The 72,089-nt window shown below is 35.6% G+C and overlaps 3 protein-coding genes across 4 annotated transcripts in view; 2 read left to right on the plus strand and 1 right to left on the minus strand.

Moving 5' to 3' along the window:
• The first annotated feature begins 10,175 nt into the window (after positions 1 to 10,175).
• Positions 10,176 to 11,681, plus strand: LOC122725259 (vegetative cell wall protein gp1-like). Its single transcript, XM_043962289.1, has 3 exons — positions 10,176 to 10,889; positions 11,076 to 11,166; positions 11,575 to 11,681. The coding sequence occupies exons 1-3, from the start codon at positions 10,176 to 10,178 to the stop codon at positions 11,679 to 11,681; spliced, it is 912 nt and encodes a 303-aa protein (XP_043818224.1).
• Positions 11,682 to 22,558: 10,877 nt separating this feature from the next.
• LOC110628622 (arogenate dehydratase/prephenate dehydratase 1, chloroplastic) lies at positions 22,559 to 35,722 on the minus strand. 2 transcript variants are annotated; one of them, XM_021775396.2, is made up of 11 exons: positions 35,079 to 35,722; positions 33,353 to 33,384; positions 33,153 to 33,245; positions 32,661 to 32,861; positions 32,022 to 32,102; positions 31,798 to 31,893; positions 24,742 to 24,819; positions 24,568 to 24,657; positions 24,411 to 24,478; positions 23,939 to 24,020; positions 22,559 to 22,833 (listed from the first exon to the last, which is right to left on the minus strand). In XM_021775396.2, exons 1-11 carry the CDS (start codon positions 35,293 to 35,295, stop codon positions 22,774 to 22,776), a joined length of 1,098 nt encoding a protein of 365 aa, XP_021631088.1. In that variant the 5' UTR covers positions 35,296 to 35,722; the 3' UTR covers positions 22,559 to 22,773. The 2 variants fall into 2 exon arrangements, with proteins under 2 accessions (XP_021631088.1, XP_021631087.1); XM_021775395.2 differs by having other exon boundaries at positions 33,353 to 33,420; positions 35,079 to 35,721.
• Positions 35,723 to 71,799: 36,077 nt separating this feature from the next.
• The window catches only part of LOC110628803 (membrane metalloprotease ARASP, chloroplastic), a 2,035-nt gene continuing 1,745 nt past the window's right edge, over positions 71,800 to 72,089 (plus strand). The window contains exon 1 of the mRNA XM_021775609.2: positions 71,800 to 72,089. This exon is cut by the window's right edge and continues 1,745 nt beyond it. Within this exon, the coding sequence (XP_021631301.1) occupies positions 72,007 to 72,089 (83 nt within the window). The 5' untranslated portion in view covers positions 71,800 to 72,006.

A 72,089-nucleotide genomic window follows, 5' to 3' on the forward strand; every position in this document is an offset into this window, starting at 1 on the left:
AGGGACAAGGTAGTCAGGTTCAGAGATCAGAATGGGTCAGAGGTCGTCTTCAGAGGAGACAAGAGGGGCACACCTAGAGGTCTGATATCAGCTCTTCAGGCTCGTAGGTTGCTTAGGAAGGGATGTCAGGGGTACTTAGCTCATGTGAGAGAGCTAGACAGTCAGGTCAGGGAGCCAGCCTCGGTGCCAGTTGTCAGAGAGTTTCAGGATGTTTTTCCGGATGAGCTTCCAGGTTTACCACCTGCTAGGGAGATAGAGTTCGAGACAGAGTTTGTGCCCGGAACTAGACCGATCTCTATCCCTCCCTACAGGATGGCCCCAGCCGAGTTAAAGGAGTTGAAAGAACAGTTGCAAGAGTTGGTAGAAAAGGGCTTCATCCGACCGAGCACTTCACCTTGGGGTGCACCAGTTTTATTCGTAAGAAAGAAGGATGGATCCCTTAGACTTTGTATCGACTACAGACAGTTGAACAAAGTCACTACCAAGAATAGGTACCCTCTGCCAAGGATCGATGATCTATTCGACCAGCTAGCAGGAGCAGGTTGTTTCTCCAAAATAGATCTGAGATCGGGGTACCATCAGCTAAGGATAAGGGATGAAGACGTGCCAAAGACAGCTTTCAGGACCAGATATGGGCATTTTGAGTTCCTTGTAATGCCGTTCGGGTTAACTAACGCCCCTGCAGCATTCATGGACCTCATGAACAGAGTGTTTAGCCAGTACCTGGATCACTTCGTTATTGTCTTCATAGATGATATCTTGGTGTATTCCAGGAACGCAGAGGAGCATGCCCATCATCTGAGGTTGGTTCTGCAGACTTTGAGGGAACATGGCTTGTATGCCAAGTTCTCTAAGTGTGAATTCTGGCTGAGGAGCATTTCGTTCTTGGGGCATGTAGTGTCAGAGAATGGTATAGAGGTAGACCCCAAGAAGACAGAAACTGTGGCTAACTGGCCTAGACCCACTTCAGTGACAGAGATTAGAAGTTTCTTGGGTTTGGCAGGTTACTACAGGAGGTTCGTTCAGGACTTCTCAAAGATAGCAGCTCCTCTGACCAGACTAACCAGGAAGAATCAGAAGTTTTTGTGGACCGACCAGTGCGAAGAGAGTTTTGAAGAGCTTAAGAAGAGGTTGACTTCAGCACCAGTTTTAGCTCTGCCATCTAGTGATGAGGACTTTACAGTCTTTTGTGATGCGTCCCGCGTGGGACTGGGTTGTGTGCTGATGTAGAAGGAGAGGGTGATCGCTTATGCTTCTAGGCAGCTGAAGAAGCACGAGTTGAATTACCCCACACATGACCTGGAGATGGCAGCAGTAATCTTTGCACTCAAGATGTGGAGGCACTACCTCTATGGGGTAAAATGTGAGATCTTCACAGATCATAAGAGCCTGCAGTACATCCTGAGTCAAAGAGATTTGAACTTGAGACAGAGGAGGTGGGTGGAGCTGCTGAGTGACTATGATTGTAAGATACAGTATCATCCGGGTAAGGCGAATGTCGTGGCAGACGCCCTAAGCCGGAAATCACTCGGTAGTTTATCCCACATATCGGCAGAGAGGAGGCCAGTGGTGAAGGAGTTTTACAAGCTCATTGAGGAAGGTCTATAGATGGAGTTATCTGGTACAGGTGCCTTGGTGGCCCAGATGAGAGTGGCACCCGTGTTTCTGGAGCAAGTGGCTCAGAAACAGCATGAGGACCCGGAGTTAGTGAAGATTGCCAGGACTGTTCAGTCAGGCAATGATAGTGAGTTCAGATTCGACAGCAAGGGGATCCTCCGCTATGGGAGCAGACTATGTGTACCAGATGACATAGGGCTAAAAGGAGACATTATGAGGGAGGCTCATAATGCAAGATACAACATTCACCCCGGAGCCACCAAGATGTATCAAGATCTAAAGAAAATTTATTGGTGGCCAGCTATGAAGAAAGAAGTGGCACAGTTCGTGTCAGCCTGCGAAGTGTGTCAGAGGGTGAAGCTGAAACATCAGAAGCCGGCTGGAATACTTAACCCGCTACCTATTCCAGAATGGAAATGGGAGAATATAGCTATGGATTTCGTAGTGGGGTTACCGGCGGCATCCAACAGAGTGGACTCCATATGGGTGATTGTGGACAGACTCACCAAATCTGCTCACTTCATTCCTGTCAGGAGTGGCTACTCTGTGGACAAGTTGGCGCAGGTGTATGTAGATGAGATCGTCAGGCTGCATGGGGTTCCTGTTTTGATAGTGTCAGATAGAGGGCCCCAGTTCACCTCCAGGTTTTGGCGGAGTCTGCAGAATGCCATGGGTACTAGGTTGGATTTCAGTACTGCCTTCCACCCCCAGACTAATGGACAGTCAGAAAGGACCATCCAGACTATCGAAGATATGCTCAGAATGTGTGTGCTGGACTTTGGCAGTTCTTGGAGGCAACATCTACCTTTGGTGGAGTTTGCCTACAATAACAGCCATCATGCTAGCATTGGGATGGCTCCATATGAAGCTTTATACGGAAGGAAGTGCAAATCACCTGTTTGCTGGGAGGAAGTTGGAGAAAAGGCCTTGGCAGGGCCTGAATTAGTAGAGATTACCAGCAGGGTGGTACCCATAATCAGAGAGAGAATCAAGACTGCTGCAAGCAGACAGAAGAGCTATGCAGACGTCCGCAGGAGACAGTTAGAGTTTTAGGAGGGGGATCTGGTATTGCTCAAGGTGTCTCCAATGAAGGGAGTGGTTCGCTTCGGGAAGAAAGGTAAACTAGCCCCACGATACATTGGACCCTTTGAAATCTTGCAAAAGATTGGGAATGTGTCGTACAAGCTGGATTTACCTGCTTCAATGGAAAGAATCCATTCGGTTTTCCATGTTTCAATGTTGAGAAAGTTTGTGTCAGATCCGAGCAAGGTTCTTAGTGAGCCTGATGTGGAGGTCCAAGAGGATCTCACCTATGTTGAACAGCCAGTACGGATCATAGACACCCAGATCAGAAAGTTAAGAAACAAGGAAATCCCAATGGTGAAAGTCCTGTGGAACCACCACAACTTGGAAGAATGCACTTGGGAGACACGGGAGTCCATGCTCCAGCAATACCCTCATCTCTTTTAAGGTTAGATCTCTTTGTGTTTATGTGCTATGTATATATGTTATGTTTTATGCCATGCTATGTGTGCTAGTTGAGGTACATTCGGGGACGAATGTTCTTAAGGGGGGAGAATGTAATACCCGGCTAGACTCCGGTATCGGAATTCCTACCGTCCGGTGGAATCTCGGATGTTGGAAGTCTCTAGTAGGGTAGAAACATGTTTTCATAAAATGTTTTAAAGTATTTCATGGTTTTAAGTATGAAAATTAAATGAGTTTTTGCATGAAAAGTCTTTGGAGGAAAACCCAGGTTCGGCCGCCAAAAGTCAAGTTCGGCCGCCGAACATGCATGCGTTTTGGAGGCACGTTAGGCCCCCGAAAGCATGAGTGAGGGAAGCCCAGGTTCGGCCGCCGAAAGTCAAGTTCGGCCGTCGAACATGGCATGCATGCGGAGGCACTTTCGGCCCCCGAACGTGGCCTGGCCAGCCACCTATAAAAGGGTCCCTTAGGTCCGCACGGGCAAGCTTTTTCTCCCCCGTTGTCGGCCAAGGTGAGTCTCCGCCACCCCTCCCTCGATCTTGAGTGTTTTCCTTAGATCTTCCATGATTTTCACAGGTTTTAACTTCTGTTTTGAAGATCTGTGAGTAAAGAGCAAGTTTTGGGTACTTGGAGGCTCAAAGAGCTCAATCTCTCCATCTCCAAGCTAGGATCGCCTTTCCTCTCGTTTCTTCAAGAGGTAAGCTCGGATCCACCCTTGTTATGTGTTTTAAACAAGCATTAAGTTGTTTTATGGGTAGAGATGCATGTTTAGGCTTGTTGATGAGTTTATGGGTTTTGATGTTTTGATGAGCAATGTATGTTGATTTTTGTGTGTTTGAAGTGTTGTAGTTGGGGTATATGCTAGTTTGAGACCCCTAGGTGTGATGTATGATGTATATGCATGTTTTAGAACAAGTTTATGCATGATTTGAGAGTTGGAAGGCAAATGTGCATTAAGGAGCCAAGTTTCTGCCCTTTGGCAGAAACCAGGTTCGGCAGCCGAAGGCACTTTCGGCCGCCGAACATGGCTAGGGAGGCAGGCCTTTCGGCTGCCGAAGTTGCCCCCGAAAAGAGACTTTCGTCTCTGTCTGGGACTTTCGGCCGCCGAAGGTGCCGCCGAACATGCATGAGTTTCGCCTCTGTCTGGGAGTTTCGGCCGCCGAAGGTGCCGCCGAACCTGCCTGACTTTCGGCTCTGGAGGGACTTTCGGCCGCCGAACCTGCCGCCGAAAGTGCCCTGTCCAGCCATTTCTTGCATATTTTTATGTAGTTGTTTTATGATTTTTTAGGGGGTTTTTGGGGAGTATATTAGAGTTATGTTTATGTATGTTTGGTCCCTCATTGGAGTCCACCTGTGTAGGTTCGGACCCGAGGAACCGAGGACCCCAGCAGTGAGCCAGCTGCTACAGAGTTTGTCAGAGCTAGCCAGAGGTGAGTGGAATAAACCTTAAGTTTTAAAATAAATGAAATATAAATTTTGAGCATGATCCATGCATCATGAATGCCATGAGATATAGTAGGTTGCTTGCATTAGTATTCACGAATATGTTGCATTGCATTTATGATGTTGATGTGGATTGGTTATTGGATGATCCTTTAGTCCTCATATGATATGATGATGTTATGGCATGATATGGTATGGAAGTCCAGGTTGTACCCATTCTACGTCCCTGGCACGATGTAAGAGGAAGTCCAGGTTGTACCCATTCTACGTCCCTGGCACAGTTGGACTGTATGATATGTTATGTTAAGAGAAAGACCGGTTGTACCCATTCTACGTCCCGGCACAGTTGGACTATGTAGAGGACTATTGGTGACAATACCATCCGAGATGTGATTAGTTGTGATGTGTTGCATTCCATGAAAGCATGAAATTTTTAATATATTGTTTTCTACTATTCTGCTCACTGGGCTTTGTAGCTCACCCCTCTCCCCTAACCCCAGATGTGCAGGTACAGGGTAGACAGGAGGTTAGCCAGAGTTTTGAAGTATGTCTATGTAATAGTTAGATTGTGGACATGACAATTGTACTATGATGTAATGTAAGAGATTTCAGTATGTTATGTAATGAGGTATATTGAGGTTATAGATGTGCTTGACCCTATGAGTATTTTATCCCTTTTGATACATGATCTATAGAAATGTTTTATAATGTTCATGAAAGCCAACTCATCTCATGTTGTATCGCCCGTTGGGGCATTGATGAGATCCCACAGAGGGATCATGATTATGATCATGACTATGTACATGTATGTTCAGGTTGAGTTGGATGTTTAAAGGAAAAGTTTTGAATTTTTATGCATGTTGTGGATCATGTATGGGATTATACAGGTTTACAGGTTATATGTCAAGCTTGCTACGGGTCCCGGCGGCCTTAAGCCGATCTGGATCCTAGCGCCGGTAGCGGTCCGATTTTCGGGTCGTTACAGTGATCAGGGCAGTGATTTGCCCAATTCACTAGTAGAAACTGACCCGATCGCTGGGCAAACTAAGCTGTCCGGCCGTGATTTGCCCAAATCACCAGAGAAGGCAGAGAGTGATCTGCCCAAATCAACAGACCAGGCAGAATCCAGTCAAAGGCAGAAACAGCAACTTATGGAGAAATTCAAGGTACCTCCTCCCTTCCCAAAGAGATTTGCAAGGTCCCAAAAAGAGAAAGAGGAAAAAGAGATATTGGAGACACTTCGCAAAGTGGAAATCAACATACCCCTACTTGATGCTGTAAAGCAAATTCCAAGGTATGCCAAGTTTCTCAAAGAACTATGCACCAACCGAAGGAAACTTGCTGAACGTGAAAAGGTAAGTGTGGGGGAGTGTGTTTCAGCTGTCATCCAAAGGAAACTTCCGGTCAAATGCAAGGATAGAGGGATGTTTGCAGTTTCATGCAAGATAGGCAATGTGGGTATAAAGAAGGCCATGTGTGACCTTGGAGCCTCAATTAATGTCATGCCCCTTTCTATTATTAACTTGTTGAATGTAGGTACACTCAAGGGCACCAGCATCATAATCCAATTGGCTGACCGATCCGTTGTCTACCCTAAAGGAGTGCTTGAAGATGTGTTAGTGCAAGTGGACCTACTAGTCTTCCCAGCTGATTTTTACGTCATTGACATGGAGGAAGATAAGAGCAACACCACCTCTGATATCTTACTTGGGAGACCATTCTTGAGCACAGCAAGAACAAAAATTGATGTGCATGATGGCACATTGACCATAGAGTTTGAAGGGGAAGTTATAAAATTTAATGTTTATGATGCCATGAAATTCCCCAATGATGTTTCTCCTGTTTATGGCCTTGATATAATTGATAATTTAAGTCAAGAAATTTTTGATTTTGATCAAGAAAACTTACTTTATGAAGGTCTTTGCAGGAGAGAAAAAGTGGACAGCAACACCAAGACAGACCAGATGGAGTACTGTTCACAGCTGGTTACAGGTGATTTGCCCAGCGATCTGCCCAAATCACCCAGACAATCTGCCCAAATCAGTGAGCAAACAGACTTAACCGAAAGTGATTTGACCAGTGATTTGCCCAAATCACTGGGCAAATCAGACAGCAAGCAGACAGAAAACCAGCAGACAGCAGTTACACCAGAACTGAAACCCTTGCCTAGCCACCTCAAATATGCCTACTTGGGAGCTGGAAATACACTTCCAGTAATTATTTCTAACCAGCTCAGCCAAGAAGAAGAGGAAAAGCTCCTTGATGTGTTGAGGAAGCACAAGAAAGCAATTGGGTGGACATTGGAGGACATAAAGGGTATCTCACCCTCAACATGCATGCATCGGATACTTATGGAGGAAGAGTGCAAACCTGTTCGTGAGGCACAAAGAAGGCTGAATCCACCAATGATGGAGGTTGTGAAGAAGGAGATAGTGAAGCTCCTAGACATTGGGGTAATCTACCCCATTTCTGACAGTAAGTGGGTGAGTCCCGTCCATGTGGTACCAAAGAAGACCAAGATTACCATTGTCCCTAATTCTGAAGGAGAGCTAGTACCCACTCGTGTGCAAAATGGGTGGAGAGTTTGCATGGACTACAGGAAGCTCAACACAGTCACAAGGAAGGACCATTTTCCCTTGCCCTTCATGGACCAAATGCTTGAGAGACTTGCTGGAAAAAGTCATTACTGCCTCCTCGATGGATATTCGGGATTTTATCAAATTCCCGTTGCACCTGAAGATCAAGAGAAGACCACTTTCACTTGCCCATTTGGCACCTTCGCATTTAGGAGGATGCCCTTCGGTCTTTGCAATGCACCAGCCACTTTCCAAAGGTGCATGATGAGCATTTTTTCTGACTATGTGGAGAAAATCATTGAAGTCTTCATGGATGACTTTACGGTGTATGGCAACTCATTCCATGAATGCCTAGCCAACTTAGAGAAGATACTTCAAAGGTGTTTAGAGACAAACTTGGTTCTCAACTATGAGAAGTGCCACTTCATGGTCAGCCATGGCTTAATCTTAGGTCATATTGTTTCAGCAAAAGGGATTGAGGTGGACAAAGCCAAAATTGACACCATCAAAAATCTGCCCTACCCAACCAGCATTAGGGAGATTAGATCATTCCTTGGACATGCTGGTTTTTATAGGAGGTTCATCAAGGATTTTTCCAAAATAACTCAGCCTTTATGCAGGTTGTTACAACAGGAGGTACCATTCAACTTTGATGGCAGCTGCAAATCAGCTTTTGATTTGATCAAATCACTGCTGATTTCTGCCCCAGTCATCCAGCCACCTGATTGGACTCTTCCATTTGAGATCATGTGTGATGCCAGCAACTTTGCTGTAGGTGCAGTATTGGGACAACGTAAAGGTAACTCTCCTCATGTTATTCACTATGCTTCACGCACCCTAGATGCTGCACAATGCAATTATTCAACCACGGAAAAAGAATTGCTGGCTGTTGTGTTTGCATTGGAGAAGTTTCGGTCCTATCTACTTGGGACAAATGTGATTATATACTCAGATCATGTTGCACTAAGGTATTTAATCAAGAAAAAGGAGTCCAAACCTAGGCTGGTGCGATGGATATTGCTGTTGCAAGAATTTGACTTGGAAATCCGCGACAAGAAAGGAAAGGAGAACCTTGTGGCTGATCACCTCAGCAAAATTCTGACCGAGATGGAGACATGCCCCATCAATGAGACCTTCCCTGATGAGCACCTCTTTGCTGTCCAAGAAGAGGAACCATGGTATGCTGATATTGTTAATTACCTTGCCATAGGTGATTTGCCCACTGATTTGCCCAAACATATGAGAGACAAGATCAAGAAAGAGGCAAGGTATTATGTGTGGGATGAGCCTTACCTATGGAAGCATTGTGCAGACCAAGTCATAAGGAGATGCATCCCAAACCATGAGATCACTTCTGTCCTAACTTTCTGCCACTCTTACAACTGTGGAGGTCACTTTGGGCCACGCAAGACAGCCTTGAAAGTTCTTGAAAGTGGATTATTTTGGCCTAACATATTTAGAGATGCTTATTTATTTTGTAGGTCATGTGCAAGATGCCAACAAATGGGAAACCTTGGCAAAAGAAGTGAAATGCCTCAAGCCCCCATCATGGTGTGTGAAATCTTTGACATATGGGGCATTGACTTCATGGGACCATTCCCACCTTCCTTTGGCAATACCTACATACTTCTTGCTGTAGATTATGTGTCCAAGTGGATTGAGGCCAAAGCAACAAGGGCTGATGATGCAAAAACAGTGTGTGATTTTGTAAAATCCCACATTTTCTCAAGATTTGGACTGCCCAAGGCCATAATCAGTGACCGAGGCACCCATTTTTGCAACAAGGTGGTAGAAACTCTCCTAAAGAAGCACCATGTCATCCATAGAACCTCTACCGCCTATCATCCTCAAACAAATGGGCTGGCTGAAGTGTCAAATAGGGAGATCAAGTCCATCTTGGAGAAAACGGTCTGCCCAAATCACAAGGACTGGAGTGTGCGCCTAAATGATGCCTTATGGGCATATAGAACAGCATATAAAACTCCAATTGGGATGTCTCCATATAGGCTGATTTATGGGAAAGCATGCCATCTACCTGTGGAACTTGAACACAAAGCCTATTGGGCTGTGAAGAGCTGCAATCTTGATGAAAAAGAGGCTGGAGTTCACAGGAAATTGCAAATCCAAGAGCTTGAGGAGATTCGGCGTGATGCATATGAAGCCTCATTGGATTATAAAGCAAGGACCAAAGCCTTCCATGACAAAAACATCTCCAGAAAACACTTCCAGGTTGGTGATAAGGTTTTGCTTTTTGATTCCAGGTTCAAATTATTCCCTGGAAAGCTTCGGTCTAGGTGGATTGGGCCATTCTTGGTTGAGCATGTCTATCCACATGGAGCTGTTGACATACGGAGCCCACAAACAAGCAAAGTTTTCAAAGTTAATGGGCATCGTTTGAAGAGATTTTATGAAGGTTTTACTGTTCATGTTGTGGAGGAGGTTCCCTTGGATCCCCCTTCCAAAGACTGTTGAGCAAGACACTGAAGTCCAGCCCAAGACAGAAAACAGGGCGCTACTGGGAGGCAGCCCAGATGTGGTGATTTGCCCAAATCTCCGGAGTGATTTGCCCAAATCTCCGGAGTGATTTGCCCAAATCACTGGGCATATCACCTGACTGTAGAGTAGTATCAAGTGATTGGGGCAGTGATGTGCCCAAATCGACAGGTCACATCGACAGGAACAAAACACGATCAATCAGGCAGTTGCACCAAAGAAGTGATTTGCCCAGGTGATTTGACCAAATTACAAGCCAAATCACCAAACCAAGCACATCATCAGGAAAGGCGTGAACAGTCACGTGAACAATACCAGCCAAGCAACAGCAAGGAAGAAAGTGATCGGGGCAGTGATTTGCCCAAATCACTGCTCAAATCACCCTGTCAAGAATCCAAAGAGCCAACATTAAATGATCAGGGCAGTTCACCTACCCAAATCACTCTTAAGTATATTTTCTCTTATTTTTTACTTTTTACGCAATTTACTGTTTTCCTCTCTTCTTCTTCAAGATTTTCTTCTCCAACCACCACTCACCCACCGGCGAACTCAAAGACCACCATGGTCCGAATCAAGATGAAGGCCACCGGCGGACCATTCATGTGGAAGAAATTAGGGCTACCGAGACCACCCAGTCCCTCTGACAGTGATGACGAAACATGGGACGCACCACTAGTCCACACCAGCACCGAAACGCCACTGGCTATGGGAACAGCATCAGGACGCACCGACTCACCGGCCGCCCAGACATATCGCTGGCAAAAGAAACGGCCAAGGACGCCGATAGCCCCGACAACAAACCCTGCAGACGAAACGCCACCAGAAGCCACCACTTCTTCCGGCCACGGAAAGAAACGGCCAAGAACGCCGTCACCACCCTCACCGTCACACCCAGAACAAGAAACAGAGACTGCTATTGCCATACATCCCGCAGGACACAAAGAAAGTGGTGCGCCCAGCGATTTGCCCACGGATACGCCCAACACTATGCCCAGCAATGTGCCAAGCGCTATGCCCAGAAATGTGCCCACTGATGCGCCCAGCGATTTGCCTACTGACTTGCCTGCTGACTTGCCAACTGATGCGCCCAGCGATATGCCGAGTGATTTGCCCAGCGATCTGCCCAGACCAACATGCCCTGATCACATCACTCAGGCCCTGCAATTCAACAAAATTTCTGAACAGACCGGGCTGGCCAAAATATCATCTCTTCCATATCATCCAGGTAAATACATCCATCATGGCACCCTTCGCGCACTAAGACTCCAGAATCAGGTATGCTCCCTCATTTCTGCTGTTGGTTGGGAGAAATGCTTCTTCCTTCGCATGCCCTCCTTCCTTGAACTCACACAGGAGTTCTTCACCACCTTTTATTTTAACAGACCTGCCATGCACAACCTGCACACACAAAGCACAGTGGGGTTCAGATTATTGGGACAGCGATTTCGCTTGTCCCTGCAGGAATTTAGCAATGCCATGGGCTGTGAATGCCCCCAGTCTACTTGGGACTTCCCTGCTGAGTTCAACCCAAGTTCTGCATACTTGGAGTTAAGTGATAATCCCCCACACACCTACTCACCCACCAGGTCCAAGGACTTGTACCTCAGCAACCCCAGCCTGAAATACATCCACAGATTTCTGGCTTACACATTTTCTGGCAGGAATGATGCTTCTAACATCCTGACCAAAACTGAGTTATATATTCTTTGGTGCATGCGCACTCATAGAAAAATCCATCTTGGATATTGGGTTGCTACCCAAATATCCAGCATCATACAATACCACAAGCCTCTGATTTTTGGCCCTTTGATCACTGCCATTGCAGTGAATCTCAAATTATTGCACCCAGCACATACTGACCTATCCCCCACCCCCAAAACAACCCCCTTAGACCTACGCACATTAGATGACATGGGGTTGCTTTGCAAAGTAGGGGACATGTTTTCCATTGCACCTGCAGGTCCAGTAACACCACGCCACGAGCGTGTCTTCAGAAGAAAGAAAGCCAACAATACCACCACCCAACAGCCAGCCTCCATCACTGTCCTCGCAGATGGGAGAACATAGGATACAGGGCAGGAACCAGCACCAGCATAGGAAGCACCCCCAGCAGCCCCCAGCAGGATGCCCATCAGCCACATGAAGACGTAGCCCCCAACCAGACAATAGAGGCTCGTCTCACTAGAATTGAGGACCGAATGCAACGGATGGAGCACCTATTGGACCTGCTGGTAGACCATTTTCTGCCCCAGCACCGTGACAGACAGTGATTTGACCAGTGATTTGCCCAAATCACTGGCCAAACCACCCACAGGCCAGGAAATCCCTTTCCCTTTCCTCATTCATTCTTTATATATATATGCTTATACATTGAGGACAATGTTTGCCATAGGTGTGGGGGTATTGTTAGGTTAATTTTGCATTGATTCCATCATTGATTTGTTTCTTTTTGTTCCTTTTTTGTTTCTTTTTGCATTATTTTTACCCCTTTTTGCACACACCAGAATTTTGTTTTTTTTCACACTTCCTGCACACACACACACACATAATTTTGTCTTAGCTAATTGCTCTACTCAACATAGATAACAAGACTAAAAGAGCTTCCTTATCTCATGACCCCATTGATTTGCCACCCCTTTAAGCCTAAATTGAATCATTCACAGTATGTTACCTTCACTTAGAGAGTTTTTTTCTCTTGAACTGAATCCTTAAATTTGCTATGGTCAAGGGAAATAAAAATATAAATACATGCAAACAAAAAGTTAGTGTAACTCCCTATGAGCTGATTTGCCCAAACTATCATGAAAAACCAGCACAAAGCACAAATCATAAACCTGTTCCAATGGTCTAAGACTATGAACTGAGCCTAATAGCCACTTAGAGAAGTGACTGACTGAGTAACCGGAGGTGTATCACCCATGTACACAATCGCGTAAAAAGGGCAGTGATTTTTTCAAGCAAACAAGTTTCGATGGTCTAGACTATGAACAGAGCAAGTAGCCACTTGGAGAAGTGACTAACTGAGTAACCGGGGGTGTATTACCCATGTACACAATCGCGTAAAAAGGTTAGTGACTTCTTCAGGCAAGGATAAGAATAAGTGCTGCTGAAAATAAAAATAAAAATAAAAAGAAAGAGAGAAAAAAAAGGGGCAAGTCACTCCTAGGGGTTGCATTAAAACTAACATAAAGGAATAAGCATGATTGAGCCATAAACCTTTCTCTTGACCATGGTAGGTGAAGGGAAACAAGGAAAGGAGAGGATGACCTTGGTGCATGTACTATATACTGTGATACTTCAGTTTAGGAGTCTAGGGGGGGCTGATTAAGTGGTATTTAGGATCAAAAGAAAAGGGGGCTTGATTAGCTAAGTTATTGTTTGCTTGAGGATAAGCAAAAAGCTAGGTGTGGGGGTATTTTGATCAAGCATAATTTAACCATGTTTTTAATATATTATTTACTGTTTGTTTACACATTTTTCTAGCTTAAATTGTATTTTTGTTATGGTTTTGTAGAAAAGGAAGAAATTGAAAAGATGGAGAAAAAGTGCAGAAAATGACAGAAAAGTGATTGGATCAGTGATTTGCCCAAATCACTGCCCAAATCAAGCTGAAGCAGAAACCTGGAGGCAACAGGAAAAGTGATTGGGTCAGTGATTTGCCCAAATCACACGCAGAAACTGCCCAGATCACTAGCAGAGATAGCACAGACTTGCAGAAAGTGATTGGACCAGTGATTTGCCCAAATCACTGCCCCGATCACAATGACAGCAAAAAATACAGCAGAGCGGGAAATTGTTCAGAAAACCGAATTTTGAGTTTTCAGAAGTCCAAATCCAACTCAATCACTACCAAAATAATTCCAAGAGCCACGAAAGAGTTTCTCACTTAAGGAATTCCAGTTGCAATTAAATTCAACATCAAAAGATGAATCACAAGCCAAATTAAAAAGGGATTTCAAAACCCTAGAAGGGTGGAATTCTTCAGCTATAAAAGAGGAACCTCCAAACCAGCAAGGGGCATCTTCTGAGCAGCTACTCAGCATCTTCTCCCCTCACCAGAAATTCTGCAGCTGTTTTCTTTTCTTTTCTTTTCATCTTTTGTGTATTTTAGTCACCATGAGTGGCTAAATTCATTCTTTTCTAGTTGAAGTTGAGAATATTCAGATTTGTGATGAATTGGGAGGTTTAATGCTCCATTGTTGAACTCTTGTTTGTTTCAATATTTATGCAATCTGATCTTTTCCATAATTATTACTTTGCTTTTAGAATCAATAAGGGCCCATTGCTTTTAAATTGCTTAAGTGATAAATTGTTTGAATGATTTAGGTCCGTAATTGCTTAAATTGTTTGAACATAAATATAATCAGTTGTATAACCTAGCCTTGACCATGCGGTTGGCAAGGATAGAATTGGGTTTCTCTAAGTCTTAATGCGATCAACGGTTGTTCGATGCTAAATGCCCCAAGGACGTTCCTTGGCAACTTGTTGATCAGTGTTTGATTAGCGAACGTTTCCTAATCAAACTAGAACTAAGGAGGAATTTGGATTGTGAGAAGCATCTTCCACAACCAAAACTGATTTATTGAAATCAAATAGGAGTCTTTAATAATCAATGATCAATTCTGAACAAGCTGAATTAGGCTCACACTTCAGCTAGAATCTCTTTCCCATTGATATTCTCACTTATTTAAATTATTGTTCTCTTTTGCTTTTATTTTTAATTCATCAAATTAAAACCCCCTCTTTTATTTACTTGTTATTTACTTGACCTAGTCATTATTAGGAGAATCATTGGTGTCAATTCTCTGTGGTTCGACCCTATTTCCACTATCTACAAGTTTATTGTTGATTGTTTAATAGGTTTATTTTTTGACAGCTTCGACAACCGCTTATCAAATAGTGACTCAATTTCTACTCTAAGGACGTGGCATTGGATTCTCAAGGGAGTTGGTGAGCTCCAACCATGAGTTTATAAGGAAAGTATGCAAAGGAATCCTCAGCATTTATGCTTAATATAAAAGATATGCTTGAGCTTAATTGATTGTATTACTTTATGAAAGAAGATTGAAGTTGGTGTAAGGAATGAGTTGTTAAAGAGACATGTGAAGGACTATGTACAATGCTAGCGATAGCAAAGATTTAGTTGGTTGTACTAATAATAAGTTGAAGAGAAGTTCAATTCTCGGTATCACATAGATAGTAATCCAAACAAATGGGCTAAAGTAATAAGTGGGGGGTGAACCAAAATTGACCAAAATACTGTAAGGTGAGATACGTGTTAATCAAACAATTTTAGGTGAAGAATAGTAGATAAACACGTGGCAAACTGAGTAGCATAGAAGTGGCATAACTAAGCACTATGAAGTGTTCTCCATAGGAAAAGCCATATTATGCTACAAATTGCCTACACAGAATTGCTTCAAAGGCCTTAGAAGAACTTGAAAGGGAGGAAAACTAGATAGGAGGGAGAACTTAAAATAGAAGTCGAAGAGTTATCTATGCTGAGTGGCTTTTGCTTGCTTGTTTCCCCCCTCCAAGGGTAGTGTTATTCTCGTGAAGGGCCACATTGTGTTACTAAATAAGGAAAGAGTGAAGTAGTAGAGACACTTGTGGACACCGTAGATACGAACTATCTTATGAGTGATATAATAACAATAATAATGATACACAAAAGGGGTGCAGAAAGATTCAAGAAAAGTGTGAATAGGATTAAGCATGGTGAAAATATTTTTCGAAGTATCTTTCAAATAGGGAGATAGGAATGGGGAGATTTCTGAACTTCTCTTGAAGACTTTAAAAGGGAAAATTAGAATCAAAACTATTTTGGAAGAAGAGATTGATGCACATTGATACATTTCAATGATAAAAGAGTAGAGGTAGTGCAGATACAAGATCTGCTGACATTTCACTGTTGATACGATCATGATATGACCGAAACTAAGTGTGCGATAAGAGGAAATAAAAATAAAGTAGTCAACTCTAAGGTATGAAGCATTATGATTGATGTATTTGGTCAATCGAGGGCATAGAAAGGCAATGTAGATTTCATGATAACTCCTCTTAATGATTTCAAGGCGTCAATAGAGTTAGAATTTCTCAAGGCAACACAAGTTATCTCCATTCTATGTAATACCCGGCTAGACTCCGGTATCGGAATTCCTACCGTCCGGTGGAATCTCGGATGTCGGAGACCTCTAGAAGGGTAAAACTATGTTTTCATGAAATGTTTTAATGTTTTTGATGATTTTGAATGAAAAGAAAATGAGTTTTTGAATAAAAACAACCTTGGAGGAAAGCTCAGGTTCGGCCGCCGAACCTCAAGTTCGGCCGTCGAACATGCATGTGTTGCGGGTGTGCTTTAGGCCCCCGAAAGCATAAGTGAGGGAAGTCCAGGTTCGGCCGCCGAACATGGCATGCATGCGGAGGCACATTCGGCCCCCGAACGTGGCCTGGCCAGCCACTATAAAAGGGTCCCTTAGCCGAAAACGGGCGAGCTTTTTCCCCATTTTCGGCCAAGGTGAGCTCTCCACCGTCCCTCACCGATCTTTGATGTTTTTCCTCTAGATCTTTCAAGTTTTTCATTTGTTTTAACTTTGTTTTGAAGATTTGAGCTTTTGAGCAAAGTTTTGGAGCTTGGAGGTTCAAGAACCCAATCTCTCCCACCTTCGAGTTTTAGGTCGTCTCTCTCTCGATCTTCAAGAGGTAAGAGCCGATCTTAAGCTCATTGTATGTTTTAAATAAGTTTTATGCAAGATCTATGGGGTAGAAATGCATGTGTAGGTTTTTAGTGAGTTTTGATGATTTTTGAGTTTATGGACAATGTGGCTTGCAAATGCTTGTGTATGTGTGTTGTAGTTGGGGTTTAAGTTAGTTTGAGACCCCTAGGAGCTTGTGTGCATGTTTTGGTTGAGCTAAATGCATGATGATATGAATTGGAGGCGGTTGTTTATGTTTGAACCAAGTTTCTGCCCTTCGGGAGAAACCAGGTTAGGCAGCCGAAGGGACTTTCGGCCGCCGAACCCTCTTGTGGAAGCAGCCTTCGGCTGCCGAAGCTGCCCCCGAAAGAGGACTTTCGCCTCTGTCTGGGAGTTTCGGCCGCCGAAAGTGCCGCCGAACATGCATGAGTTTCGTCTCTGTCTGGGAGTTTCGGCCGCCGAAGGTGCCGCCGAACCTGCCTGACTTTCGGCTCTGGAGGGACTTTCGGCCGCCGAACCTGCCGCCGAAAGTGCCCTGTCCAGCCTTCCTTTGCATGTTCTTGCATGGATGTTTTGAGATGTTTTAGGGGGTTTTTGGGGGATGTTTTAGAGTTATGTTCTAGTATGTTGGTCCCTCATTTGAGTCCACCTGTGTAGGTTCGGACCTGAGGAACCGAAGACCCCAGCAGTGAGTCAGCTGCTTCAGTCAGTGTCAGAGCTAGCCAGAGGTGAGTGGAATAATTCTTATGCTTTTAAATAAATGAATCAATTTTGAGCATGTTCATGCATCACGGATGCCATGTGATATTTTAGGCTGTTTGCATTAGAAATCACGAATATGTTGCATTGCATAAAATGTTGTTGATGCGGATGAATGTTGAATGATCCATTAGCCCTCAAATGTTATGACATGATGGTATGATATGGAAGTCCAGATGTGGCCTGCACTACGCCCCTGGCACTATGTAAGAGAAAGACCGGATGTGGCCTGCACTACGCCCCCGGCACCATGGAATATGTATGTTATGTTATGTTATGTATAAGGGAAAGACCAGGTGTGGCCTGCACTACGCCCCTGGCATGTTTGGATTATGTAGAGGGCTAAATGGTGACAAGTTCATCCTTGATATGATTAGTTGTGATGTGATGCATTCCATGATAGCATGTGTTTTAAATGCTTTATGATTCTGCTCACTGGGCTCTAGTAGCTCACCCCCTCTCCCAATTTCCCCAGGATTTGCAAGTACGGGTTAGACAGAGAATTCAAGAAGAGTAATGAAGTCACATGTATGTAATAGTTAGAATGTGGACATGACAGATTGTATTATGATGTATAGATATGTAATGTAACGATATTGAGGTTAGAAGTGTGCTTGACCACAGTATGATGTAATCCCTTTTTGAAACATGATCTTAATGTTATTGATGTCCATGTTTAGCCAACTCAACACTTGTTATGCCACCCATTGGGGGCATTGATGAGATCCCACAGAGGGGTCAAGTTTATGTTTATGTATATGTTCAGTGCATGCACAGGTTGAGTTTGGTGTATGATAGAATGTATGAAAGAAAAGTTTTAAATTTTTATGTATGTTGTTGATCATGTATGGGATTAAACAGGTTTACAGGTAACATGTCAGGCTTGCTACGGGTCCCGGCGGCCTTAAGCCGATCTGGATCCTAGCGCCGGTAGCGGTCCGATTTTCGGGTCGTTACATTCTAACTAATAATGGTTTCTTGATAATAGAGAGGGAGCTAAATGTAATGTAAAAAAAATCTTGTGGCTATTCAACACGAGGTGGAGCAAGAGTAAATTTAACCTAAGTGTTGCTCGACATAATATTTACTATCAGTGCGGAAGTCTAAATATTGGTAGAATTAATATGCCGATAAATTGGGTATCAATGTATGACTTTCTTTTGTGAACTATTTGACCTTGATGCTTTACTTGTGAGCAAGTTGCTTCTTCTACACTTCATCTTGTATTATACAATTTTGCTAGTGCCAAAGTAAGAGTAATTCCTTGGAGACTTTGATATTAACCATTGTTTTAGATGAGATTGTAACAGTTCAAAGGGTGTCAATGTCTCATCTCTTGAGCAAATCCTATACAAGGAAATGAGTTCAAGCTACTGATTTTACAAGAAACAGAGAACGAGAACAAAAATAAGGAGGGTATCCTAAAGTGATAATAAGAGACAAAGTTTCTCAATGATGAAAATGAATCAAGAAGAGGAACAAGTGAATCCATAGGATTGGAAGTGATATAATATCTTTTAAATTTCTTGGAATTTTATTTCAAGACTAACTATTTTTAGAATATCTTTGTATTAGGATGAATCAAGTTCCTTGTGATCTACTTAAGAAATATATGGTAATTGAATCTTGATAACATAACATATTTCTGGTTATCTCAAATAATATTTTAGTCACCTAACTAAATAGGAAAGAGAATGGTGTTATTACTCATGCTTAGATCTACTTTTGGAGATACATAATCGAATACAAAAATAATATGAAAAGACTATAGTAGTGGAAGTATTGAGAAGGGATAAAAGGAGACAACAACTAAAGGAGTGTTGAGCAATTTGTGACAGTGAGCAAACAACCGTGATAGTAGAGCACATGTTAACTCTCCTAGAGGCAAATGGACCCTTTAAAAGTGAAAAAAAAGGAATCTAGTATAACATTAGGTTGAAGGTATTAGGATAAAGATGCCAATTAGAGTTTGATTTCCAATTGGGCCACAATCTAAGGAAACTTCAATCGAGTTACAGATGCATTAACTGTCGATGGGAACAAGAGTTTTGAGAAAGCAAATAACTCACTCATTCAATAATAGAGTAGGAAGGGAAGGTAATTAAAAATTAACAAAGTCACAACCATTGAACTAATTTGTAAGAGTGTAGTGCACGATGATGATTGGAGATGGAACTCCCTAGTGATAATGTCACAAAGAAGGGTAATGGGAGGAAACACTCTTGAGCCAAATGGGTATAATGTCTCTTGATATATTTCTTTACACCAATTATTTTTTCTGGATATTTTGTATTCTGATTAATTGGGTTCTTCCATATGATAGACTTGACAAATTTGTTCTAATGGATATTGATAACATATAGTGTGTAGCTTCCTTGAGAAGAAACTGGAGAATAATATATTTTTATTAGATTCAAGTTCAGGCTTAGCCATATGATTGAGTAAAGAAGAGACCTCATAGTCAAACTAAGATTTAAGAAGTGGATTAACATAAAGGAATGTCGAGATATGTTGAAAAGTATAATGTGTTTAAGACAATTTGATGTTGAGAGTTGCAACACAAGTGGCATAACAAAAGGAGTATCTTCTAGCACTCTATTACCGTTGAATTAATATAGTGCTACTATTTGCTTCCTGTATAACCTGTTTAATAGTCATTTTGAGTATAACCTTGTTATTAATATGTTTCTATGAAATTGCTACAAATTAAGAGTCTTGAATATCTTATGTGTAATGTGAGCCTTATACAGTCTGATATGTTAATCACATGATTTGGTAGAGAAATAGAAGAACAAAGAATGCAAAAGTCTAAAAAGAAGGAATAGTGAGACGTGTGAAAGAGAAAGAGAGTGCAAATCAAATCCACGTAGAGCCGAGTTAATTCTTTTGAAGTGAGACCATTCTTGGATGAGGATTCACCTAGTCTCCCTACAAGCGGACTAAAGTCATATTGCAACGAGGAGATGTTCAAAAGTCGTACAACTCTTCATGATTGATTTCTATTTACACACCTACTTATGTGGACAAGTGGAGCAACACCGCATGAGCAAGAGAAGTACCAACCAAAGAAGGAGAATTCGTAGTTTATTCATCATTAAAAGCTAGTAGTCAAAAGAGACAAGTTAAGGGGGATACCAACAAATAAGTTAGTTCATGCAAAAGATTGGGATGGCCAACCTCCAATCACATTTGTAGAAGATTGAGACTTTTCAAAAAATTAATCGATGAGATAGAGATTAGTAAGAGAAAAACTTTTTGAAACTAGTGTTTAATCGAATATCTTTTGTACAAAAGACATAGAAGAGATCCTTGTAGAACAAGTCAAATTGATAGGAAGAATCAAGCATCTGAGTAGAAGATTGAAGTCCTCCGACAAGTTCAGCTGCGAAGACGTTGACCGTTTAAGTGGGAGAGTGTCAAGGGCCTAGAGCTCTAGTGACCAAAACTATAATTTTTCCTATAATGAAATTTTCTGGAAATAATATTAGAGAAAATTAATATAAATTGGTAGTAAGTTAAAGGCAGAGTTAGTTCTTTTTAATTCCTTTTCATTTATTTATTTTGGGGTGCATCTCACTTTAGACATGTTAATATCTTCTCTTGCTACAAGATATTTTGTTCCTAAGGCTCTTTAGGAGGGAGTGATTAGTTGGCTGCCAATAAGGATTGGGTCCAGCTGGCTATTGTAGGCATGTTGAATTTCAGTATTGTGCCTCCACTCCTTATAGACCCTCTGTCTACAAGTGATGTGAGAATTATTATAAATATTATATTGATACGACTGTACAATTACTATGTTGCTTCTGGAATAAAAGAAGTAACATGTTCATGAATTTCTATGTCTAGTTCTTATATCTTGTAAGGTTTATGGATGTATGTTATCTGTTGGCTTCATTATTGGCTTGTGTAACCTTAACTAACATGATTGTTTGTGATTACAAATTATCAAGTGATTTTTAAAGTTGACTTAGTTTAAATATGTTCAAACCAAATACTACATGGATACAAATGAGTGTTTAAAATTTAGACCCGTGACACACAGTGACCCCTATTTTTTAAAATTATCTAAGGGTATTTAGGTGATTTTTCTTTAATTTTAAACATATAAGAAAAATACTATTAAGCCCCTTAATATTTAGAAAATTTGTTATTTCATTATATTTGAAAATTACTCAATTAAAACGTAAATTTAACTATATATTTATTTGCTCCTTATAATTTTATTTATATGCATTATTTAGTTTTTACAATTTTAGATATTTATATTATTTAATTTCTATGATTAAGGCTAAAACAAATTAACTAATGCTTTCCTTGAAAAATAGACTAAGTAATTTAATTTTATAAAATAAAAAGATATTTTAATAGAATCATTTTGATATAGAGTTCATGTACACATTTTTAAAATATTAATCAAATTCTCTATATTTAGAATAAAATTTTTTATTAATTTAAATATCAGAGTGATACGATTTACTTTATTTATTTTCTCTATATAATAATAATTTAAATATCAGAGTAATACGATTCACTTTATTTATTTTCTCTATATAAATTAAATATTAATCACCATGTGAACATTTGTTTCCCAGACCAAGACTCAATTATGTTTTTAACTTCATTTTCAATAATTAATTCTACAATTAATGTTAGGTTGAATTGAATTTCTGAATTTTAATTTCTATTAATTAGCGGAGAATAGTATAGTACAAGTTCAGTTAAGAAAAAATGATAATAAAAAACTTGAGCTTGTGGGGATATAAAATAATAGTATAATATTTTTAGAAAATTTAAAATAAGTTACAATAATTCAATCAAACGTTAATTAAAAAATAAAAATAAGAAAAAAAAATTATTCCAACGAAATATTTCGTTATTAACTAACAGCATTTCTCGCTAAAATAATAAATTTATCTAGAACATCTATCAAATTCAAAATATCTAAAATAATTTTAACCCAACCTTGGATCTAAAATCATTGATTTCCTAGGTAATACAATTTAATTTCACTCTTTTTGGAACTTGTAAACAGAGTATATTCTTAATTTCACTCTTCCTTGATTCTCTGCTGCTGTAAGAAAGTATTTATTAAAATTTTTTTTATACATATTTTTAATGTTTGATATATTCAGAAAGATCGATTAAAAAAATTTTTGGTTAAGAAAATTAAATAATTTTTAATAAAATTACTTTTGTTAAATAAAAAACCATTTTCATGTTTGTTGAGATAATTTTACAACACTATTGAACTTTCTATACCTAAATTGAATTATCATACTTCATTGTTTAGCATTACAACTACACAATTTTCTACACCCAATTATTTTTCATAAAATAAATAAAACTTTTTCTACATGTATAATTATTTTTCGTAAAATAAATAAAACCTTAACCCTTTTTATGGTGAAAAAAAAATCCTTATTTAAGATAAAAGAATTTATAAAAATTCAATTTAATTCAATTTTTTTCTAACAATTTATATTTTCAATTTTATAAAAAAAAATTATTATTTTTTTTTTTAAAAATTACAGGAAATATGATACATTCCATCACTGTTCCTACCTCAGTGAATTTAATTAGTTGAAACACACTTGGAGCACGTTCAACTGGTATCATATATTATCAAAGGCCAAGCATAATTTCACTAGCTCTTCCATTGCTGGCCTCAACATGAGGATACAGGATGATGATTATGATGGAGAGAGCTATAAAGCAATTGTATTCGTGGGATAGCATCCAAGAACCCGCAGAAACGTTGCAAATTCCTGAATGAAGAATACCAAATCTTTTAATTGGAACTTTGAATTCAATTGGAGATATGTAGTGACATGCATATTATCAGTTTCACCAACACAACAACAACTAAGACTAAGGATAGCAAAAGTTCAGATATTTTTGTGTCCGGTTCGACCAAACCTTATTAAGAGGGATTTATATAATATATAATCGAGTATGTAATAGTTTTGAGTTTAGATATTACTACTCAGTGAAAATTTTGGATTGGGTTGGGATTTTATATGTTGAGTGCTCGTTATTTGGACCCATTTTTATAAATAAATTATTTAAATATCACAAACAAACAAACATGTTACGATAATATTTATAAGTTTTTTTAATATATTCTAATTGAAAAATAAAATAATAAAAATGTTAAAATTATAAAATACAAATTATTAATGAAGAATACTTTTTATAAAAATTATTAATTAGAAAATGTAAAATTAAATAGATTCAAGCATTATTCAAAGCAAAAGTCAGATTTGAAATGGGTTCAAGTAGCTTAGGACAAATTTTAATCAAGTTTGAAAGAGATTCATATATTGTAAAAAAATAATTAAATTTAGATTCGAGTAGAATAATTTTCGTGGGTACTCTAGCCATTGCCATTTCTAACTAAGACTTAATTATAAACTGGTTATAGACATCAAATCTGCATTAATACCTAAGACTTTAATGCTATTTTTCATTTCAAGTCTTCCTCTTCCTACCAACTTAGCACGTTTCCATACTATGGTATTTGGTGCTCTACGTTAGACGCTATTAGTGTCACCGATTTGATTTTAGTTCCACAAAATCAATGAATGAAGTTAAGCTTTGAACTGATAGAGATGTCGATTAATCATTTTCAAGTTTCTTTGATCATGTCTTTCTTCTCCACATTGACAAAATTTAGCAAGCTTTTATGTTTTAAATTTCAGGAAAACATAAAAGTAATCCTAGAACTAACTAGTTTTGGGCTCTTCAACATTGAAGAATTATATTTTCAGACCAGAGACCTCTAATAAAACATTATACATTCAGAGAAATGTTTATATCATGTGAAAAGTCCAAATAATAATAATTTATGGTAGAAAATGATAGCATCCTAACCTGTAGATGTCCTAAAGCATTTTGGGCACGCGGCTCTGCCATTGATGCCTCAAAATCAATGTAGAAAAGGTAGTCAAAGTACCTGCAATCAATCAAAAAGGCCATATCAACTCTTCATACAAAGATTCACAACTTATAAATTTAAAACAAGAACAATTTCAGAAATTGTTTTAGGGTGATGACGCAACAATAACGTCAACTGTGGATGAAAATTTTGGAGCAAAGGCATAAAACAAAAAAGGAACACATTTGAAAATTTCTTCAGGTGACAGAAGAACGAATGCAAGGTGAAGAACACCAATAAACTCTACAATGTGTGTAGTATATGTGCTACTTCAACAAGTTTCTGAATATATTGGAGGAAAACCCAAAAGTTAAGAATTTGAGCTAATTCTAACAATCAAATCAAGTGATAAAGCTCTTGTGATATCCTGTGAGTTCCTAGCCTATCTATCAAATAATGGGTACTCACTTCGCACTTCCAGTATTGGAATCATCAACTACTCTTAATGGCTGCTTTCTCTGTGGCCGACTTTCTATCTGAAATTTAATAAAGTAAAATATTTGCAACCAAATTTTCGTACAAGCACATGGATAACAATAATAAATTCACTCTTATTTTAATTTACCTTTGTCAAATTTATGTCCCTCAATGCAAACACTGCCAAGGCCTTAAACAGCACTCCTGGGCCTTCATCCAAAGTAAATACGATGCTTGTCTGAATTTAGGGCATTTCACATTGAAATATTAGAAGTTCGATTCAAGAAAACTCACATTTAATAGGGTAATATGATAATCTTACCTTATAGAGCTTATCGGCCCTTGGAATTATTGGATCCCTTGCAAGAACCAGAAATCGAATTACATTATCAGAGTCATCCTGTGCAGGCGTGGAAACAAGCAAACTAAGTAACAATGTTTTATGGGGGAAAAAAAAAATTTAACACACATGTTAGTTTTATATGATCCATGTACATGACCAGAAGCATTTCAAACAATTGCAAGCCAAAGAATATTGGCACAAATTTCTCAAGTAATTAGCACTGTCTCTCACTGTTACTTTAACCACCACTACCATTTTACTTGTTCTGGTAAGAAAGAAAATTGAATATGGTCACTCAGCCTAATCATTGATCCAGAAACTTGATAGCTTGTATCAAGTAGTCTGAAGTAGGACAGCCAAACCTTTTAATCAACAATAAATACTTCAAGACTAAAGTACGGTTTAGCATCGCAAAAGTAACCCTTGGGAATCCAATGCCTCCACCCATATTTTCATGTGGTTCATCAATTAAACATAAAGGTCAAATTATGATCCATATTCTCTTACCCTTCGCTTTTGCATGATTCATTTTGTAAGAAAAGAATTCAAATGAATTCTTATAAAATCATACAAGATTTCAATTTCTCTTGAAATGAAAAATTTTTAAATTAAAAAGAATTGAATCTTTCTTTCCAAACAATAGAATTATCAGAAAAAAAAAAATCAATTGAATTAAATTCTTGCGAAATTTTTAATTCCAAATGGAGGCTAACAGATTCTTTTGGAAATTTGAGAAAAGTTAAAAATTACCTTAAAATCATCACAAAGAAACATATAATAGATCTCTTAAAATGCATTTAAGCCTTTTGCAGCCCATATGTCATTGGACTTGGAAACACAAATCTTGGCTGTGCTGGCAGCTCTAAACTATGTGAATGCCAATGGGATAAAATTAAACAAAACTACTTTCATCATCAATAAAAAGGACATTCAATGAGGACATCTAATCCCTACAATGGTAAACTTCTCACACCAGTTCCATAATTGATGTTGGTCAAGCAATCAAAATTACTACCATTTCCATGAGTAACCTCCGCCCTTCGCATGGGGCATTACTGGCACAGGACCATAGTTAAAACCTTTTATTGCTGACACAGTTTGATAGCAAGAGTGCTGCAGGTCCACGCTGGTTTATTATAGGGAGAAGTTCAGAAACATGGAAGGCCAAGAGCAAGTTCTGGAACAGGACAACTGGTATCTTTAGAGAAGAAGACAACTGGAGAGGAATATTGTTAGTTATGCTGTTAGAGGGATTCTCAGGAAATGTTTGTTTTCTTCTTCAGAGGACGCTTATGTATTTAAATAACAGTAGTATGACACTAGAGAGGAATGAGATATTTTTCTTCTATTTTCTGTGAGCAACTATTGCTGGCTAGCTTGAGCTAGAGTGGGAGAGACTCTCCTGGTTCATTGTTTTGTCTGGGTCATTGTCGAGGGATTGCTTTATATGGAGTAACTCCTGCTTTGGCATTAATATAAGTCCAGTTCCACTGATTCCTTGAGTTTAATTATTTTCTTTTGTTCCTAGCTCTATCACAGTTGTTTCAAGAGAAAATGGAGAAATTGGAAGGTGAAAATTCAAATAAATATGCAAAATGTTATAAAGGATTAAGAGTCCATTAATGATGTAGAAGCAAGAGAACCGCTTTTACATTCTAATAAAGAAACCTGACGCATCTTGGAGTGAGGACTGTGAATGGGAAGTATCAACCCAACATGGAAAGACAACTGATATTGCGGAGAGAAATAGGCTAAACCTTGAATGAAAGTGGCATGAGAAATTGATTATGTTTAGACTTCTTTTGTAGAAAATCAAATGTAAATATTCTTGTTGTGAGAATTCACACAAATAATAAAATCAAGAACACAAAATTTTAACATGTTTTACCCTAGGGATACGTCCACTGACATTCATCTTTGACTATCTTCAATTAAATAATCAATTATAAACTCAAGTTATCTGCCCATCAATCCAATTACACCCGGTTAATCCTCACTACAAACCGTTTATAATAAATATATTAGTTAGTCTATTTATTTTCCTCTAGGAATGACCCAATATATTTACTATAACTACATTATACATCGCAAACAAAATTTTTCTTTGTTATATGGACAAAACAAACCCTTCTCTACCTTAGATCAAAACCTCTCTCCCTTATGGGACTGCATTACACAAGGCAAAAAGTCACTCTCCATGATGAACAAATGCACTTCCCCTCAAGTGGACAAAAGTCTCTCTTCGCAACAGGCAAAAGCCAAATAATCTTTCTACTGTATTCCTATTTATAATATTAGATTTTTTAGTTCTAGTCCAATTAGAAATCCATTCAGTTTAGAAATAACACATAAATAAGTGATTTCCTCTGTCTAGGCTTCCATCTATTGAGGAATAGGTCTCCTACTCTAATTAAGAAAAGTATTCTATCAGGATTATGAGTTACAAATCTAACAACTCTGGATATCTTCGTTGGGTCCAATTTTATGGGACTTAGCCTCTCTCACCATGAATTTTAACAATTTTAGTATAATTTAAAGTAATAAATATTCATGAATACTCACCTTTGTTTTAGGTTTGAAATTCCAATATAGCTAGGACTAATGGAAATCTAGCTAGACAACCAGATACCCAAACTAGAGTTTTCTTAACTCAAGCTCAAATACGGAGAGTAAGAATGGAAAGTCAAGAACAAGGTAGAGTTACAAGACAAGCCACACAATTAAAAAGGCAAATAGTACAACTGATGAAGATGATGATGGAAATGGGGAAATGTTAAGCAAATAAGGCCTAAAAATGGGGGATAATGTGATCCAATCAAATGGATTTGTAGCTCGTAATCTCCCGGACCAATCTCATCCAAGGTATAGTCTACAAGCCTATATAATAGGGTTGGCAACAACTAAGCAAGTCGAAACCTTTGTTATTGTTAAATTTAGGCTAGACCTAACTCACCCTAAAAGCTAGCTCAAGGGAAAGAAATGCCTAACACCCTTATAAAGGGCAATTATCCATATCTCAAACCGATATGAGATTCAACATACCCTTCATATCCAAAACTATACTAGAGCATGAAATATTTACGGAAGGTTCAATATAGGTGGGAAGGCTTTGATACCATGTTAAATTTGAGCTAAAATAGTGTTGCTGAAAGAAAAAATAGACACCTATTGGAAGTAGTCAAATATCTCCTTTTCACCATGAATCTTCCAAAAATCTACTAGGGAGATGGAGTCAAAACTCCTATCTTTAAAAGTTTAAAAGTCCTTTAGAGATGCTACAAGGGAAAAGTACTTATACTGTTCCATCAAAGGTATTTGAGTGGACGTGTTTTGTTCATATTAGGATAGGTGGAAAGCTCGATTCGAAGGCTCTTAAATGTGTGTTTGTTGGGTGCTCTTCCACACAGAAGGATTATAAGTGTTACCACCCTCCATCTAGAAAATACTTTGTCAGTATGAATGTTACATTTAGAGAGACTGAATCTTACTTCAGTACTACCCCATCACCTCTTTAGGGGGAGGGCAATGAGAGAGAAGAGATGATTCCTAGTCCTACAACTCTAAAGTTTTTGGTGATAAGAAAAAAATAATTGGGCATTTGGATAATCCAGATTTAAAGAGATATTCAAGAAGAGACAAAATAGAAGCAGAAAAAGCCATTGTACAGCCTATTCAGTGTCATGAATCTTCCTCTTCCCCATCTGGTCAGTCAACTCTTAACCTTGAGCCCATTGATGATCTAAATAAACAAATTGCTCAAAGAAAAGGAGTTAGGTCTTACACAAGACACTCTATTTCTAACTTTCTCTCTTATGATTTGCTCAAAGAAAAGGAGTCAGGTCTTACACAAGACACTCTATTTCTAACTTTCTCTCTTATGATTCTTTGTCTCCATCCTATAGAGTCTTTGCCTTGTCTATTTCCTCTGTATCTATTTCAGAATTGGAAAAAATCTCTCAAAGATTCTAATTGGAAGGGAGTAATAATTGAAGAAACGCAATTCTTGACTAAAAATGAGACCTGAGAATTGGTGACTCTTCCACCTGGAAAAAAACCAGCTGGCTGCAAATTGGTGTTCAGTGTGAAAAACAAAGAAGATGGATCAATTGAAATATTCATGGCTAGACTAGTCGCCGAGGGATATACTCAAACTTATAGAGTGGATTACCAGGAGACATTTGCCCCCTGTTGCCAAAATAAATTCAATCAAAGTTTTGCTATCTTGTACTGCCAATCTTGATTGGGACCTACAACAATTTGATGTGAAAAATGCATTCCTCCATAGAGACTTTGAGGAGGAAGTATATACAGACATCCCTCCTGGATTTGCTGATAAAAAAATCCAAGAAAAGGTGTGCAGACTATTGAAGGCATTGTATGAATTGAAACAGTCACCTAGAACTTGGTTTGACCGATTTAGTAGAGCCATGGTTTTCTTTGGTTATCAACAGAGCAATGTTGATCATATTCTATTTATTAAACATCATAGGGGTAAAATTACTATAATCATTATTTCTGTTGATAACATAGTAATAACAGGAGATGACAAAAAATAAATGCCTCGATTAAAGAAGCTTCTGGCTCAAGAATTTGAAATTAAAAATCTAGAAAAACTTCAATATTTTCTGGGAATTGAGGTTGCTAGATCGAAGTAGAGAATCTTTATCTCTCAGATAAAATACATTATAGATCTTTTGAAAGAAACCGGTATGTTAGATTGCAAACCAGCATAAACTCCTGTTTAGAGCAATCACAAGTTGCAAGCAGGGACTGGTGAACCAGTAGATATTGATAGATATTAGAGATTGGTAGACAAATTTATTTATCCCTCATATACTCGACCAGATATAGCATATATAGTCAGCCTAATCAGTCAATTCATGCATGATCCTTATGAACCCCACATGCAAGTTGTCTTTCGCATTTTGCATACTTGAAATCTGCCCTGGAAAGGGTCTCCTATTCTCCGAACATGGCCATATCCGAATAAACGCACTCACAGATACAGATTGAACTGGATCCCTTGATGTTAGAAGGTCAACTAGTGGTTACTGCAAACTTGTGGGAGGCAACCTTGTCACTTGGAAAAGCAAGAAGCAAAGTATTGTTTTTCGATCAAGTGCTGAAACGGAATATAAAGACGGCACAAGGTGTTTGTAAACTCCTATAGTTGCAAAGATTGTTGGAGGAATTGAAGCTGTTGGAGAAGGACAAACTGCTCTTGTATTGTGACAATGAAACTGTCATCAGTATAGCTCACAATCCAGTTCAATATGACCAAACGAAGTACATAGAGATTGATTGTCACTTCATTAAAGAGAAATTAATAAATGGAGTCTTGAGATTAGATCATGTAACTTCCGATGAACAACTAGCTGATGTGTTTACCAAAGGACTCAGCAATAAGGCCTATCACACCTTAGTTTGCAAGTTGGTCAAGTGTGATATATATGCACCAACTTGAGGGGAGTGTTGACCAATATAAAAAGTTCCCAATTAGGAGAATTCAGATCTATGGAATCTTAATTATACTTGATTCTAGGAATTTTATTTTTCTAACTTTATTATTTCATAATTAGGTGTATTATAGATATTCCTAAACTACGTTGATTTTTTGTGTATAAATACTCAAACCTTGTAAAAGTCAATTTTATTAGAATATAATAAAAAATTCCTCCCAAAATTCTTCGGTATGTGATGACTACTGTTGAGAATAAAGATGATGAATTGGATAATCTTGATCTCAATGATGTTGATTATGAGTAGAGACTGGAGTGGACTAGAGAGTAATTTTTATCTTTTTAGTGTGGAGTATACTTTTGGTACTTATTATTACATTGGATTGTTTCTTGACATATTTATTAATGCTTTATTTTATATTTGAAAGCTTGATGAGTATTGAGTAATAGACTAGATTAGTAGTTTTATTCAATAGTCTTATTTTATATTTTATTAATAATGCTTTATTATATATTTATTGTTTATATTATTCGAAATATGGATATTAATCTGTGTACATATATTTATATGCATATATCTAAAATATGTAAAAAATTTTGCTTTAATTGCCTTTTTAAAAAGGCATCGCCTCACCTCTCGCCTAAGGCAATAGGAAAGCTTCTTGCCTCTCGCCTTGATAACACTACTTGCATTAGACTTCTACTCTAATTAGAAGTACTATAATTGTATGAACTTCCACTATATAAGGAGTTTATTTTTATTGAATAAAACAAGCACAATAATTATAAACAAACTTGAGATCTAAGATTCTTTTGTTAACGAGTCTGAGGTGTTAAAGGTTCCCTTTAATAAGCTCCTTTCCCATCTATCATACCATGACGCAATCCACTACCCGGGACCGTAATAGGGGTTCATAAGGCTAAGTGGCCTTGGATGCAGGAGGCATGCTTTGCACCTTGGTGCACCTTGCATTTCCCCACAAAAGTCGTCCTCTAGGAGTTCTCCTAGGTCTTCTGCCAGTAGCCTAGGCACACCTTTAATAATTGTGCTTCCATCTGAGGATCCACTTGGGAAGGCAAAACCTGCACTCAGGCTCAGTTTCCAGATTTTGAGCATTCTTGGAACAAGAATGTGGTCATGAAGGGAGATGTTGTTACGTATAGGAGTAGTTATAGTAGTTTGCTAGCAGTGGGAACAGGTAGAATTAACTGTAACAGTGGAATGGGCTGTATAAATACAGCTAGAAGGCTAGATGGATTCTATTCTATAACTGATACCGTTACAGAATATTTCTCTCTTATTCTTCTATCCTTTCATTTTTTTCTCCCTCTATTTTCTTTCTAATTTCTTCTCTTTTCTATGATGGAGAATTCTACTATATGACAGGCAACCAAAATTTTCCACCCTCTGAACTGCATATTCCTTTTTGTCAAAAAAAAAAAAAAAAAAAAAAAGAACAGTATATTCTTTTATGCCAGGGTGATATGAGATCTAATCATGCTGATCTAAATTTTAGAGAACAGAACCAAATATAAGATTAGAGGTTAAGATAGCTAGAACATCTAGAGAAGTCACCTGGACATTTTCTGCCACTATGTTAAGCCCATATATTTCAGAAGCTCGACGACTTGCTACAGCACCAGCATCCCTCAGCTCATTTGAGGCTATATACTAACCAAAATTAAATGATCATAAAATAAGGTAGTATGCTGCGTGCAAAACTAAAATAAGGTTCTGAAAAGATATGTATATATATAGAGAGGGAGAGAGAGAGAGAGAGAGAGAGAGAGAGAGATCACCTGAGCTGCTCCAGCTGCATCATCAACACTCTCTCTTGCTACACTTAATTTACTCAAGAAAATATCACTCATGTCAAGTACCTGCAGAAATAAATTTTGAACCTTTAAAACAGCATGCAAATATGTTTATGTATCTGAAATTATGGCCAAAATCTTATAGCATACACTCCTCTATCATGATGAGGACACACAAAATGAGCAGGTGGATGGGGCCACAACCCACAACTCTAACAAGATAGCCAATGTCCAAGTAATTCTAGAGAAACTAGTTCTACTTCTTTTTTTCAAATCTCCAGCCAACTTAAAATTTCAAGTTACTGACATAGTTCCAGCCTCAAGAGAAAAGTTCCATCCAGAACTTGAAGTTCTAGCTCTGAAATCTGTTAATACATCTCGGGATTCTTGACTAAATACCAATGGTAAGACCTTGAGTTTCCTAATCTATTTACTCCTTTATAAAGAGAAAGAAGATTCAGCAAGAAATGTCACACAATTGCCAGAGCCCAGAATGATAAAAGCACTTCATGTCAGCAGAACGAGTCTATAGGATGCTAATGAAAATTTCATTCTTTCAGAAATAAGAAACTCATCAGGACAGAGAAAATTATATTATGAAATCAAAGGAAATCCAGGCTTAACCTGTGGATGGCTTAGAACACGTTTCAAGTACTCTGTTCTGACACCTGGCATAGCTAGAAGACAGAGGTTAATGGACAATTGTACCTCACCAACAATGTGAAGCCTATGACGGAGGAGTAAATCATAGTTGCGATGAATGCTTCCAGCTATAGAACATTCAATTGGAAGAACTGCTTTATCAGCTAGCCATAATTCAACAGCCTGCCAAAAGTAGTGGAAAATCAGTACATGAATGAAAAAGGAGGATGGAAGCATTCTTACTTAATTGCTATCATTTACCATACATACATTGTCTGGACTTGAGTTATTTTCAAAAATTGGGATAATAAAATAATTCCAATTACCATGAGTAGCAAAAAGTAATAATATCACATTATTAACAAAACCAATTATCTCATCTGCACTAGTGTACAGGGCCCTAACTTCTGCCTACAGATTGTTTCATAATTGCCATACAAACTTCCATTGGAGAAAGAAAATATCATATTAAACCTTAAATGCTTCCTCAAACTCATCACAGGGTACGGTTTCACATTTAGGATAGGCTTTCAATGCAGCATCCTCACTGTATGAACCTGGTAACCCCTGAAGCATTACACCAACCAAAAACACAAGGACAGCCATTAGTAACTTCTTTTGGTTTTTCTCTGTTTTCAGCAATAGAAACCAGCAGAAGTAAGATAAAATTATACCTTATATGATATCCGCACCTTCATCCCATCATCTGGATCAGCAGAAAAATCAGCTACAGTTAATGGTCCTGCAATTTTTTAAAATCTTGAGAAAATGACATCACACAGAATTAAACTGTTCAAGCTACATTATTCAAAAGGAATGGGGAAAAGCAAAAACTAAATCATACTAATATGAGCTTCTACGTATTTGCATTCCTTTTATAAGCACATCCCCTGGTTTCCTTGTTCTTAACCTTCAATTTTGCTTGCCTGACATCCACTTGGTGGAAAAGCCAATGGAAGCATTTTTTTTTCTTTTTTATGCTCTCTATAAATAATGATTTAGCAGGTGCAGTCAGTTGATATGGAAAACTTATATGATGTTATGTGTAGTTGAGCTATCGACTGTTGGATAGATATGGTCAATTTTTTCCATTTGTCTCTAGCTATGGCTCACAAACAAAAAAACTGAGAAAATTGAATCAAATAGTAACAAAAATCAGCTGAAATCACATGGAAATTCAAACAGACTTCTCAACTTAATGCTCCTAGGCGTGACTAGTCCATATGAAATGGAAATATATCAAATTTTTATTGTTAATAACACTTCTACTTTAAATGACTACTGACCTCCAAGTACAATGGAAGCTGAAATTATGTTCTTTTAAAGAGGTTCACCAATTAGTTTCTCACAATTCAATTATACTTCAAAGTCATCCCAATAATGAGAGGATTAATAATAAGTGGCCTCAAAGTAATACATGCAATTTGCCTGTTTTCATCCTTTCTCCACCAATTAATTCTAAGAGCTGGCTTAGTCTTGCAATCGGCAAATTCTACAAACCTACCTAGTTTTTAAAGCTGATCACGAAATTGAACGAGTAGTTGGACAAGTCAGGAAGTCTTTTTTTTTTTTAAATCCAATTAAAAATATTAATTCCATTACCAATTTGTTAGGGTTTTTCGTCTCTTTTTGTTAACGATGCTTTTTTAGACAAAGCCAATTTAATTATAGTAATTACTTTAATTCAGTTTTCATCAAGAAAACCTTTGCAATTACTAATGGTACTTTTATAGCAAATTATTAATAATAAAGGGTATTAATCAATCATTCTCGTTTTTTAACAAAGAAACTCTGAGTTATGTAAGTTTGAAAGAATATTAATTTTTCACCTAAATATTTTCGCAAGCACATAAAATCACTTCATATTGGTGTTTTATTAGTATTGAGACAGCAAAATATTATCATAATAATTAATTGAAACTTAAACTTCACCAATAAAACCTTTAACTATGTCTTTTTTTCATGTAAAACAACAATCATCGGTTGTTGAGCTGATTATAGCAAATGAACTCTCTATTCTTTGAGTTCCAAAGTAATATGTTTAGACACCTTAACCTGTGCTTTTTTTTTTTAAAATTTTTGGCTTCATAAATATTTTCCCGGACGAAATAAAATATTTTCAGGTTACTCCTTTAGACACCAATATACTATGAACAACACCTACATGCTGTTTTTGTTTTTCATTTTAATTTTTTTAACACCTTTATGCTATTTGGGAATTCACTAGAGCTGGCTCTAAATTCTTCAAGTCCTATCCAAAATATCATTGCCAGATTTGAAGGATGAATATTTAAGTATTTATAATCCAAATGATACATTGATGCCATCAGTTGAATAATATATGAACATTCTACTGCAATTCAATGAATTAAAGCAAAATACAATGACATGAAAACTAACTTGGAAAGGAGCTAAAATCCTTCTGCAACTTTCCCGAAACATTGGTCACAGTCCTATCAACAGATTGACTCACTTCAGCCCTTATCGCGCCAAACCACACATCTCTCCGCGCTGTATTCAAACTCCCAATCCAATTCAGCGGTTTAAACAGGGAGACTCTACTCCAGCTTAGCTGAGGAAGTTCACATCCGGAAATAGCAATAGATTTCGAAGCCATCAAGATCCTCAGTTATGAGAACAACAATTTTCAAGAAGAGAAATCATTAAAAAAACGTTAGAAAGGAAATGGTTTTCTTTTTCTCTTCTGGATTGGCTGACGGTTGCAGTAGTGGAAGTGTTTGTTGAGGACTTTTGATGAACAATTAGAGTGCAGGAATACTACGATGGAGGAGCAGGTAGAAAAGCCTTTGCGTGGCTGGAGGCAGTGATGACGGAATGGTAGTTGTTATGGTTGGGAACTTGGCATTTGCTTGTGGAATAGGAAATGGGAAAAGATATTATTAAATATGAGAAGATTGGCCTTGATTGACAAGCTCTACGACTATTGACGCTACTGTTAATGATGGAGACGTGTTTACTGCTGGCTCCGGGACGAATAATTCCCGGCTGGTAAATCGTCTCCTGCCGCTGATTTGAAATGATGGTTGTTAAACTGAGCAAGGTTAAGGACAATTTATTGGATGTTTCACGAGTACGGGGAGACACGGTCAACGGTATTAAACCAAGGGTAAATTATGTTTTAATTCATGAAATTTAATTATATGTTTTTATATTTTTAAAATTAAATATTTAAATTTTTATTTAATAATTTTTTTTAAATTCCATTCATACTTCCGTAAATTAATAGATTAAAAGAAAATTAATATTTTAAATATTTAAAACATTTTTATAAATACTTAAATTTTTATTGTTTTATATTATATAAATTTTATTTTAATTTTTAATATAATTAATAAATTAATTTTTATATTTTTAAAATTAAATCCTTAACTTTCCTTTATTCTTTTATTTAAAATTATAATTTATCTAACCATTATAAATATTAATTCAAAATTTATGGAGTCAAAATTTTAAAAATCTTTTATTTTAAATATTTTTTATAAAAGTTTATAATCTATTTTTACTCAGTACTATTTAAGAATAATCGAAGTTATAAGCTTTTTTAGACTTTCTGAAATTATTAAGTACTAAAACATTTTAATAAATAAAAATTTAAAATTTAAAAGTGTTAAAAATCAATTGAATGTGATAATTTAAATTAAACTAGAGATTTAGGGGTTTTTCTAAAAAAATAAAATATTTAAATTTTAATAATTAAGAAAAAATATATGGAACTCTAACTCTTAATATTTTTAATTTTAAAAGAGAATAATAAAGAAAATTTTAAACTTTTAATAATAAGAAATAAATGAAAGGCTTGAAATTTAGATGAATGAAGTATAAAGTGTTTTAAATTTTTGGTTTTAAAAATATAGGGTTAATATATAAATTTATGTTAAAATTTAAGAATTAAAGTATAATTAATTTATTTAAAAAGAATAATAAAAATATTTTTATATTTTTAGCAATAAAAAATAAATAAAATAAATTCTAATTTGAATGAATTAATTATAAAAATATTTAAATATTGAGTTTTAAAAATATATGAATTTATCCCTTAATTATATTAAAAATTAAAATATAATTTATTCTAAAACAATTTTGTGTAAGGATAATTACTATTATTTTTTTATGATCTGACTTAAATAATTAAAATTTTCCTATAATTTTTTTAATTACATTGAAAAGTCCTCCTAAACTCTTTCCCTCAAGAAAAAGGATTAAATAAGTAAAATTTAATACTTTTTATTAAATAAATTTTTAAAATTTACTTTTGATATAAAATAAGTTTTAATATAATAAAATATTATTTTTAAAAATAAATTTTATTTTTATAATTTTAAAAATTATTTACTGTTTCTGTTAATTTGTGGCAAAATTATTAACTGTTTTTTTTTTTTTCCGTAATTTGGTGGCGAAGACAGTAGCAAAAGTTGAGGAAGGAATGGTGATTCCAATTGCAAGGGTTCATCGACCTTGCAATTTGGGATTCATCAGCCTCGAATGGAGCGGTGACGGAGCACCGCTCCAAAACCTAACTCTACACAACGAGGGTGAATATGGAATAATTTGATTTAAAAATTAAATTGAATTAAATAAATTAAAAATAAAAAAATAATTTTAAGTGATTTAAATTGAATTAATTTAATTTGATTTGATTCGATTTAATTTAATTAGTTAAATTTTTAAATGAGCATTTTATTTTTGTATATTTTATTTTATTATTTTAAAATTTAATTAAAATATTTTAATTTTAATTATAATATGAATTTTTTATATCATAAAAATAAAAAAAAATAACTCGTTTGAGTTTAATTTTATTATTTTTTATTAAAATTAAATCAAATCAATTTTTAAAAATAAAAGTTAAATCAAATTAAATCGAAAAAAATAAAAAATAAATATTCAGTTGGATTGATTTTTTTTATTTAAATAGAATATTACACGTCTCTGTAATGAAATAAAATAACTGAGATTCTTCCGAACCCAATTTACATTATAAAATGCCTCCACTGAGTAACTCACATTTGGTATGAGATCTAAAGAAGTAAGGTCACAATCTCTTCAAGGATAATTCTTTTGTTTGCCTCAAGAGGGAATGAAACTGTTGTTCCACAGTTGACATGATCGATATTGTTAAAGCTTGTTGAAGCTTGATTGCTTATTCATCTTGATACTTCTTAGCATAGTGTGTAAGCGATGCAACAATAGTCACAGGCTTCATCCCCCTTGATTCAATTGCTAAAATCGTTTGTCTGTATAAGGTTAAGTTGAGGAATGAGACATGTTGAAATAACCGATTATCACACTAGTTGCAACAAAAATACCATTACACTTCCCTGATTATGTAAGTTTGTTTGTCTTGACAAAAGAAAATTAAATACTTTTGGATCTGCACAAGTTTTCATTGCCAACAAATCAATGCACCTTGAGGGGAAGTGAACTTCTTCTGCAGATGGTAGAACTTCCTCATATGTTCCATTTGTGGATGGGATTTGTTTGTGTTGAATTTTTTTCTCCAATTCTTTTATTCATGGGTTTTTTTGGGATTATTTTAATTCTTCTGTATTTGCATGGAAATTGCAATTTTTTTCTTTGGTGACCCATGGCTTTTCTTTTTCATATATTAGTTATAAATCTAGATCGAAGAATTTGCAAATTGGTATGTACTCAATCTCAATCTATACGCAATTATTTAAATTAGAGTTTTGTTAAATTTAATTTTAAGAATATTTTAATTATTTTTATATAAATTAACGGAAAAAAATATATAAATTGAACAGTTTTTTTTTTTTTGAGGGAAGTCTATTTTCGAATTTTTGGCTTCCGAGTTTTTCCATATAGTTTAATAGTAAAAAAAGGTATAAAATGGATGGATTTTTTAATTGAAAGCACTCTGTAATGTAATTAAAATAATATAAAAATATTTTCATTAACTTAATTTTTTTAGCATTTAAACATTAAAAAATATATAAATAATAGTAAATAGTGTCTTGATAGAATTTTGAATTTGACACTATTTGAATAAGGTAAATATTAAAACTCTTTAATATAAAGATTGCGACTCAAATTTAAAATTTTACTATTTAAAAAATGACTTTAGTAATAATAAAATATTGTGGATTGGTTAACATATATTATCTCTACAAAAATATTTTAGATTGAAAAAACTTTCAATAGTCTCGGGTGTTTGATGCTGCTGAAACTAAATTAATAACGTGGCTGAAATGTTGTGTTGTGATTGGTCCAATGGAACTGTGCTATGATTGGTCTACCTACAAGACAGTGATCGCAAGGTGGTTGACATCTATGGCAGCTACTTTGACGCTCAAGTCGGTAAGTTGAAGAGAAGCCAAATTGATGATGTGGCCAAAATAGAGTTGTGCTTTAATTGGTTACAAGACAGAGAATATGAGGTGGTTGGCGCCAACGTCCTTCGAAGTATTGTTTGATGACTCCTCTTTCTTGAACCTGTCATTCTCTTTGGACTGTGTCTGGATTGCCCCTGTCCGAGGCCTCAAGGTATCAATGGAGACTTCCCTAGGAAGCCATGAGCGACACTTTCTCCCGAGCTTTGTATTGCTCAAAAGTAACTGGCCACCTTCTGACGTACTAGAGCATTGGCTCAATACTCAAATTGTTGAGATCTACTTTATTAACCATTGAGAGTGTGTTTTTTCCACTGCCAGGAGTGGAAGAAATAATAGCATCCTCATTGGTAACAACCTTACCAGCAGTCTAAGAATTTTCGGTCATATCGAGAGGGAAAAGTGAGATTTCTTTTAAGAGAAAAGGGGATAAGAGACAGATCTTAATTTAAATGAACAGAGAGAATTCAATGGATTTTTCGGCAATAGACCCAAATAATGTTGCTGAAATCAAATTGATGATGTTGCCGAAATGGAGCTGTGTTGTGATTGGTCCAATAGAGTTGTGCTATGATTGGTCCACCTGCAAGACAGAGAACGTGAGGTTATTGACGCCTACTGCAGCCATTTCAACGCTCAAGTTAGTAAGTAAAAGTGAATGGTAAGTATAATATTAGAACTCAATAGTAGTTGTGTAAGAAAATAGCGTACATTTGTCTCTATGATAATTCTCCTTTTATACTGTAAGAAAATAGAGATAAATATAGTATTTCCTAATAATCCGGCGACGATGTGTTCGACTGCTCGATAAGAGATCTTGCCGACTAATTGGTTGGAGATCCCATGATCACAGGCGTAAAGGAGATCTGCTGAATTATAACTGTTAACGGTAACTTCTTTATGGAGTCTCACCCTGTAGCTGAAATGGTGAGTCTTAACGAACTGAACCAACCTGAGTATAGAGAAAAGGGTTTTCGTATTATTTACTGAACGTATTACAGAAGCTTATATAATGTCTCTAACTAAATACAATATAAGTATACAGCTATAACTCAAATACTAAAAATAAGTATACAGCTATAACTCAAATACTAAAAATAAGTATACAGCTATAACTCAAATACTAAAAATAGATAAAACTATTATAGTTAGTCTTTATCCTTAATATCTACAACTAACTAAATACAAGATAAGTATACAGCTATAACTCAAATACTTAAAAATAGATAAAACTGTTATAGTTAGTCTTTATCCTTAATACGCCCCCGCAAGATTGAGGCGCCATTGGAGACTCCAATCTTGGTTCTAAAGTAACAAAACTGAGTTCTTCCCAAAGCCTTTGTAAGCACATCAGCAACTTGATCTTTTGAACTTATGTGAAGAACCCTTAACTGTCCAGCATTAATTTTCTCGCGAACAAAATGGTAATCCAGTGCAAGATGCTTCATCCTAGTATGATAAATTGGATTGGCGCAGAAGTAAGTCACACCAAGATTATCACAATGAAGGACTGGTGGTTGTGATATTGGTGCTCCCAAATCTTGTAATAAACTTTGAACCCAAAATACCTCTGCTGCAGCATTGGCTAAGGCTTTGTACTCAGCCTCTGTAGAAGATCGTGAGACAGTCTTTTGCCGACTAGATTTCCAAGAGATAATATTAGAACCAAGATATAGAACATAAGCAGTTGTAGACCGCCCATTATCAAGGGCACCACCCCAATCAGAATCAGAGAAGGCAGACAGAGTATGAGTGGAATTTCGATTGAGAAATAAGCCATAATGTATGGTTCCTTTGAGATATCGCAAAACACGTTTCAGTGCTTGAAGATGAGTTTGCGTCGGTGCATGCATAAACTGTGACAGCCGATTCACTGCAAAAGAAACATCAGGACGCGTAATTGCCAAATATTGAAGAGATCCAACAATTTGGCGATATACGGTGGAATCAGTCGAACTAGAACCATCATTTAAGATCATCTTGTCTCCTGTAGACATAGGAGTATTCACCTCTTTAGCTCCAGCCATATCAAATCGGTCTAACAAATTAGCAATATGTCGATGTTGTGAAAGAAATAATCCTGCAGCTATAGAGATTACTTCAACCCCCAAAAAATGATTTAATATTCCCAAATCTTTGATAGAGAACTGAGCAGAGAGCTTCTGTACACAGGTATTCAGAAAATGATTGTTATTACATGTAAGTACAATATCATCAACATATACTAGAAAATATGCAGTAATCCCATTGGAGGAAAAAATAAACAAGGACGCATCAGCATTTGATTTGCGAAAACCAAGTTTGAGCAAAAAAGAAGTAAGTTCAAGATACCAAGCTCGTGGAGCCTGTTTCAAACCATAAAGAGACTTCTTCAGTTTGCAAACATAATCAGAAAACTCAGGTTGCACATATCTTGGAGGTTGCTGCATGTAGACATCTTCATAAAGTGTGCCATGTAAAAAGGCATTATTTACATCCAATTGCCTTAACTGCCATCCTTTAGAAATTGCAAGAGTAAGAACTACCCGAATTGTGACCGGTTTTGTAACCAGACTAAATGTATCAAAATAATCACGCCCAGGTTCCTGAAGAAATCCTTTGGCAACCAAACGTGCCTTGTACTTATCAATAGTACCATCCGGTTTACGCTTAATCCGAAACACCCATTTGCAACTAATAAGATGATGTTTGTCTCTCGGAACCAGCTCCCAAGTTTTATTTTGCAAAAGAGCATTGTACTCTGAATCCATCGCCTGCCGCCAAAGTGAACTTGCCAGAGCTTGTTTAACTGTTCTTGGCTCGAGTGTATCCTGTAAAGGATATTTAGTTGTAAGATTAACAAAAGAAGAATTAAAATACTTTGAGTTAGGCTTCCTTTGTCGCTGCTGCCGTTGTACAGGAGCTGGAATTGAGTCTTGTGAAACAATCGGTAGTGGCAAATCTAAATCATCAGTAGAAGATTCAGTCATCAAAGGTTCAACTTGTTGAGTCTCAGTACTAATTAATGGCATGGCAGATTGATCAGATTCTGCTGATAATGCTGTAATAGATTCTGAACCAGTACTCGAAACCAACAAATCAGAATCACTTGGAATAGAAATTGCCAATGGAACCGAAGCAACTGCAGTTGGTGCAACAGGTGATGAATTTTGTTGTTGTGCCGAACCTGTACAAGAAGCATCTCGAAAATAATCTGTAAATTGATGAGAACTAGTGCAAGTTTCAGATGGAAAAATATGCTCAACAAATTGAACATGACGAGACAAATACAAACGATTAGCCTTTGGATCGTAACATTTGTATGCAGATTGAGTTGGAGAATATCCAAGAAAAATACAAGGCAATGAACGACACTGAAGTTTAGAATTATTATATGGCCTTAGCCATGGAAAACAAAGACAACCAAAAGATTTTAATCGCTTAAAATTATGAGACATACCAAACAATCTAGAGAAAGGTGTTTGAAACGAAATAGCGGACGAAGGCAACCGATTGAGCAAATAAACAGCAGCCTGGAAAGCATGAGACCAATAATTAGAAGGTAAAGACGAAAATTGTAACATAGCAAGACCTGTTTCAACTATTGAGCGATGACGACGTTCAGCAGTACCATTATGCTCTGGCGTATGTGGAGGTGTTGTATAATGTGAAATACCACAAGACAAAAAATGATGCTTAAGCTTTTGATACTCCCCACCATTATCAGTAAACACAGAAACAATTTTAGTGTGAAAATAATTTTCAACCAATTTCTGAAAGTGGATAAACAAATCATGAGTATCAGATTTCTTCTTCATGGGATATAGCCAAACATACTTAGAATAGTGATCAATAAATGTAACGTAATACTCATAGTCATCAATAGATTTTTGTGTAGGACCCCAAACATCGGAATAAACAAGTTGCAAAGGCTTATTACTAACAAGAGAATTCTCAGAAAACGGTAATTTATGACTCTTGCTCATAGAGCAGGAAGTACAATAAAAACTAGAAACATAGTTAGACATAGATTGAAGACCAATATTTCGAAGTACTAACAAAAAGACTTTATTGTTGGGATGACCAAGCTTGTGATGCCATTCAGAAAGCAAAGACAGACACCGAGTAGTAACATTCAGCTGAGGACGTTGAGAATTAACTCTGGAAAAACTTGCACAGTATATATCATCAATGTTCTCTCCCCGTAGCAGAGACGCCCCCGTGTACAGATCCTTCACAACAAAATAAGATGGAAAAAATTCCACAGAAACATGATTAGTGCGACATAACTTAGCAATTGAAACCAAATTCTTGCGCAGATTAGGCACACATAACACATTAGGCAATGATAAATTCTTAGAGTAAGCAGGAATTTGCACAAAACCAGTATGTGATACAGCAAGCGTTTTACCATCACCAAGTTGTACTTCCTCAGGACCTCCATAGTCAGAATAGCTTTGCAAAGAAGCTGGATTCGACACAACATGATGAGAAGCTCCGCTATCAAATAACCATTGTTGTGGAGAAGAAGCAGCCATAGCAGAAGTAACATTAACTGCAGGTATCGGTGCTAAAGAATGAGAGGTATCAGTCTTCAAAAACATATTATTCTCCTTAAGAAAGCGAGCCAATTTGCGACATTCAGCAGTAGTATGCCCAGTATATTCACAAAATTGACATACCACATCAGGTCGATAAGAACCTCGACCTCGACCACCAGAGTAAGAACCACAATCACCACGTCGATTTCCAGAATAATTGTAGTTTTGTGGAGATCGATTATAATTGCCATTCTGATTTTGTGAACGCCCTCTAGAACGTTGAGTGTAATTGACAGTAGCAATCACTTGTGACGTAGCTGAAACAGTTGTGGAATCTTTTTCTTGTAAGGATCGTTCATGATCAGTAAGTTTTTCAAAGAGATCAGAAAAGGTTATTGGGGTTTCACGAACTTTTAACGCAGCAACTATGGGACTGTAATCATCTCTCAATCGCATGATAATATAAACAATTAAATCATCATCACTCACCGGATTCTGGGTAAGAGCAAGCTCATCTGCAATAGCCCTCATCTCATTGAGAAAAACAGCAATCGGTTTGGTTCCCTTAGAGTTCTGTGCTAATTTAGTCTTTAAGGACAAAATTCTAGAACGAGAAATATTAGCAAAACTCTGGTGAAGCCGATCCCATGCTTCTTTGGCAGTATTGGCTGAAGAAATCAAGGGTTGAATAGTATCGGAACAACTTCCTAAAAGAGCACTGATCAAGATTTGATCTTGTCGAAACCATAAGGCGAAAGCTGGGTTGGCTGTTTTGTCTTTTTCAGAAAGAAATTGTGATGGTGCAACCCGTGAACCATCAATAAAATCAAGTAAATCAAGACCAATTAAGGTTGATTGGATCTGTTTTCTCCAAACAGGAAAATTCTCCTGAGTAAGTTTAATAGGAAAATGCGTTGGAGCATTTAATTGAATAATAGTAATAGATGACGAAGCCATTAATTAAAGTTTAAGAAAATTGGATCAGAAAACTCGTGAGAGCAGATTGCGGCTCTGATACCATATAGAGAAAAGGGTTTTCGTATTATTTACTGAACGTATTACAGAAGCTTATATAATGTCTCTAACTAAATACAATATAAGTATACAGCTATAACTCAAATACTAAAAATAAGTATACAGCTATAACTCAAATACTAAAAATAAGTATACAGCTATAACTCAAATACTAAAAATAGATAAAATTATTATAGTTAGTCTTTATCCTTAATATCTACAACTAACTAAATACAAGATAAGTATACAGCTATAACTCAAATACTTAAAAATAGATAAAACTGTTATAGTTAGTCTTTACTGAGGTCAACCTATCTTTGAGGCCGACTTGAGGTCAATCTGTCTTTGAGGCTGACCTGAAATACCCACGTCTTTTTTTCTTTTGGTTCTGGGCACCATAGTCGTCCGACCCTTTCTTTTATACGGGTGGAACTAAATATTGATTTATCAAATTTTTGTCACGTGGTCCTACTATATAATGATAGCTACTCTATAATAATAGCTCCCTACTTATTTTGAACGATTATTATATAATATCAAATATTAAATAAGAGTACTTTTATGAAAAATATTTTAATTCTTATATTATATTGATTTGATTGTCGTGGTTTTCTGTTTTAAAAAAAAAAAAAAATCATCTCTGGATTTTGATTTGCACATATAATTTCTTTCTTCTTTATATTTTTCTCAATTTTTGTCGTTAATAACAAACACTTTTCTCCTTGATGTTTGTAATCATTAAAATCAGTGTAATATATGAGTTTTGACAATTGATAATACTTTTGTCTCTCAATATTACGTGTTGGAAGCAGCTAAATTGATAAAAGAAGAAAAATGATCAAATAATTAATATAATTAAAAGTGTGAGGCTACATTATATATTTTTTTGAAAAAATGTAAGGACTAAGTCATCGATTTTACCATAATTAAAAAATTAAATAATAATTTTCTTTAAGTAGGTTGAAGTTTATATGTTTATGGTTAGGTGTTAATAGTGATGGAAGCTAACATGGATGGTTTTATTAGTTTTACTCTCCATTTGCTTTTATTTTTAGAGCATAATGTGGATTTTAAAATGCATTTAAAAGATATTAGTTTGGGGTTAAATAAAATTAAAAATAAAGAAATATGAAAAAAAATAAAACAAAATTAAAATTTGGTTGTCTTTCAAATAGTGTTTAATTTGTAGTTTTTAGCTATACTTCACATACAAGTGCTCACTAGAGAGAGATTTTCGTCCATGTCAAATGAAACTACATGTGAATCTTAATTTATAATGTCTTTAGTTTTGACAAGATTTGCAACAATTCTTCACATAACACAAATAACACTTGATTTTGAATAATGAATTTGAGAAAAGAACTTCAATTTGTGTTTAGTTCTGGGAAAATATTATAAGATGAAGACGATGCTATTGGATAATAAGGATCTTCAAGAGTTATATATAGTGTGTCCATCAATAAGCTTAAATTGATGGTCTCAAATATTTCTTCATCCTCCAATGATATTGTGACATTTTCTTCAAATAAATACTCTTTCCCCATATTGATCACTATATTGGGGAGTTGGTCAAAATGCACATCTAATTCTTTATCTATTGCCGTTGTTACACCTCTCCAGATAAGCACTCTTTCTCCATATTTGTTTATTGCACATATTTCTTCACCTGCCACGGTTGTTGTTGATTCACCTTCATGAAAATAATTTGTCTCCATATTGATCACTGCATCAGTCAATTGCTTAAATTGTACTTCTAAATTCTTTATAAAAATTTGTTGATTTTGGAGGTTAGATCTATTTTCTTACATGAAATTTCTAGTTTTTGCTATGAATTTTGCAATGACCTTAGAGATTTATGCAACTAATTCTTCTAACATTGATTTCTTCTCTTCTTGATGTCAAATGATTGGTTTGTTTCTATTGGATGGGAGATAGATGGAGGATATTGATGACTTTAACTTGTAGGAAGGATCCGATGCCACGGGTAGTCAAAATCAGCATGTCATTCCATAGGTAAATTGCATACCCATTGCTTCTATGTAAAAGAGACCAACCAGTGGCCGAAGCCCATCATCCAATCCTATCTAAAAATAAAATGTAAGTGACTCATTTGAAAGACCGTGATTGAAAAATTGTGCAACCAATTTATTAAATCAATCCCAAGTAGTATAAAATGATTTGAAGTATTGTGAATAAAATTTGTGAATACATGTTGATGAGGCAAATAACTCACAATAGATCAAGAAAATTTAACATAAAAATAATTAAAAAAAATAAATAGCTAAGCACATCTATAATCGAAGAAGAGAAAAAATAAAATAAAATAAAAATGTCTAAAGTAATAACAGAGTTTACTATTTTGATATTAATGTTGCTAATCCCAACCATGTCGCCAAAAACTTGATAAGATATACGATATCCATAAGTATATGGAATTGTCTCAAGTAATAATTCACATATTTGTAAATCTAATTATTATCTGGACTACCAATAATGATGTTTGTGAAATTTAAAATAAAATAAAATAATAAAATTATACACTAAACAAGACATAATTCATGAAATAATTAAGTATTAGGGTATCTTGATTTCAATTGTACTTGATAATTAATTTATTTGGTTAATAATCCAATTTTAATTATCAAATTAAGAGCAAATAATCCTAAGATAATTAATCCTCTCCCCGATAAGACTAAATTAATTAACTAAAATTTATCATCTATCTTCCAATAATTTGATAATATTTTAATTAATTTTCTAAATACTGTGATTATTTTGTCTAAAACTTTACAGGTCAAATCTTTATTTCCAATCCAATTAATATTCATGTGATATTCAATTTTCAATTCAGTTCTAAAACGTTTCCTCCTATTATTAATTTTCAGAATAAAATCATTCAAGCATCTTGTAGGTACTCAAAAGCATTAATCTCAAAAATTAAATAATGAAATATTTATAATTTAGTCCCTGAGTATTACCATTATTAACAAGTCAGTCCCTGTATTTTTAGAAACCTATTAAAACGTCCTTATCTTTTCTCTCTGTCAACGAAATAGTCCTTCCGCCTATTTTTACCGTTAAAAATATAATAAAAAACCAAATTACCCCCCTTCTTTTCCTCCTCCTCCTCCTCCTCCTCCTCCTTTTTTTTCTTCATCAATTCTTCCTCGTTCTTCTGCTTCTGCTTCTTCTTCTTCTTCTTCTCTTTCTTCTCCTTTTTCTCCTTCTTCTTCTTCTTTTTCTTCTTTTTCTTCTCCTTCATCATCATCATCTTCTTCTTTTTTGAGGAGGAGGAGGAGGGGGAGGAGGAGGAGGAGGAGGGACTATTTCGTTGACGGAAAGAAACGATAAGGACATTTTAATAGATATGAGAAAAGATAGGAACTATTTCGTTGACAAAAAGAAACGATAAGGACGTTTTAATAGATATGAGAAAAGATAAGGACATTTTAATAGATTTCTGAAAATATAGGGGGGACGATTTCGTTGACGAAAAAAAATGATGAGGAGGGACTATTTCATTAACGGAAAGAAACGATAAGGACGTTTTAATAGATATGAGAAAAGATATGGACTATTTCATTGACGGAAAGAAGCGATAAGGACATTTTAATAGATATAAAAAAAGATAAAAATGTTTTAATAGATTTTTGAAAATGTAGGGACTGACTTGTTAATAATAGCAATATCCAATGACTAAATAAGAGGTTTTATTTGAGGGTAAAATTGGATTTTAAAATTTTTTTCTCTCCTCCTTTATCTAATTTTAACGGAAAAGAGGACGGAAGGACTATTTCGTTGACGGAAAGAAAAGATAAGGACGTTTTAATAGGTTTCTAAAAATACAGGGACTGACTTGTTAATAATGGCAATATCCAGGGACTAAATTATAAATCTCCCTTAAATAATAGATAGGTAAAGGAAGAATCAATAATTCAAACTACATTAAACCCCCTACCAAAAGAATTTTGTTACTCATATTCAAGAATTCAACAATAAACTCTATTGAGAAATTATCCAAAATCATACTAAAATAATTGTGAACAATAAATCAAAAGAATAAGATAAAAAAGAAAATTTCTATATGTGTGGATTTCTTCTTCTATATCTTTTAAATCTTTCTCCTTAAGTCTTTTGCGATTTTCACTGTGTATAGCTATTCAAAAGTGGGTAAAAAGTTCTTTAGTCTCTTAATTATGATGTATTTATACCATTTTGATACTCCTAATTCATGGTAAAAATATAGAGAATTAGAATATTTAGTAAAAACATGGGGTATTCCACATGAAAAAAAGCAAAACATACCCATATTTTTCAATGTGAATTTCAATCTTCAATCTCCGTCCAGTGGAAAACATGGATACAGGGTAGAGACAAAAATACGGGGCTATCTCATATTTTTACATGTTTCTTCAAAATCTCTCCAAATTTTTTTGGATTTCTCTACAAAGTTCCTCCTTGATTCATTGACTTATTTTGTTCTATAAAAACACTTAGAATCCTAAAATTAAACATAACAATCTAATAAAATTAAGGAGAATCAATTAAAATTAAATAGATGTGGTTTCAAAAATGTATGAATTGTATAAAATTTTATCACATCAGATTTTTTAAAAAAAATTACTATTTGATCTTTATAATATAGAAGAATTTATTAATTAGTTTTTTTATTTTGAAAAATACATTAAAAATGTCTCTTAAGTTTTAAAAAGTTTATTAATTAGTTTTCATTAATTTTAACGGTTAAATATTATAAAAGTCCAAAGTACCTCAATATGAAGGGACTAATTAGTAGACATTTTTATAAAATTGATGGACTAACTAATGAGTATTTCCATGCCACGGAGACTAAATAACAAAATACTCAATGATTAAAACTAACGGAATGAATAATTAGTAGATTTTTTACAATCTCAAAAATATTTTTATATATTTTTAAAAATTGAGGAACTACTAACTAATAAATTTTTTCATAACATAGGGACTACGTAATAATTTTTTCCCTTTTTTTTTTAAATTATAAGCGAGGTGGGAAAGAGGGGGAAGTTGGAGAGTTAAGCCTTTCTTTTGTCAATTCTTATGCTAGCTTCATTTAGCTTTCTTGTTCTGATTGCTATGGTTAATTCTTATGGATGTTAATAAAATTACATGCCATTTTGAAAAGTTAGATGGCACAATTTGGTACGAGCAATTTCTTAAAAGGTTTCATGATGGACTATTTGATTCTATGCTTTAGGATTTGAGATTTATTAGCTATCCTTTCATAGGAAATTAGGATTGAATTTCATAAAGAAAATGATAGATAAGGAGCTTGTTTCCACTGCACGGGTTTAGCTTTTCCCTCTTGCAGTTAAATATCATGTTATGCATGCATATTGCTTGTGACTAGGAGAATAATATATGATCTCGTATTCATTAACCCTTCTTTTGACATGATTCATATTGCTAAAAAAAATCAAATGAATTATTGCAAAATCATACAACATATCAATTTCTTTTAAAATTAATTTTTTTTAAGTGAACAAGAATTGAATTTAATAAATCTGATTTTCCTCTTACTCCATGATAGATCTGGTTTTCTTCTTGCTCCATCATATGGGTCTCTCAATGTTCGATTTGATGAATGGACCTGCAAAATAAAGAAAAATGGTCAAGGGTCTACCGGGGATGCCCCCGGTAGAGACCCCCCGACGTCCAAGTCAGGTTCATGAACTAGTGTAATATGGATAGGCAAGAGTTGCAAAGAAAAATAAAGTAAAAAAAATATGGAGCTGAGGAAGAAGCCGGAAGAAAGAGAAGGAAAGAGAAGACCCCTCCTTTTTACCTGCCCCTCCTTTTTTTTGCCTCCCTGCTATTGTGCTACCTGCCTATGTCTCTCCACGCCAGGCGACCATTTAATTCCCCTGGCGTGTGTGCAGGCAGGGCTGCAAAGTGACTGGACCGGCTCCTCTCCCTCACATCACATCACCGGGCTGGGCTTCTTCCTGCTGGGTCTGGGCTCTCAGGTAACCCATTTGGCCCAGCATGTCTGGGTTGAGGCCTGAGATGCTGAGTTGGTCAGCCTAAAGAGGGCTCAATGGGCTTTGGTGTAATACCCGGCTCGTTCAGGCATCGGAATTCCTACCGTTCGGTGGAATCTCGGATGTCGGATTCGTTTTGGAGGGGTATTGCAAGGGAAAACTGAAGTTTTCTACACGGTTTTCTACAGGTTTTCTAACATGTTTTTAAGTGTTTTATGGGTTTGAAAGGAAAGGAAATGAGTTTGACGAGAAAAGACTAAGGAGGCAAAATGCAGGTTCGGCCGCCGAAGATAATGTTCGGCCGCCGAAGATAATGTTCGGCCGCCGAAAGTGCTATAGGTTCGGCTTCCGAAACTTCACGTTAGGCCGCCGAATGTTGCATGGTTTTGCATGCAGTTTCGGCAGCCGAAGGAAAGGCGGTTGGCCACCTATTTAAGCCCCTTTGACCGGCCATGGAGGGTGTTGGAAGCTCTCTTGGTAGTCAAAGGTGAGGTTATGCTCTCCTTGGGAGGTTTTCATGGTGTTTTCCTCAAATCTTGTAAGGTTTTCATGAGTTTTCACTTGGGTTTGAAGGTTTTGAGTAACAAGAGGAAGTTGTGGAGCTTGAAGCTTGAGGAGCTTGGTTTCTCCATGTTTTGAAGCTAGGATCACACCAGCCAAGAGGTAAGTGTTGATCCTTATGTTTTCTAGTGTTTTAAGCAAGTTTTATGGAGGGAAAGGGTAGAGTTGCATGGTGAGGTGTAAGTATGTTTATGTGTTATGGGTGTTGTTTGTTGGGGTTTTTAGGTAGTTTTGGACCCCTTTGTGCATATATTTGAGTATATGCTTGCTATGTGTGTTGGGATGCATGTTGAGTGAGGTTTGGGGGAAGTTGTGCATGAGGTGAGCTAGGTTCTGCCTAACTGGAGAACCCAGCTTCGGCCGCCGAAGAAGGGTTCGGCCGCCGAACGTGTTGAGGAGGTGGTTTCGGCTGCCTCAACCTGCCCCCGAAGGATTGGACTTTCGTCTCTGGAGGGGAGGTTCGGCCGCCGAAGGTGCCGCCGAAGGTTGAGACTTTCGTCTCTGGAGTGTGTTTTGGCCCCCGAACCTTGCCCCCGAAGGCTTCGGCCGCCGAAAGTAGGCCAGTTTCGTCTCTGGAGAGGACATTCGGCCGCCGAACCTGCCGCCGAACGTGTCTTGTCCAGCCTTCTTTTGCCTGCTTTGTGTGCTTGTTCTAGGGTCTTTTAGGGGGTTTTGGGGAGCTGTGTAGGAGATGTTTTCGAGTTATGTTAGAGTTGTTTGGCACCTCATGTGAGTCCACCTGTGTAGGATCGGATCTGAGGCGAGGTGTTTAGCTCCAGTGTGAGAGTTGGCCCAGAGGTAGTCACAGCTTGGCTTCAGGTGAGTAGAACTAACTATGCATGTTTTAAAGCTAATGGTTAAGATAGTTAGAGTATGAGCATGAGACACGCATCATGGATGCCATGTGATACTAGGTTGTATTGCATTAGAGATCATGAATATGTTGCATTGCATTATTATTGTTGATGGGATGGACCAAGGCGATCTCAGTAGCCCGCTACCTGTTATGGCTAGATAAGACCTTTGGGAGCTCCGCAGTTAGGGGCCGGGCTCTAGTACATGTAGTGACCTGAGAGTCCGTAGGGACCGGGCACCGACAGAGGGAGTTCTGGGATCATGTCTAATCCGAGATGTGAAATGTTTGTGCTGTGACACATTCCATGAAAGCATATAATGAATGAACTGTTTTATGGTTTCTACTCACTGGGCTCTTGTAGCTCACCCCATTCCCTTAACCCCAGTTTTGCAGGGCCAGAGTTCAGCAGAGTGAGCTATGAGAAAAGCAGAGTGAGCATGAGTTGCCGTGTTTGGCTGTACTAGCATAGCTAGGTTTTGATACAGTGGCCTGTAAAGAAGATTGATGTATATATATGAAAGAAACTTAATGTATATGTTGATGCAAGATATGTAAAGATTAAAGGATGTTATGTTATGTTATGTATGTTTGTATAGTATAGTTGTGGACATGATGTATGGACATGATGTGTATACAGGTTATGCATGGAAAGAGCTTGTGGTAAAGAGATAGAGTATAATGAGATAATGTCTAGAGTTGTGCTTTGCCCAGTGTGTGCTGAATCCCTAGTGTATGCATGTGTTCTGTTTTCCGTTTTTTGATGAGAAATGTGTCAAGCTAGGCTTAACATATGATGTGTTTCTAAAACTCCAGTGATCAGGGAAGAAAGGGTATAAAACCCCTTGACCCATCTGAGAGGGAAGAAAGGGTATAAAATCCCTTGACCCATAAAGGAAAGTAAGGCTAGCCTGTTATATGTTGACCCTAAGAGAGTGGGTTCTATGTTTTCAGTTTAGTAGTAGATCACTGGTGTAGGCCTTGACGGCTGTGATTTTAAGGTTAAGCCTGGTAGTTTTACAGAAAAGGTTTTCAAAGCTAGTGTTTAGTTGGATCATGTATGGGATTGAGCAGGTACCCAGAGTTCAGTAGCAGGCTTGCTACGGGTCTAGGCGGCCTTAAGCCGATCTGGATCCTAGCGTCGAGCAGTTTGGAGCCGGTACAGAGGGGTATCGATTTTCGGGCTGTTACAGATGGTATCAGAGCATAGGGCCTCTTGAGTACGGTGTTGAGTACGGTATCCTGAGCAAAGATGCTCAGGGAGTCCAGGTATCTCACATCGGAAAGAGGTTTTTGTCTTTAGGAGGGCAAGCACAATAAGAAAGATCGAGAGAAAGCTCATGTCCACTAGGATAGGCTGATGAGTCATGTCTTGCTTGATGATGATGTGTAATGCCATGTTTGATGCATGTGCATTTCTGTTGGTATGATGGATGTTGACTGATCCCTTAGTCCTCGATATGCTATGTTATGATCTAAGATGAGTTGAGAGACCAGGTATGGCCTTTGGCACAGTTGGTCATGGCATGTTATGCTAGATTGAGGGCTTTTGGTGACAGGATCATCCATGATATCTATGTGTTTTAGAGTTCATGTGTTTGCTACTTGGACTCTATATTAGGCTGTTTTTCATGTGTTTTGTGTTTTGTTCACATGATATGAAGCTGATGTGTGCCTGTGTGCCTGTTGTGTTTCAAAAGAGTGATGATGCAAAGTGCGAGTCAGTTTGTGGAGTCAGATCCATCTGAGTGGGAAGGTACGGACACCTTTTCTCCCGTTCTGCCAAGAGTGCAGTCAGGAGGAGTTGGCAGTAAGGAATCATCAAGGAACCCTGAGATGTCGCGAGAGGGAAACAAAGAAGGAATGGAGCAAGGAAGAGTGTCCGGAGACAGCATGCGAGAAGAGAGGATGGATGTGCCAAGGAGGGATGTAGGTGTGCAAGTGAATATGGATGAAGAAAGTATGGGAAAGTCGGAAGATGATGTGCAGACGAAGGATTCTCAGACCTCAAGTTCAGGAAAGAGGGTTAGAGGCCTTAAGGGGTCAAAGAAGCGAGAGTTTTGGAAGAGGAAAAAGGCTAGTCTGGGGTATGGTGTTGGTTCAAGTTCTGGTAGAGGGAGAATAAAATGTGTGAGCTGTGGAAGGCCGCATAAGGGAGTGTGTCTTGCACGGACAACGGCATGTTTCAAGTGTGGACAAGAAGGGCACTTTGCGCGTGACTGTCCTACTTCGCCCAGGGTGGTACAAGCCCAGCGGTTAGCTACCAGGAATGTAGGTCAGGCCAGTCACCAAGGAGGAGGAGCAGACACAGCGGACACAGTGATGCCAGGTATGCTCACTTGTTCCTGTTCTGTTGTTTTGTGAGCTCTAATGTTTGTTCGTTAGTTGCTCTAGGAGCTTTGAGCGGTTGAGTTGATAGCTTCTCGGCTTAGCGTGTCCTCTTTGGGTTAGGTAAACCCGGGTAGGATTCATCTCTGGCAAAGGGTCAGTCCAGTGTCCTTGAGAGTAAATGCCAGCCACTTGACTTGACGGTTCGAGACTTGAGTGTCTGGATGTCATTCGGGGGATGGGTTGGTTTTCTCTTTCTGAGGCTGGGGTTACCTGCGTCTGCAGCGCAAGGTAGTCAGGAGCGGCGTTCAGGATGGATCCGAGATAGGTGTCAGAGGGGACCGAGTAGAATGCCTAGAGGTTTGATGTCAGCTGTCAGGCTCGTAGGGTGTTTAGGAGTGGTTGTGAGAGAGAGTTCTTGTTCAGGGTTGAGCGGTTAGAGAGGTTAGCAGGCAGGTCTGGGAACCCGCCTTCATCTTGTAGTGTGAGAGTGGTTCGACGTGTTCGTAGGCTAGTGTCAGGTTTACCATCAGGCAGGGAGGTAGAGTTGATATCGAAGTGGTACGCAGTACCAGTACCATTTCTATCTTTCCTCACAAGATGGCACCTGCGGAGTTGTGAGCGTGTGTAAGGGCGCGTAGGAGTAGTGGCGTGCTAAAGAGACAAGGATGAATGGTCCAGTGTGATGTGAGAAAAGAAGGATGAATCCGTGAGTCTAGGAGAGTACAGAGGCAGAAGAAAGCAACGAAGAGTAAGAGCAGAGAAGGAGGAAAAAGAGAAGGATCAGAGTAGCGCAGCAGAAGCCTGTTGCGAGTTACAGACGAAGCCAGTGTAGGACAGATGAAGAGAGAAGGGCAAGGCTCAGAGTGCGCAGTGGAAGCTTGTGCAGTTCTAGGAGGCGTTAAGTTTCGTTTGCTTGTTTGCTTGTTTTGTTTGTTGTTGTAACATTCGGGGACGAATGTTTTTATAAGGGGGGTAGATTGTAATATCCGGCTCGTTCAGGCATCGGAAATCCTACCGTTCGGTGGAATCTCGGATGTCGGATTCATTTTGGAGGGGTATTGCAAGGGAAAACTGAAGTTTTCTACAAGGTTTTCTACAGGTTTTCTAACATGTTTTTAAGTGTTTTATGGGTTTGAAAGGAAAGGAAATGAGTTTGACGAGAAAAGACTAAGGAGGCAAAATGCAGGTTCGGCCGCCGAAGGTAATGTTCGGCCGCCGAAAGTGCTATAGGTTCGGCTTCCGAAACTTCACGTTAGGCCGCCGAATGTTGCATGGTTTTGCATGCAGTTTCGGCAGCCGAAGGAAAGGCGGTTGGCCACCTATTTAAGCCCCTTTGACCGGCCATGGAGGGTGTTGGAAGCTCTCTTGGTAGTCAAAGGTGAGGTTATGCTCTCCTTGGGAGGTTTTCATGGTGTTTTCCTCAAATCTTGTAAGGTTTTCATGAGTTTTCACTTGGGTTTGAAGGTTTTGAGTAACAAGAGGAAGTTGTGGAGCTTGAAGCTTGAGGAGCTTGGTTTCTCCATGTTTTGAAGCTAGGATCACACCAGCCAAGAGGAAAGTATTGATCCTTATGTTTTCTAGTGTTTTAAGCAAGTTTTATGGAGGGAAAGGGTAGAGTTGCATGGTGAGGTGTAAGTATGTTTATGTGTTATGGGTGTTGTTTGTTGGGGTTTTTAGGTAGTTTTGGACCCCTTTGTGCATATATTTGAGTATATGCTTGCTATGTGTGTTGGGATGCATGTTGAGTGAGGTTTGGGGGAAGTTGTGCATGAGGTGAGCTAGGTTCTGCCTAACTGGAGAACCCAGCTTCGGCCGCCGAAGAAGGGTTCGGCCGCCGAAGAAGGGTTCGGCCGCCGAACGTGTTGAGGAGGTGGTTTCGGCTGCCTCAACCTGCCCCCGAAGGATTGGACTTTCGTCTCTGGAGGGGAGGTTCGGCCGCCGAAGGTGCCGCCGAAGGTTGAGACTTTCGTCTCTGGAGTGTGTTTTGGCCCTCGAACCTTGCCCCCGAAGGCTTCGGCCGCCGAAAGAGGAGCTTCGGCCGCCGAAAGAGGAGCTTTGGCCGCCGAAAGTAGGCCAGTTTCGTCTCTGGAGAGGACATTCGGCCGCCGAACCTGCCCCCGAACGTGTCATGTCCAGCCTTCTTTTGCCTGCTTTGTGTGCTTGTTCTAGGGTCTTTTAGGGGGTTTTGGGGAGCTGTGACACATTCCATGAAAGCATATAATGAATGAACTGTTTTATGGTTTCTACTCACTGGGCTCTTGTAGCTCACCCCATTCCCTTAACCCCAGTTTTGCAGGGCCAGAGTTCAGCAGAGTGAGCTATGAGAAAAGCAGAGTGAGCATGAGTTGCCGTGTTTGGCTGTACTAGCATAGCTAGGTTTTGATACAGTGGCCTGTAAAGAAGATTGATGTATATATATGAAAGAAACTTAATGTATATGTTGATGCAAGATATGTAAAGATTAAAGGATGTTATGTTATGTTATGTATGTTTGTATAGTATAGTTGTGGACATGATGTATGGACATGATGTGTATACAGGTTATGCATGGAAAGAGCTTGTGGTAAAGAGATAGAGTATAATGAGATAATGTCTAGAGTTGTGCTTTGCCCAGTGTGTGCTGAATCCCTAGTGTATGCATGTGTTCTGTTTTCCGTTTCTTGATGAGAAATGTGTCAAGCTAGGCTTAACATATGATGTGTTTCTAAAACTCCAGTGATCAGGGAAGAAAGGGTATAAAACCCCTTGACCCATCTGAGAGGGAAGAAAGGGTATAAAATCCCTTGACCCATAAAGGAAAGTAAGGCTAGCCTGTTATATGTTGACCCTAAGAGAGTGGGTTCTATGTTTTCAGTTTAGTAGTAGATCACTGGTGTAGGCCTTGACGGCTGTGATTTTAAGGTTAAGCCTGGTAGTTTTACAGAAAAGGTTTTCAAAGCTAGTGTTTAGTTGGATCATGTATGGGATTGAGCAGGTACCCAGAGTTCAGTAGCAGGCTTGCTACGGGTCTAGGCAGCCTTAAGCCGATCTGGATCCTAGCGCCGAGCAGTTTGGAGCCGTTACAGAGGGGTATCGGTTTTCGGGCTGTTATATTTGGCCCATTGTTTTCCTCTTGGACCCAGCCTCGCCCAGGGTAGAGGAAGCTTGGCGGTCATCAATTGCCCCTTTACCTCTTCGGCAGTTATTACATGAGTGGCGAGGGGGTAAATCCTTAAACTCTATTTATAACCGCATGGCCCGAGAACTGCTCCTATCAAAAGCGTTTTTTCCTCGCCTTTTTATTTCTTTGTCTCTTTACTTTGATGTTTGAATGTATGACGATCTGGAGATGTGCATTTGATGATGAATGATATTTCATTTCATCTCGGCTTGTACCTCATTATTATTTTTTACTCAGACCGTCTTCTGACTTTATCAATTTTACTTAATTGATGGACCAGGCTATCTTTACTGGGACTTTGCTAGTCGAACTGACCCAGGCTAAGAGCCCAGCGTCTGGCTAAGCTTCTGACTTGCGAGTTTTTCTTATTCTCATGAGGGCATTTCTGTTTTTGGCTCATGACCTCGTCAGTGCTGCGAGCTCGGATATATAATACCTAGAGGAATGTCTTATTTGCATGAGTGCCCCGCATTAGACGATTTTTAATCTTGTTCTTGTTACGAGCTTGGACATCTTGTCCCTCTAGATGTAACCTTCTAGCGGTCAGTGCGGTCTGAGCTGTGTGCTCCACTGGGATAGGGAGCTTGGCCTTTTGTCGTCTTCCTTTTCTTAGGTCATCTTTGTTGAGTGTTTGTTTACTGTGGGTTAATTTGAGCTGTGAGCACGACCCTTCACTTTCATTTATCCTTTTGTGCATTCCGTATTGGCGGGCCTTTTCATATAGGGAGCTCGGCTCTCTGTTGTTTCTTATACACTTAGCTTTATTCAGCTTGATTGTTTACTTGTTGTGAGTTCGTTCGTACTGCGAGTTTGGGAGCTCGGATTTTTGTTCTTTTCTTAGGCTTTTATGCCTATAGCCCGTGATGCTGCTTGTGTTATGAGCTCGAGAGTTTGGGATTTCATTTTCTTTACTTTGGTGCCCCGAGCTCTTTTATGAAGTCGGACTTAATTTCTTACTTTCTTGTCCAGCCTTACACAGGCTATGTTTCAGCATGACTGCTTGTTTGTTCAGCTTTTAACCTTTCTTTTATAGGTTTATAGCCTCGCCAGCATAGACATAAGACTCAGCAGGGAGGTATGTCTAGCCCCTCTGGGCTTTTGGGAAGATCGACCCCGGGTCGAAGAGGTTGGACTATCTATTTTGGATTTGACCATACTGGGGTTCGATTCTTTTGTATCCAATGAGTCAAGACTTTCCACTACCCCGTCCAATCATTCAGAATGGTTCATTTGGCCTTTTACATTGCTCCTGTCCCCTTGATTTTTTATCTGAGCATTTGGTCCTTGAGTATGTCTCGGTTGTTTGCGTTTTTTGCCCCCGAGTGCTTTCTGAGCTGTCTTCCCTCAAGCGTTTTGCGAGCTCTTTGCTGCTTAGACCTTTCCATAGGCTAGTCGAGCTGGTTTAGTGCTAGCAGTCAATTCTCAAGGTCAGTGCCTCCTATGATTGCCCCTGGTCCTTTGTTTGATTTTCTATCTTGGTATACATTTTGCTTAGGATTCGTCTCGCCTTAATTTGGTCTGCATATTGGATTTACCAGTACCGAGCTCATTTTCTTGAGATCGGCATGGTGCTTTAGCGCTTTGGCGCCGTGAGCCTTGCATTAGCCTTTAATAGGTCGCATTGCTACATGATACAGGCGTTGGGGCGCCTTAGTTTAATTTCGTTATATGCTGGCTATTTTGCGAGATCGAGGTCTTATTAGCCTATAATTCGAGCTCTTTCGAGAGGTCAGATTTAGATTTTTTATTTTTGTTCCAGCACCCTCTTGAGGTCAGCACGGCGCTTTGGCGCTTTTGGCTGTTGTGTGAGATCAAAGTCTCTTTACCTTATGACCCGAGCTCCTTTGGGAGGTGAGTTTAACTTTTCATTTATGGTCTAGTGCCTCAATCTTTTATGTGAGGTCGGAGCTGTGTTCTTATGAGTTGTTTTTGCGTGTTGTCATCGTATGACGCTGTTTGCTGTGAGTATACAGTATTTTTTAATAAAAGGCGAAAGAATAGTTCCCTTCATCCTCTCAGCTCGATTTTGTGATGCTGAAGGTCATTTTCCGAGACCAGTCACCTACCTCACTAAGGGCTTGCTAAAGATTCAGTCTCTTAGGCCTTACTGTCGCTTCTAGGCTCTTTAGCATTGCATAGGATTCAGGCTCATTGGCCTTACTGTCGCTTCGTCATCTCAGCCAGTTTTGTGGTACCGGGGGTCATGTACCTCATTGAGGTCTTGTGCAAGATTCAGGCTCTTAGACCTTACTGTCACTTCCAGGCTCTTTAGCCTTGCATGGGATTCAGGCTCATTGGCCTTACTATCGCTTCATCATCTCAACCGGTTTTGTGGTGCCGGGGGTTATTTTCTGAGACCGGTCACCTACCTCACTGAGGTCTTGCGCAAGATTCAGGCTCTTAGACCTTACTGTCGCTTCCAGGCTCTCTAGCCTTGCATGGGATTCAGGCTCATTGGCCTTACTGTCGCTTCGTCATCTCAGCCAGTTTTGTGGTGCCGAGGGTCATCTTCCGAGGCCGGTCACCTACCTCACTGAGGTATTACGCAAAATTCAGGCTCTTAGGCCTTACTGTCGCTTCCATACTCTTTAGCCTTGCATGGGATTCAGTATAAAATAAAAATTTATTTAGTATAAAATAAATTTATAAATAAATATTTATTCAATATAATTATTTAATATCAAATACGATAAATATAAAATAAATTTATTTTTAATGTAAAATTTAAATTAAACAATTATATGTTTTATTACTATAAAATTTTAGAGATTATATTGAAATTTATAGTTACTTTTTTCGGATTTAATTTAATTTTTTGAATATAATTGTGATAAATTAAAAGGATTTAGATGGATTATCTAAAATTTTGAAATTTTGAATATAAATATGAATTTAATATAAACGTTTTATCTTTTTTATCTAATAGATTTTAAAAATAATAATTCGAATTAAAAAAAATTATCAAAATTAATCGAGATTAATGCATGAAATTAAGGTAAATTTGAAAAAAATAGTTTTATCATCTAAAATTTTAAGTTTAAAATATAAATATAAAAATTTATAAATTTTTTAGATTTTTTGGATTTTTTTTCCCAAATAGCCAAATATAAATAACCTTTATAAATAATAATCTTAATCATATATCCTGTGATTAATATTTATAAGTAGTTCACAAAATTTAAGAAAAATATAAAATGTTTTGCGCATATAAGTAAATTTTATTGACAAATTATCTCTTCCCTACTTAATTATGGTTATTAATTAATTTTTTTATATATTAAATATTAATATTTTTTTACTAATTTTAATATGATATTTAAATAATTTATATATTGAAGTTTAGTTAAAATTAGTCACAATAAATAATTTATATATTGAAGTTTAGTTAAAATTAGTCACAATATTCGGTTTAAATTGAAAAATTGAAATTGAATTAATTTGAAACTGAATTAATTCAGAAATTTACTTTGATTTTTCATTCTTTTCGATTCGATTTTTATTTTTAAACATTTTAATTATTTCAGTTCGATTAATGACGATAATATATCATTTTTAATAATATAAAGAGATTAGATTATAACTAAATTTAAAATATTTCAATTATATTTTAAAACACTTAAAATAATATGTAAAAAGTAAAAAGATCAATCGATCAAATTGAACCAAATCGAACTTAATCAGACAGTTGCATGCAAATTAATTTTTATCAAAATTGATTCGGTTTGATTTTTATAAAAATTAAAATTTTAATTTAATTAAATTTTAAACCGAATCGACGGAATGCTCCCTATCATGTATTATCAAAATTTTATATGAAAACCTAAATCTATTTTATTGAACATTTAGAAAACACTAAACATATATTAAGAATAATTATATTTAAAAATGTATTTAGTAAATATGCGTAGATTAGAAGCTACTAGTAATTATAATTAAACATTAAAATAATTTTGTAAATTATGTTTTTTCTTTATAAAATATTAATTCAAATTTAATAGCTATAAATTGCAAATGAAGGAAAGTTTTTAGATTTTTTTATATTAACATAAAGTTTATATTTAAAAAATAAATTACTTATAATATAATATATTGTACTTAAATATATTGAAAAAAATTATAAATCTTCAATTTCAATTAATATATATAATAACAATTAAAATTTAAAAGTAAACGTATGTTTGATCATTTTAAATATTTCTAGTTTTATCATTTTCAACTAATTTAAAATTTTTTTTTTGAAAGCAATTAAATTATTTTTTTATTTTTTATTTACAATAAACAATAACTTTAGTTTTATTAAAATGAAAAACTAAAATAAACATGTTAGATTTTCTGTTAAGATTTGTGAGTAAAAATGATTTTATTATATTAAAAATTTTAAGAAATAATTAAGAAATAAAAATAATTCTACATACTAGAAAAATAATTTATAATATAAATTATGAAGTATTTTTTTTTTTTTGAAATGGAAATTATGAAGTATTAAATTTAATTGATTATTGATAAATCGATATAAAATTTGGTAAAAATCAATATAATTTGATAATATAAATACAAAATTATTTATTCTAACATTTTTATTACATTAGAATAAACATCACAAATGATTTTTTTTATTTTATAATCTATACTCTAATTAGATTATTATACTTTTTATTAAAATATATATATATAATAATAGCTAATTTTACTAGATAATAAATTTAATTTACAAAATCAAAATACTCATATATTTTAATACTATATTAATAGTATTCTTTTATTATATTAAAACTAGTTAAATTATTAATTTTCTGTTTTATAAATTTTAAAATAACTTAATTAAATGTAAAAAAAAAAATTTGCACACACCTAAATATACAAGTTAATTTATATATTTAATTAATTAAAAATTAAAATAATATTATTTTAATAAATTTTTATTATTTTAACTTTAAATTAAATTAGTGTATTACGTTCGGATGCGTAAAAAAAATTCCTAAAATACACTAATATGATAATGTAGGTTTGGTAAGATGGATTGCATCAAAACGAAACATCCTCAAAGTGTTTTCTAACAAGAACATGGACAGCTCTAGGGATGAGCATTAGGTCGGTTCGGTTAAAAATTAAATCGAATTGAATAAATTGAAAATTGAAATTTTAATATTTATAAAAATTAAATCAAATCGATTTTAGTCAGAAATCAAATTGAATCGAGACGGTCTGATTCAGTTTGATTCAATTCGATTTGATCGATTTCAATTTTTAATTAATTCGATTCGATCAAATTTTTTGATTTGAATCGAATACTGGTCACTTCTAAGCAGTTCTGTTGCAAAATTGAAGCAACTAAGCAAAACTAGTCAGCTAACGGGAGGGAATCACCATATCATTTATGACTAAACTGGAAGCTTCCCCTTACAAGCGTCTATGGCAATGATTTTGACCCAAAAGGGAGAGTTTACTGTTGGTTTAATGCTTCCCTTTGAGGCAGCAAATGGTATTTGACTATCGAGAAGAATTGGCAAAATTCCATTATATTTAAATTATATTTGAGTTATTATATTTTTAAAAATTTATTAAAATTTTTTATTTTTTATTAATAAAATAATTATTTTATTCAATCACGTCTGTTCTTGTTGTTAAAAATATATCAAAAATCTAAAAATTATACTTATTGTTTAATTAAATTTTATATTCTTATTTTTCATCGTTGTTCGGCAAATCTATTGTTGAAGATTAAAAAAAATTGTTTTGAGAATTAAAATACCCATTTTCATTACAGTGATGATGAAAGCAATTTCAATCCAAAAAAAATAAAACATGTTTTGAGGGGATCTTTAAGGAAGAAGTAGTTGTAGAAGGTAAAATTGAATTTTAAAATTTTTTTTTTATTATTTATATTTTCTTATTTTTTTTAACAGAAAAAATGATAAAAAAATTTATTATTAACGATTTAATTATATAAAATTTTTTTAATATATTTATTAAATAGACTGATTTGTAAATAATGATAATATATATTCAAGAGACTAAATAATAAATCGCTTTATGTAAATAAAAGAAAAATTATTATTTAGTATTTATATTATAAAAAAATTTATTAGTTAATTTTTTTATTTTAAAAAATATACTAAAATGTCTTTGCCATTTTAAATAATTTATTAATTAATCTACCCATTAATTTTATTCATCAAATATTATAAAAAAAATAAAATATCATGGATATATATAAAAAGATTAATTAATAAATTTTTTATAAAATTGAAAAATTAATTAATGATTTTTTTTAAATTATAGGACTAAAAAAATTTAATGATTAAAATTAATGAATAAACTAATTAATAGACTTTGTAAAATATCAAAAATATTTTAATATAATTTTTAAAATTAAAAGACTAATTAATAAATTTTTTTATAATATAAGAATTAAATAGTAAATTTTTCTTAAATAAATAAAGTTCTTACGCCAAAGGCAAAACTCACCTGGTCCATGTCTTTTCTTACTTTTTGAGAGATGGGAAACCCGTTATGTCTCATCTCTTCCAATTATGAAACCGATCCATCTCTTTTCATGGAAAGAATATGCATGTCTTCTCTCTATCTCTCTCTCTTTTTTTGGGCTACTTAGTGGAAAGCTTGAAGAACTGGAGAGTGAAGAGAGAGCTATTTGTAGCTATGGCTATGGGAAGATGAAGTTCGGATCATTCTCATGAGGTGATGGTTCAGTTGCTGGAGAGAGTGGTGCATAGGTGAAGATATTGGCGTGCCTCAATCTAATTACATGGTTAAATGATATGTTTTAGCCAAGTACTTTGGATTGAGCCGCGTCAATATCTCCTTCAATTAATTTCACCTCTCTCTCTCTCTTTCAGAATCTTGATCACAATTTCTAGGTAATTACTTTGCTCTATTCCTCTTTATTCATGCTTGATAATCCATTTTCTATTACATATAAGCTCTAGATGTGCTGCTCTTAGAGCTAAAAAAGGGTAAATTTGAAATTTCATTTCCTGTTTATTAGTTCACCAGTAGGCTTCAGGGCTAAGGATTTTTATATATGTGGATGATCTCTCCCTCAAATTCCACATAAGGGTACCTGAAAAAGGCCCAGCTAAGCCAAGTTTCCCATTAGGGTCTCTTAGAACCTATCTTGAATATTCATGAATTATGTGTTGCAAGAGGAGGTTGAATATACGCTGGATTTGATTTTGAATCAAATTGAATAAATCAAAAATTAAAATTTTAATATTTATAAAATTCAAACTGAATCAATTTTAATAAAAAATTGAATTGAATTGAATCAGTCTAATTTAATTTAATTCGATTTGATTTGATCGATTTGAATTTTAATAAATTTTTTTATTTTTTATACTTTATTTTTAGTATTTTAAAATTTAATTAAAATATTTTAATTTTAATAATCTAATCTCTCGACATTATTGAAAATAATATACTATTATCACTAATCGATTCGGTTTAATTTGTTTTATTTTTTTAAATTAAAATCAAATCGAATCAAAATAATAAAATTTTTAAAATTAAAAATTAAATTGAACTGAAATAAATAAAAAACTAAACTAAAATTTTAAATTAATTTGATTCGGTTGATTTTTTTGATTTGAACTGAATACTGCTCATTTTTAGAGAATAACGCATAAATGAGTTAAAAAATAGTTAAAAAATAGATAAATTCAGTTTATAAAAAATTATTATATTTATTTCAGTATATATTAATAATAGATTATAATGAATTTTTTTATATTTAATTATTTTATTGCAAAAAATTTTTTGAATTTATAAAGCAACTTTATTAATTTAGTTCTAATTTTTCACTATCTTTATTAAAATGAAAATCAATTAAGGAAAAAAAAAAGATAAAAGTGCCCATGAACTCAAAATTTTTCCAGGGCATATGATTCCAGGGGGTAATTATGCAGAAAGAAAAATTAAAAGAGAGAGAAAAGTGATGAATGATAAGAAAGAGTAGTTAATGAAGGACAGCTTAATTAGGGAGGTGGATGAAGAGGGAACCATAACTGGAACTTGGGTGGGGTCGACTATGCGTTATCGTAAAACAAGGGGAATTCTGGGGTTGCATTTCTCTAACAAGTACCACTATCGTTTGACTTTGTGAATCACAATGTTTCTCCAACACTCGTACCATTTTCTTCTTGTGTTTGTTGATAGATCTTGTCGTTTGGCATTATTGGTTTAACTATTCACAAAGTAATGAGTAGGGTATTCACGATTTTTTTTTAAAATTTAAATTGATTAATGTTTTTAATATTTAAATTAGACTCAAATCCATTAAAATTATTGATACACCATTTAAATTCATTTTAAATTCAATCTTTATTCGAATAATATTCAAATTACTCATTTAAATTTTTATATTTAATTACTAATCTATGTAAAATATTTTTTTAATAAATTTCATTTTAAAAAATAATATTCCTTAAAAATATTTGAACACTAATTTTTAAAGTAAAATATAAAAAAATATAAATATTATTATAAAATATATATATTAAAATAATTATTTATACAAATATTCGGGTTATGAGTATTCATTATTTAAAACTCAAAATCCAAAATCATTATGGTAAAAATAGAGACAAGCACAATTTAAGAATAAAATTTATTACTTTTTGTTGATATGAATGTTATAATATATACACCATATTCCTTTCCATTTAGAAAAATTTATAAATATAAAACTATCGGCTTAAATTTTTTTATATTGTATAAATAAAATAAAAAAATTATTTACATATAAATCAAGTCATAAATCACGTTGAAAATAACATATTATTAAAAACCACGTTGAAAGTGATAGGTTGTCAAGACGTCGGATAAATCGGCAGATCATTAAAACGTTAAACAGATCGATAGATCATGAAATGATTGAATTATCAGGATATTTTATCAATCGGTCATAAAAAAATTAAATTCAAATTAAATTATTAATAAATTAAGTTATAAAGAGGTCAGATCCAAATTAAATTGTCGCATATTTAATCGACTAATTAATTTTAATAATTATAAATATTAATTTTTAAATTAAACAAGTTTCAAATCTGATCATATATTTTTAAAATTTATTATAATAAAATTTAATTGGATTGGATGTATAAAAATACTTAATCCGTCCTCAATCTATTTAACTGCTTTTAAAAAAAGAATTTATTAAATATATCAATTAAAAATTAATAAAATATCATTTAAATGATTTTTCAATTTGAACATCACTATTATAGCTTTCAACCACAATACGAGAAACAAGTGTCATGTGTATGTGTGTGTGTACAACGTTTAGGTGAGCTCATAATGATTTCATAATAAAATAATGGATGGCCATCAAAACACCAATCATTCTGCTGAAGTGTCAAGAAAATTTCCATTTAAGTTTTTGCTCTTATCAATGATTCTGTTGATTTTTCTTATTTGAGGCGGAAAAAGTCATGGTGTTCTCATCGTGGTTTTACATTCAAAATTTGCAAACAAAGAAAGTCGTTTTATAAAGCCCATTTTATGTCATCATTAAGGTAAGCATCATGTAATTTTTTATTATTTTTTAAAAGTTTTTACTATGATTTTATTTGTTATAAGATAAATTTTATTCTATTAAATAAATTGATAGGCTGTAATCCAATAATAAAAAAAATTAAAAAAATATATAATAGATACTATTATTAAATTCTATCCTATTTATATAAAAAAATCAATAATTTTTCACTATTTTATAAATTAATTTAAATTTTTAAAAATTAATAAAACTGTCTATAAAAAAGTTAATCTACCCGAAATAAAGTATGAGAAATAAATAAATAAAGAAAAATCCATACTAAAAGTACAATATCTTATTTTATAATAACCTAATTTTTCAAATTAGTTTAAATATATATATAAATATACTTAAAATTATAGTTGCATAACCGACGTCATGCAAGTGTAAAGCAAGTTTGAATAAAGTGGGTGATGGATAACTGTAATCTAACTTGTCTTTGAAGATTAAAAAAAGCTGTTTTTCTTTCTCTCGAAATAAAAAGGCAATCAAACTATTTTTGATGTAGATTGATTGAAAGTTTTTTTCTCTGAAAAGTTTACTAAGAATCAAAATATTCTCCCTGAAATAAATTATTTTTTTATTATTGATTTATTTATCTTTAGCCTATTTCTTATGTGGTGTCGAGTTTTTCTTTCTCGTGCAAGTCGACGACTTTCGTAAGAAATAAAAATTTATCGAAAATTAATTTCTAAGTGTATTCTTAAATTCTCAATAAATTAAATTTATCTCGTACAATTACATTGCAATATAGATAATTCTTAGACTGTGATTAAATATTTGTAATATAGATAATTCTTAGACTATGACTAAATGCATAATTCAACCTTATAATTATCCATTAGAGTATGGATATACGGTGTTATTTTCAATATCGGTATAAGAGCCTGGTGGCATAATTTGTTATTGGTTGATTTTTTTTTTATCTAAAATATATTTTAGATAGATATTTTTAGTCTTTTATATCTTGTTATATACTTTCTTATAAAATATCTAAATGATATTTTTAGAAAACTCTGGTTTTAAGCTTTCCAATATATTTTTTAGAGGTATATTAACTGAGATGTGAATATTAAAGATGTGACCATTTTTTTTTGTTTATAGAATGCTTTCAGAACTAGGCACGGGCGTACCGGGCTCCAACCCAGGCACGAGGCCCAAGCGCCTTGGGTGCTGTCCCGAGCGCGAGTGGGCTCTAGGCCAAGCACATGGAGTCCACTGAACTTTTTTTTTATAGAAAAAATTATTGACATTTTTTTAAAAAATAATAATAATAATAAAAGGAAAATATGTTTCATTCTTAAAAAAGAGAAAATAAAAAAATGGAAATTTTTTTGTCAATTATTTTTTTTTTGTCTTATTTTTTTCTCTATGTGTATAGAAATATGGTGGTTTCTAAAAGTACTCCTCTTAGGATCTTTTCTATTGCACAAAGAGTCAAAATGAATAAAATAATTAACGAGTTGATTGTCACTGAGATGGATCCTAGAAATTTCTGATGAATTAAGCCAAATAGATTATAAACAAGATGGCTTATCAGTCATTAAGTATTTCAAGACTTAATAGTAGGTACTCGAGAAATTTCTGATGAATTAAGCCAAATAGATTATAAACAAGATGGCTTATCAGTCATTAAGTATTTCAAGACTTAATAGTAGGTACTCGACTAGAAGATAATCTATATGGTTTGTTTGAAGATTCTATTCCAATGAGTTATTTTTTATTTTTTAATTTTTTTTATCTTTATGAAAAATGTATAGTTTTATTTTAATGAATGTAAATATTTTTGTTTATTTATCATTGTTCTACATAAATGCTATGAATATCATGTGTTGATATTTTAAAATGATAGTATGTGTTACATTTTTTTTTTAATTATGAGTAATTTAAATAAAAAAGTCTTAATTTAATTAATAGTGTTAATTTTATATAATACATTAGGATTTTTAGACGATAATAGTAAACTTTTGACTCCAAACCTAATATATGGTAATTATTAACATAATAAATTTTATTAAGATTACTTTATATATGTATAAGACATTAACTAATATGAATAAAATATCTCATAAATACAGAACAAATATGGCTTCTACTTCTAAGAACATTGTTGCTGAATTCAATAAGGGAGAAAAGCTGAATGGGAATAATTATGAGATTTAGAGTATAAAAATTCAATATGTACCGGAGAAATAAAAGGTCTTAGAAACTCTTAACCTAGTTCTAGAAACACGGGTAATACTACCTAACATAGAAGGACCGTGAAGCTTATGATGCTTGAAGAAAAAAGAATTCAACTGCTCGCATTACCCTATTGAGCAGTATGGATGATAATATAATGCGTGAGTTTAGAGAATATGACATAGCAAAGGACATGTAGTTTGCACTAAAGGAAAAATTTGAAGGTATATCGGTTGCCAAATTAAGGGATCTCAACATTAAGTTTGACACTTACAAGAAACATTCTGATCATGATATGAGAAAATACCTTAGGATCATAAGCAACATGGTGAATAAGCCGAAGGATGCTAGTCATATTTTGACTGATGACTAAGTTCAAGTGGTAATACGCTCTCTACCCAACACCTAGGAGCACATGAAAATGTACCTAACCCACAACATCCATATTAATAGCATGGAAGATATTATGCGTCATTTAGAGCTGGAAGAAGAACGACTGCATTTCAGCAAATTGTATACAAAAGTGTACATGGTGGGCTCTAGTTCCCAAGTAACAAAGTAACTAAGTGCAAGCATTAATGTAGAAATCTGCAAACTAACAAGAATCCAAAGGTCGATAAGAAATAGAAAATGGGAAGGGAAATGGTCATTTCAAGAAAAAAAAAAAAGAAAAACATTGAGAAGTTCAAGTATTTTAACTGTGGCAATAAGGGACATTTTGCTCGTGATTGCACAGAGCCTAAAAAGGTAAAGGGCCTTTTAATACTTGTAAGTGTTGTTAATGTTTCTAGTTCTATATTATTAACTAAGTCTAATCATCCAAAGTGTTGTTAATGTTTCTAGTTCTATATTATTAACTAAGTCTAATCATCTTTGGACTGTAAATTCAGGTGCCATAAATCATGTAACTAAGGATTGTGAAGTTTTCATGGAATTCTAACATCTAACTAAAGGGGCAAGATGGATTTATGTTGGAAACAATGTGAAAGTGTAGGTGAAGGGAATAGGCACCTGCAAATTGGCTATGTGTGGCGGGCACACCATGCTCCTATATGATATTTTTTTTACTCCTCAAATTCGTCGGAATTTAATTTCTGTTTTAGTGTTAATCAAACTTGGTTTTAATATTAATTTTCATGAATAGAGAGTGAATTTATTTTTAGAAATAAGTTTTTATGGTTCTAGATTTTTTTTGGATAGTTTCGTAGTTATGGATATTATTAATACTTATTCTAATATATATTTTTCCTACTTTATATCTCATGATGAGTCTTTAAATGATGTAATTTTATAACATATTAGACTTGGCTACATAGGCCAATAATGTATGCAACCTTTAGCTAAAAAGGACTTATTAAGTAATCTTAATAAAGTGTAGAAATGTCAATACCAAAATATTGATTGCCTAATTGAAAAAATATCTAAGAAATCATTTGAAAAATAAACAAGAGTTGAATATTTATTGCAATTAATTCATCATGATATTTGTGGTTCAATGAATGTGAAGACTAGATATAGGGTTCTTATTTCATAATATTTATGGACGATTGCACTCGATATGGTTATATGTATTTGCCAACATTGTTGTTGGGTGAACAAATATTTGGGAGGCAAAGGCCGTATGGACGATTGCACTCGATATGGTTATATGTATTTGCCAACATTGTTGTTGGGTGAACAAATATTTGGGAGGCAAAGGCCGTATGGACGATTGCACTCGATATGGTTATATGTATTTGCCAACATTGTTGTTGGGTGAACAAATATTTGGGAGGCAAAGGCAGTGGCGGAGCCAAGGGCTTCCCTTTGGTAGGGCACCACCGGCTGCAACTGCACTGCTGCGGCACCACCGGCTGCGCCGCTGCGGCACCTTCATCCCCTTCAAAGCATTTTTCAGTCGCCGATACGGCACTTGCCCCCTTGCCGTACCCTCCCTCCGCCCCTGAGCAAAGGTAATACTAGAATCAAATAATTGTATTCCCATCTTCAAATAATTGTATTCCTAATAGGTTCTATTCATATGGCCATGATTCCTTAGTTTGGGATTTTATGTACCAAGAATATGAATATGGGATTTTAAATCGGTAAAACATGGTAATGGATGCATAATATCATCATCAGTCCTTTGCAGATGAAAGTGGTAGAGGAAAAGGGTTGGGAAAGAAAAGGGAGAAGGATTGGGTGTTTGGTAAAGAAACTGAGGATAATTTTGTAATCTACTAGTATTCTCTTTTTTCCTAATAATTTTATCCGTTGAATAATAAAATATTTAATAAAAAGATTTAATAATTTATTTTGAAATAAATTATAAAGAATTAATAGTTAATTTCAATAAAATTCAAGAATCTTATAATAATTTTTTTTCAATATAATAAAAGATATTTTAATTAATTTTAAAAATTATTAAAATTCAGGATTCGTAATAATCTTCCTCTTAATCTATTGTTAAAAAGTAGAAAACTGCAGGGCCAGACCATAGACTTTTTTCAAACTCAGGCCCAGAACCACCATTCACAATGAGGGTGAACCAGAGGGAGAAAAGCTAGTCCAACCCAACAAGCCAGTGAAAAAGGTCAGTTGAAAACATCCAACTTGTGTGGAAGACAAGAGGGGAAAGAGGAGGGGGACATCTCTCTCACTTCCCCTCCACAGACCCAAATCTTCAAAATTATCCAAAACCACCTTCCCCCATCTCTCTATTTGCCATATCACCTCTCTCTTATTAGCCCAAATCCTCCCCTCTTAAACCACCGGCAAACACCACCCAACCATGATAATTAACTTCTCTTCTTCTCCTTTATCTCCTTCCTCTTCTTTTCTTAGATTTTCTACCTCAAGGTCACCCATTTTTTA

The sequence above is a fragment of the Manihot esculenta genome, chromosome 12 (assembly GCF_001659605.2).
Source record: "Manihot esculenta cultivar AM560-2 chromosome 12, M.esculenta_v8, whole genome shotgun sequence".
Classification (NCBI taxonomy): domain Eukaryota; kingdom Viridiplantae; phylum Streptophyta; class Magnoliopsida; order Malpighiales; family Euphorbiaceae; genus Manihot; species Manihot esculenta.

Coding starts and splice junctions, on each gene's coding strand:
- LOC122725259 (XM_043962289.1), top strand. CDS start 10,176: ATGGTCCGAATCAAGATGAAGGCCACCGGCGGACCATTCATGTGGAAG. Junction 10,890..11,075: donor CACTAAGACTCCAGAATCAG/GTATGCTCCCTC, acceptor TTGTCCCTGCAG/GAATTTAGCAATGCCATGGG. Junction 11,167..11,574: donor TTCTGCATACTTGGAGTTAA/GTGATAATCCCC, acceptor TTGCACCTGCAG/GTCCAGTAACACCACGCCAC.
- LOC110628622 (XM_021775395.2), bottom strand. CDS start 35,295: ATGGCTTCGAAATCTATTGCTATTTCCGGATGTGAACTTCCTCAGCTA. Junction 33,421..35,078: donor GGATTTTAGCTCCTTTCCAA/GTTAGTTTTCAT, acceptor AAAAAATTGCAG/GACCATTAACTGTAGCTGAT. Junction 32,862..33,152: donor AGTTTGAGGAAGCATTTAAG/GTTTAATATGAT, acceptor TACTTTTGGCAG/GCTGTTGAATTATGGCTAGC.